Consider the following 72,089-nt stretch of genomic DNA (forward strand, 5'->3'; position numbering starts at 1 on the left):
TAATTCAATGAAGTAATTTTCCCCATGAGTCTGCATATAATGGCAATTCAGGTTGCCTGGGATGAGAAATGATTTCACACCCTCTCAGTTGCCCCAATAATATTTTCACTATGTGAGTTTTTTGGGTGATCTCTTGATTATTTGTGATGCATGCAAGATCTTTGGATATATTTCCATTTGCCTCTGGGCAATATGACCTCTATAACAAAACTTACAAATTAGGAATGTATAACAGATGGGTCCTCTGTATCTGAACTCAACAGCACAAATGTACCCATGTAGATGATACAGATCGTTCCTGGTATCATCAGACCCCTCCTTCACAACAGATATACAGACTCGTTCATTCTGAAGCAGCCCGTAATATGACAAAATAAACAGAATATTGTTTGAGAACACTTTATTTTGGTTTGGTGTTATAAATACAGTGTCTTTTAAAAACATTACCGAACATAACCCTTCCAAACTGCTGACTCAGGTAACTGTGTTACATAATCCGGTTTATACTTTTGAAACACATCCAATAAAATGTATAATTATTATAAGTTGTTATATGTTAGCGTGTTTCTCCGCTTGTAATTGTAGCTTTTTTTCCATCCTCTTTGCACTCTATAAAATGCATGCAAGCACGCTTTTATCTCCATTTGTACAAGAATAAAGTTCAAAAAGGATGACAAAAAAAAATAGCATGGATACCTAAAATGTTGTTCATGAGTCATGTAAGGAGATATAAGGAACTAAACTGTTATACAGTAACCATGGCGATGGTACGAGCCTGGTTTCTGCATTTGTGCTTATAAATTCTGAAAGTCCAACAATAAAACAATAAATAGAGGTTTGTTTATTAGTGATGGGAAGATCGAATCATTTTAGTGACCTTTGAATCTCGTTCAGAAAAATAAAATGTTTTTCTGAGTCATTTAGTTCATCTCCTTCCTTTGATAATAAATAAAATAAAATGTTACATTATCAAAAATCAGATCCCCCAACACGTCTACATACACAAACGTTGACTATAGTTCCAATAATTTATATATTTATATATAACTGCATAGTGTATATAGGAGTCAAGTGATAGAAGAACAAACTATTTCATGTTTGCTTTGTAAAAATCAAGAGTTGTAGTCTGATTTATCTTAAGTTTGTAATCTAGCGAACCAGTGTAGATTTATTCATTGCTAGAGTTCCAAAGCATTTTGTACATCTCTCTGAAGAAGGGCGTCTGCTAAATACTGTAAATGTAAATTTTGTTTCCGGTACATAACCTACAGAGATTTTGTGATGCTTTGCTTATGAGCATCCATTAGAAAATAAACGAATCACTCTTTGAGACTACTTGTTCATCTAAGTCACATTAAAGACTCGTTTAAAATAAAAAAATCATTCATGAAGGACCTATCACTACTGTTCGTATCTACACTTAATGTTCACCAATTTGAGTAATAAAAATTCAGCACTGTTCTGTACGTGGATGTACGTGTGTGCTCTAATTCAGTTGTGTAACACTTTGTCAGTACTTGCGTTAGGGAGGTGTGACCACGTGGCATTATTTTACTAAACATCACCATGACCATTGTGCTGGTCTTCTGAAACAATGTCATTTCTACACTGTAAAAAAAAAAAATCTTCTGGGTTTTAGTCAGGTGGACGAGTGAAATCATGTTGTGAAAATGCCGTGTCTCATTTTGAACTGAAATTAAAAAACGTGCCTCCATAATCCAAAACATGTTCAGTTTTTTGTGTACTGCACATATGCAACAAACTCCACCTCTTGATGATGCATTACTTTAACCAGAACTGAAACACAAGCTGTCTGCCATTTTTAGTATTAATTGACACGATTCAATAGCATGCTAAGTAAATTCCTGAAAAAACAGCGTTTGGATGATTTCAAATGGATTGTATGAGCTGCAAAGGAAGAATTTAGCAAGTATGTTTTCCACTGTGCTTTCATTCATGTTTAATTTCAGCTGGTCTTCTGTGTAACCCACAAGTTCTAAATAGTTAAAATGTACAAGATTTTCACCTTTAATTTTATATGATCCATCTTGGCTATCTCCAATTGCAGGTGATGTTTTCATTCCTTGGTGCATTACGGATAATTGCTGCACCAAATGATGATGTGTACATCACCAGAGAGGCAGGGCTTCCAGAATTAAAGTGCTGTCATGGAAGCAGAGTCTTTAGGATGACTAAAGTGTTGACACTGAAACCTCTGTCAGTTGGAGAGTTTTGGTTGTTTTAATCCCCTGTAATTAGTATTGATTTCTCTTTTATATATTCCCTTCCTCACTGTACACCACTACCACTAACCTGCTGTTCATCCCATTTCCAAACGTGTTGTGCGGACAGGCAGTTTGGGCGCACCCCCAGATTCCCTCTCGGAGTATTCCTCTATATAGACACACTATGGTGAGGGGCACATGTCAAACACTATGCTTTTGTATAAGTTATCTTACTTGTACAGTATATAGGTAAGGAAGTCACTTTTGTGACCACCCTTGCTATTCACCTCTGTATTTTATGCATTACATTGGCCCTTGCTGATGCCCCCTGGGGTTGGGGGTCCTTAGAACGTAACCCTCATGAGTTCTTGGGGACCACTGTATTGTAAAATAAACGAGGGTAAGTAAAGGGAAACAAACACCCCTTACCATAGACGTTAAAATGGGACCGCAACAACCACAAAAAATAGAGTACTAATGCCACTATGTTTCCTAAATGAAAATGACAACATGCACTTTATGGACAAAATTTAGTGGAACAGCTGTTTTTTTTTTTTAAGCTATAGGTGGTTCTTCCCCAAACTGTTACCACAAGCTTGGAGGCACACAGTTGTATCGTTGGATGCTGTAGAATAAAATTTTTCCTTTAATTGAACTTGAAAACCCAAACCTATTCCATTACAAACTGAGCTCCATGAAGATATGGTTTACATGGGTCAGATGGGTAGAGCTTGAGTCACCTGCAAGATCTTAACGCAAAGGATGACTGGAACACTAACTGCCCCCCAGGACTCCTCACCCTTCATCAGTATCTGACTTTACTAACACCCTTGTGACTGAATAAGTGCATATGGTTACTTATGTTTGACATTTTTAAATAGTTTGTTTGAGTCGGCATGTAAGTACCAGTGGAAAAGAAAACGTGTATGATTAGGCTAACACATTTCTATGATATATAAAACTTTAATGTTTCTTTTTTCCACTGACTAATAAGAGACATTTGTAGTTAATAAATGGCAGTGGAGACAGTTTACAACTGGAGCATGAAATCATGTAACCGGAAAATGAGTTACGTGTGTCCCAATATGTAGTAAGCCAGGGTATACAAGATATACTGTTTAACAACATCAGGGGCTGAATAAGACGCACCTCCAATGTTTGAGCTTCCACGATTTTACACTTTCCTCTGTGAGGATTGAATTTCATGAGGTGTAATGTGCAGGCAGGTACAAAGTTAAAAAGAAAAAATACAATAAAATAAAATACATTGAAATAACAATTTTACCTCCACGGACTGTCTTTGAACTGAAAATGTGTTATGAGTGCAGTGTGAGATCTACGGTCAGATCTCTGATTACAATCAGGATAGAATAAACAAAAAAAAGAACAGAGGGAAATAGACTAGAGATCTTTTTCTTAAAAAGCATGCTAAAGTGCCTAAAACAGCCTTTAGACTTGTGTCAAAGTGACCATAAAAACAAGCAACACACATCTTAAGTGTTCATTTGATCATCCTTATGCCTGGATTGTAATTTGTAGAACTGATGCAACCTCACACCCAAGTCCTTCCTGAGACACACAGACACAAGACTAATCTCACAACATTTTGTACAACAGGTGTGTGCATTTTCTCCAACTAAATGTTCAAAACAATCACAGCTGACACAACACAAATTTATTTCATTGAATGTTAATTGAGTATCGTTGTTTTTCTTTTAATCAATAAGGTATTCTATTTTCATATATATATATATATATATATATATATATATATATATATATATATATATATATATATATATATATAAATATATAAATATATATATATAAATATATAAATATAAATATAAATATATATATATATATATATATATATATATATATATATATATATATATATATAAACAAAAAACAAATTTTTCAACCTAGACTGAAGCTATCAGCAAAGGGAAATGTAAACTATGTTCCATCCGAATTCTTGAAAAAACAAAAACTTCCCCCGACTGTCGTCTCTTCCGATCTGACACTTAACATATTTGCATAGGCAAAATGAGATTAGCCCTTAAACAGTGTGTTTCCTGAATCTTAATCTAATTATGTAAAGTGAAAGAAGAAAAAAAAAATCATAAAACTAACAAATAATAGCTACTCTTTGTCAAACCTCAGTATACATGTGCACATGTAATTTACAGTGTTAGGTTTCAAGTAGATTGAAAGAAACTAAATGACAAAAAAAAAAAAGAAAAAAAAAAAAAAAAAAAACCCAACATGAGAGGTAGAGGAAACCTAATAAAATTATTTCGAGACATATCAGTCACTACAAAGCTCCTCTGATCACACATGATAGTGTGTGTGTGTGTGCATATAAATATATGCACACACACACACACACATACAAATTTATTTATTTGTTTTCAAAGGAGCCTCCCAGCTCCTTTCCAAGTTTCCAACAATGCCTTGTTATTTTATTTATTTTTTTTTTAATATCTGGCTGTTCCCTGAGACAGCCTTCAAGCAAAAACTCTCTTGCAGCAAGAGAAAAATCAAGCCAAAACATAATAAACTGTCTATTAATCCATGACATCACACTTCAGTTCTTATGTGAATGGCGAGCTGAAACATTTCAGTAAATCCAATATGACTCAGTTGTTGAAATGCTCTTACATCAAAATGAGTCTGTTCAGTTAAATAATTTTGTCTAATATGCCTTTATAACAATATAACCTTTAGAAATTTATTATTCTAGTGAATCCAGTGGAAAAAAAGACTGTCATAGATTAATTAATCACTGTTTTTTTTTTTTTGGCTTGAACATTCAAAAACACAAGCATCTGCAGCACACTGCTTTCTGCTTTTAGAACATTTTTTGTTACATATAAAAAAAAAGAAATTACCGGCCAATCATCTGAGTCCCCTGCTGACTCATCATACACACACTGCATGGCACATTGTTTAAATGTTCAAGTCCATGACTTCCCAGTGCTTTAATCGGTGCTTATTAAACTATAAAAGAACCATTAAAAAAAGGCTGCATGCGTTTAGTACCGAACCGGTAATATGTGACTTACGCCAACACTGATCAGGGTGATGGCACACGTAATTTTTAATGAAGGGCTTAGAATGGCACGCTGAATGTAAGCCTGTACGGCTTTTATTAAAATACTCACCACACACGTTCGCTGATTTCTAAGAGGCCAAAGCACTCGTACTAACCCGAGATGACTCAACGGCATTCCTGCTACGCATTTCTCGCGTATTTCTTTTTTTTTTATATATATATTTATATATGTATTTTGAAACACAAATGTATATATTCAGTAAATTGACCTTATTTGTTTTGAGCCAGCAAGTTTGAATAGCGAGTGGCAAACGAACGCACTCCAATTCAATTCAAGTTCCAAAACCTGGAAATGCATGCATTTATTTTTTAATAAGGAACTATTCTTTTTTTAAGCAAGACATGTAAAGGCTTGCAGGCTGACCTAGTTCTCTCTTCGCATTGGCTGATGCTGATGTGTGAATCCACTAATGCTTTAACAGTGATTTTAAAAATGGCATCAGTGCAATGCTGGTTGAGTGACAAAGGTCTTCAGTGAATTATTGTACATTGACAGATTGGCACTTTAAGAGCTGTTCCAAGCACCATTCCAAGCACCAAAAAAAAGAAAAAAGAAAAGGAAAAAACTAGTTTTAAAACAAACAGGTTCGCTCTTTGGCAAACCATTTTTACCATCGTCGAACTCAGTGAGTGTAGAACAAGGATAACGACTGACGTAAGTGACTTGTATTAAAAGCTAAAAGACGAGAGCGTGTTAATACCAAGCAGGCAATTATATACTGGTTAGTCATGCACTGGCCGTCACAACTGAAAACAAATTGGCATTGAGTTGACAGCAATAGAAAGTCTGAATCAAAGAAACTTTAGCTGAAAACACTCGTTTTCAGGGAGAAAATGAATTGAACCTCTTTAAAAAAACGCAATCGAGAACACTTGGTGCGATTTCATCCGTATTGGTTATTCGGATAGTGTATTCTGACATGTTTAGTGCATGAACACCTAAATGCATGCTAATAGGATGTGCACTGCTCCTCTTTAAAACACTATTACCAAAAAGTGGCTCAAATGCTTCATACAGATAAGTTCATGAAGCCTACATACGTGTGTGTGTGTGTGTATATATATATATATATATATATAAAAATCAGCTAACCATCAATACACATCGGTCCACAAAAAAAAACAAAAAAACGTTTATATTAAAACCAGAAGCATGTTACTAAACATCACCTCTGAGGAAATGTGTCATTGTGCAGTGCCTGAACAAAGACATGTCATTATTTCAAATACAGTGACGCCTTTAAAAACAAGGCAGTGTTTACAACCTTAAGACCTTAAAGAAAAAAGGCATTTCAATGTAAATGACAGTTCTAAATTCTCTCTCGTACCTCGGAGATGCTGCTGATTTATTTTCAAGCAAAACTCTAATCCAGCAGTGCTTACAACGAGTGACATACAGTACCTGTGCTTCTCTCAGGGACGAGTAGACTGGGAGGGCCTGGGAGGATGCACACAATTAACTGTGGTTGTTGGTCAGCGTCAGCAGCTTCGGTGCCCTTTAACTGATATAGAGGCATTTTGATTTTTGCAGAGGAAAGTCATGTTTATGGTTTGTTTAGCTGCCCAACCACAAAACTAGCCCTTATGTATCCCAGTGAAAACGTTGTTACGACGGACAAGAAATCGGGCAGACAGATGGACAGTGGTAATGCTTCCAAAAGAAAAAAAATTTTTAACTACATTTTTTTTTTCATCTTAGTTTACAAGAGCTTTAAAGGCTCTTTAGTCGCAAGAAAAACCCCACTGCAGTCCTGCCTGGAGCTAAACGTCAAGGCTAGAACCAATTTCCGAAATCTTGTATCATGCAAAGTCAGGCATTACCTCCTGCAACAAATCTTACTCAATCATAAAAATCATTATTCAGTTGTCCTCAGACACATGAGGCAAGTTGAAAGAAGGACAGATGGAGAGAGAGAGAGAGAGAGAGAGAGAGAGAGAGAGTCTCTCCCAGACAGAGAAAAGAAAAGAAGTAAAGAACAGGAAGTTGGGCTCGGATGGTTTTCCTTACACGATTCTTTTTGTCACAGTTGGCTGAGCAGCTCATATTGGCACTTAAACAGGAAGTGAACTTCGGGCTCACTACTGACGGTAAGAATTGCTTAACTACTCGCTCTACGTATAGGAAACCTCACACATTTCTGTAGTGGCACCGTAGGACTTTTTTTTTGTCTCAAGTTTTTCTTTTGGCTGGAACCTTAGGTGTCTAAGCAGGCTCTCTTTTGTTCCAGGAGGTCAATGTAAACAGACGAGTTGAGGAAACGGGGAAATGAGTCTCTGTGCATGAGCGTGTAGATCTGAAGCTGTGCCTCTTCATACATCGAGCTGCTGGGCTCGGCCAGGCTCTGGTTGATGCCCTCTCTCACCCGGGAATCCAAACTGACCTACAAAACACAACATATCGCTTATCGATATCACTTACATATTAAGGAACAAACAGTGCAGTTTTTCGGGTTTTAACTCTGATACATTACAACATGCAGGGAGGTGGTGCCTTAGTGGTTAATGCTTTGGACTTTGGATCAGAAGGTCACAAGTTAAAATCCCACCAGCAAGCTGCCACTGCTGGGCCCTTGAGCAAGGCCCTTAATGCTCCCCTGCTCAGTTGTAAGTCTTTATGGATATGGTTGTCTGCCTAATGCCATACATGTAAATGTGAAATGCAGTTGTAAAATTGTATATGCTGTCAAGTCTGAACCGCATTACAATAACGATATTCTGTATTAATGAACTTGGGTTTTATTCACTTTAATAATTTTCCATCAAGCCGATTCTTTTTTTTTCTGTATTTCTGCTTAGTAATCAAAGATTAGGGTGAGGTTGTATACTATTTATTTACTGAACTCTGGATTTGATTATATGGTTGTTGGCCATGGAGTGGCGTTACAGCAAAGCGTTATTCATCCTCTTCTGCATTGCATGAGCTCACAGATCCCCCTGAATGGCTTTAGTCACTGTGATAAATAGAGAGACACAGTAATACTCTCATAGGGCATAACCAAACTTTGCCATCTTGGACACCGGGCAAATGGATTGCTTTGCAATTGCTATGATTCAGACTTGGGATCTCTGGATAACAGAGTCGTTGACCGGACTGCAAAGATTGAGCAATGTTTTCCTTTTTTTTTTCTGTTTGTCATTACTATTATAATTATTTGGAATGTTACATTTTACACTTCACTGTAGGCATGTCATTTATTTAATGTCATTTTAATGTCATTGTTTATTTTAATGTCAATTGTCGCTTTCAGACACGTGTCAATCTTGTTCTTGTCTTCGCAACTCAGCAGAAATGTTTGAAAAAAGAAAAGCTACACGAATCCGATAAATGTGATCAAGGCAGGTGGGAACGCTGCTTGCTTTATATATTTACAGTTCTAGCTCTTCCGGCATCCCTGTTTGGACGCCAAATACAGACTACTGCCACCTGCTGGTAGCGCAGAACGTGCACGCACGGTTTGGTGAGTCGGATGCGCCTGCCTAATAATCGACCTAATTTGCCGATTCATCAAAAACATGCCGATCAATCGGTTGTCTTCTACTTAACACTCAACAACGTGTTCAGATTTTCAGTAGCTTTAAATATATGTGAGATAGAGGAAGGGGTTTTTAGTTAATATCCAGGGTTTTAGATAATATCGGTCATACTAGATTTAGGTTTTGATTGGATAGAGGAAAAAGTGAATGTATTCCACCGTAACAATGCCTAGTTCCTAAACAATAGTGTGTAAAGATTAGCAGGTCAGTCTATATAATAAGTACTAGTTACTATGACCTTTTCAAGGGTGGGATCTGTCAAAGTATCACATACTGAATAATGAGAAATACATAAATCATAAAAACTGCTGTAGGTGTTGATGTACTGTATATAACACCCTGCACTGTTCTCTGCTTGTGTGTTCACTGAGCTATTTTTAAATCGTCTAGAGTTCATCCAGGCTACATCTTTGGAATGGTTTCTGGCAACCCTGAAATTGTTGTGGTCTAGACATTAGCGGATCTGCTGAAATGGGAATTTGCACTACTATGTGTTTCAGTATAATTTATGCTTTAACCATGCTAAAAGGTAGTATTAGGATTAAGCAACAGAAGTAGCAATGAGGAATCACTGGTTAACATTTTAACAGTAAGAAAGCTGGAGTTGCTGCCAGAGCTGCATTTCAGGCACCTAACTGCTTCTCATCTGAATTACGAATGGAAAAATTATATAATGATCACACATATTCACCAATTATAGGCTCTGTTTACACCTACACCTTTTGCAGCAAGTTAAAATGAATATGTGAGGAAATAAAACGATTAAAGCCATTAAAGCTTTTGTCTCAATTATGAGGTTTGCACTGTACAGCCTTTATAGACACACCATTTAAGGAAAACACAGACCAAAGTATCAAAATCCTACCTCTTTTGGTGAGAGGATAGACACATAATCCTCATATATGATCCTTGCTTTCTCATCCACAAGTGTTGGGTTGGTTTCCTTCTTTAATTCCTCACAGGCTATCCAGAACATCAGGTTCTCCTCGCTGTACTCCGATCGGAGGAACTGGCGAAAAATGTCTCTGCCCTCTGAGGAGCGCATCATGAGCTCAAAGCTTCGTGCCCAGGCTACAATTTCATCCAGCGTGGGATGCCTTCAGCGTGGGAATAAAGCAGAAAAAGGTTATAAGGATTTAATAACCAGTTTTAAATATATTTTCATTGCTGTTAACTGTAACTATAAAAAAAAAAGCTTGAATGGTTTTGATGTTCTAGAGAAAAAAAACAAAAAACAATTTACTACCTGTGGCAAATAAATATTTAAATAAAATATTTATTATATTCAAAACTATGTATTTAATAATATTTATTTAATTCATTTATTTTGTTGGAAAAATAGATCCCCATGTCCCTGAACTTACATTTCCTCAGTCGCTTCAAAGCTGTCCATTTTAGTACATGTTTGACGCTCAGGATGTTCTCTACCTTCTTCGTTCCTAAACAGGTAGAATCCAAAGCATGAAAAAGTAAATAATAATATCCAAAAAGAAATACAACCTATCACAGGCCAGTTCGAAAACAACACACATTATGTGTATGAAAGTAATTCAAAGTGTTTAAAATTCGAAAAACATTATTTATTTATTTATTTTTTTACCTCTGACATTTCGGTATCACACGTGTGAGCTATTTTATGCACTAAATTGCACTTCCTGGCAGTGCCCGCTCTGTACCATGCTCGCATAAATATTCTACAGACGTCGCTGGAGACAAACCTTCATATTCATGTGTTTCTTGTAGTGCTGGATTTACATTTTATGCTGCTTGTGGCAAATAAATATTAGTCATTTTATATTTATTAGTGATCGTTTTCTTTAATACAGTATTCTGTTATAGGGAACTAATCCACAAGAGTTAGAATTATTATTATAATCCCATCACAGCACTTTCCAAAGTATGTTGTTTTGCCCACCAATGCAATTTTTAGCTTATAGATGACAAGTTTGGCTTTTTTACTTTAACTTTAACTACTACTTAAATCTAATGCTGTAGAGAAGAAGACAGAAACCCCCCCCCAAAAAAACTAGCAGTTGGTTAAGTAGGAAAAAGCTGAAAATTGGAGATGGACAGTCCTGGAAAACTCACTGTCTGTTACAACAATCTGAAACTGGAGACTCCTTCCATATACAAACACTAATACAGTTTTCTTTGTTAAATATTAATCCAGCCATATGTGGTATGTCCCCAAACTGTTACCCAAAAGTTAAAGCTACACAACTGAATCGTATAGTATTTTTTTCTTCACTGTGCACAAAGCCAGCTCCATTAAGATATGGTTTACATGGGTTGAAGTGGAAGATTTTGAGTGGCCTTTTTTAGAGCTCTGACCTCAACACCTTTGGGATAAACTGGAACGCTGACTGCACCCCAGACCTCTTTACACATCAGTACCTGACTTGACTTTACTGACACCCTTGTGGCTAAATGAGCACAAATCTCCACAGGTACCCTTCGAAATCTAGTGAAACATTTTCACAAAACAGTGGAGGTTATTATAACTGCAAATTCAAAAAAGCACATGAATCTTAGTGTCAGGTGTCTACAAACTTTTGTATATGTAGCGTATCATCTGCCGAACATGTCCATGCGTTGGCACCTGTGATTTGTCTGTGAAAGTGTCAGAGTGCTATTTTAGAAAATGCACCAAAACATTCATCATTAAGATCAAACCTTTAAAAATGTACTTTACAAGAACATTAAAATAATCTGTGCAATCTTTTACAAATGCTAATGTATAATCTTTTTGTGTTGATTATTAATAAATCTGCATGCACGATTTGATGACTGAGCAATTCTTTGATTTATTGGCTGGCATTTGAAACCCTGAGAAATGCTGGTCAGACATGTGGGTGCCACATTTCCCTAAAAGTTGAGGGTAATAAAGCTTACTACACTATTTTTACAGGTCCAACGATATACAGAAATCCTACAGTATCAAACAACGTTACTGTTACATTTTCACTTATAGAGGTGAACAGACTATTTAGCTTCGCTGGGGTGAATAAGACAGAAGACAACGAAGTTGTTCCTTTCAGAGCACAGGTAAGTCATTGGCTACACAAAAATCCATTCAACTAACTACTGTGGCTTGAGTTCAAGGACTGAATCAGTGCACTGAAGACACAGCAACGAGAACTCCGGATATGCTGCTAATGGCAGTAGGAGCAGCAGGGGTAGTGTTGAGGGTTTTTTTTCTTCTTTTTTTCAGACAATTTTCCCAAGTGTCTTTAAAAGAATTTAACTAAAAACCCCGAAAAATTGATCACTTTTTAAAAAAAAAGGTAAAAAAAAACCCAACTCCCTCCAGGCGACTTTCTCTCACTCAAATTACAGATCTGATAATTCCCAAAGCCATTCAAGACTTTCTATTTTTAGGTTTACAGACAAGAAAGGCTGCCTTTCCTTTCTCAAAGTCTCTATTGTGCAAGTATAATTGGGCTTGCTAGCCGAAGGGGTCCGCACATGCTGAGAGCACTCTAAATATATAAAGTGTTCCACACAGCTGTTTTGCATGTGATGTGGGGACAGAAATAGAGCCCTGCACAGCTGATAAATACAGAGCATAATAGAGAACGGTTGTGGAAACTCAACCTTAAAAACACAGGTTTGCCCCTACGTTCTTAATGTTTTCTTAATTTCTTGTGATATTTGTGTTTAAGTATAAGAAGGAAGAAAGAAGGAGAAAAGAAAAAAAAATGGCACGAAAATGTTTCCCTCATTGGAAAATAGAAAAGGAAACTAGAAAGAACACGATACTGTATAAAACAGGGAAAGAAAATATTAAAATTATATTCAAAAATAAAATAAAAAAACAAACACAAGTAGTGCCTGGCTAATGATGGAGATGTGTCCCAATGATCGTAGGTCAAAGCACGGCCTAGCCTTCCCAGGAGTCTTAAAGAATGGTGATCAATATGGGGTAGTATATTGTTAAATTATTAACAAATTACAGTAAATAATTTAGCAAAAATAAGCAATTTACAGTACCGTTCTTCAAAAACTATACACTCACCGGCCACTTTATTAGTCCAACTGCTCGCTAACGCAAATTTCTAATCAGCCAATCACATGGCAGCAACTCAAAGCATTTAGGCATGTAGACATGGTCAAGACGATCTGCTGCAGTTCAAACCGAGCGTCAGAATGGGAAAGAAAGGTGATTTAAGTGACTTTGAACGTGGCATGGTTGTTGGTGCCAGACGGGCTGGTCTGAGTATTTCAGAAACTGCTGCTCTACTGGGATTTTCACGCACAACCATCTCTAGGGTTTACAGAGAATGGTCCGAAAAACAGAAAATATCCAGTGAGCGGCAGTTCTGTGGGTGCAAATGCCTTGTTGATGCCAGAGGTCAGAGGAGACTGGCCAGACTGGTTCGAGCTGATAGAAAGGCAACAGTAACTCAAATAACCACTCGTTACAACCGAGGTATGCAGAAGAGCATCTCTGAAAGCACAACACGTCGAACCTTGAGGCGGATGGGCTACAGCAGCAGAAGACCACCCCGGGTGCCACTGCTGACAGCTAAGAACAGGAAACTGAGGCTACAATTCGCACAGGCTCACCAAAATTGGACAATAGAAGATTGGAAAAACGTTGCCTGGTCTGATAAATCTCGATTTCTGCTGCGACATTCGGATGGTAGGGTCAGAATTTGGCGTCAACAACATGAAAGCATGGATCCATCCTGCCATCCTGTATCAACGGTTCAGGCTGGTGGTGGTGGTGGTGTAATGGTGTGGGGGATATTTTCTTGGCACACTTTGGGCCCATTAGTACCAATTGAGCATCGTGTCAACGCCACAGCCTACCTGAGTATTGTTGCTGACCATGTCCATCTCTTTATGACCACAGTGTACCCATCTTCTGATGGCTACTTCCAGCAGGATAACGCGCCTTGTCATAAAGCGCGAATCATCTCAGACTGGTTTCTTGAACATGACTATGAGTTCACTGTACTCAAATGGCCTCCACAGTCACCAGATCTCAATCCAATAGAGCACCTTTGGGATGTGGTGGAATGGGAGATTCGCATCATGGATGTGCAGCCGACAAATCTGCAGCAACTGCGTGATGCTATCATGTCAATATGGACCAAAATCTCTGAGGAATGTTGCCAGTACCTTGTTGAATCTATGCCATGAAGGATTAAGGCAATTCTGAAGGCAAAAGGGGGTCCAACCCGGTACTAGTAAGGTGTACCTAATAAAGTGGCCAGTGAGTGTATAATGTATACACTATATGAACAGAAGTATTGGGACACTTGACTTTTCCAGCCATATTTGGTTCTTCCCCAAACTGTTACCACGCAGTTGGAGGCACACAATTGAACAATATGTCTGGATGCGGTAGCATTAAATGTTCTCTGCACTTGAACTAGGAGACCTGAGCATGTTCCAGCATGCCAATTCCCTCTGGGCTTAAAGCAAGCTCTGTTAGAATGGAAGATCTTAAGTGTCCTGTTATAGAGCTCTGACCTTAACCCTATTGAACACTTTTGGGATGAATTGACACCCCGGGCCTCCTCACCTCGCCTACATCAGTACCTGACTTTACTAACATCCTTGTAGCTAATTGCTCACAAATCTCCACAACAACACTCGGAATTCTAGTGGAACACCTTCCCAGAAGAGTGGAGGTTTTTATAACAGCAAATAGGCACAAAATCCGGAATGGGATGTTGGAAAAACACATAGGAATCTTATAATGAAATGTCCACAAACTTTTGCCCATATAGTGTATGTATGTGGCACTGGCGTGTGGACAGGCTGAGGGCTGAGCACTCACTGCTATGTTTGTCTACCGCACGAAACACGTTGTTATCGTCATCATAAAATCGGAATTCGAACCATCGTAACTCAGGGACCATCTGTGTATACTGTATGTACAAATGTACTGGGACACCTGTAGGGATGTAAAACAGATCTGAAATAAATGCTATGTGATAATCCTGATTGATACTAAGTGAATCCACTGCTTCTGTATCAAGAATCAATGATTAAAAAAAGTAAAAGAAAACAAGTAATCGATGCAACCGAGTTGGAAGATGTAATTCCCTGTACTAAAGTGATATTTAATCAAAATGATAATGATAATTCCTCAAACAGCTGTAAAAGCTCTAATATACAGTATATAGCACCTAATAGTTTTATCCAGCTTAATTTACATATGTTTTTTGTCCTATAACAGGACATGACCTACCAGAGGCATTTGCAGCAGCCACACCAGCACAGACAGCAGGTGTTCGGTCTTGGGTGCCCGGGGGCCTGAGGGGGTCCTTCAATGTGGGCCTGCTGCTGTTTCCTCATCTCAACTCCACTCACACTCTGCGGCTAAACAAACATTAGGACAGGGATCGGTTAAACTCATTTCAGACTCATGTATAGATATTTTTCAATAATGTGTGATTTAATATTATAAATGTATGACATTCAAGTTTTACTTAGACAGTACCTTAGATCACAATGTTTTTCCTTCTTATTATAATGTAGAACGGATCTAGTGATGTCATAGTCATGGACAAGTTAATGTGTGCTACAGGATATGGTTTATGCTTTCATTGTTTTTTTTTTATTCAAATGATGTCCATACAAATACATTGGGCCTTTGTGAATAAAGCTAACAAAGAGGTTTTAAAAGGTGAAAGAAGATCTAAAAAAACCAAGGGTCATCTTGTAAACGAACAAAATCAAGGGGTTTCGTCTGGTTTGCACAGGGTTCCTATTCAACGCAACGCACGTTTCAGCTTCAGGACGCTGCTTTAATCCGATTTCTTTTTCATTACAAAAGAAAGTAATGCATGATCCAATTGAAAGAAACATATCTTGGAAACTGCTGAAATCCTGTTGGCCACGATATTGGACGGAAAATGCAAATCTTAATATGTTTTAAATAAAGCGACAAGCATTATTTGCTCAATAGTTATGACCTTTCATATATTATTAAACAGGAAAGAAACTGTCTAAGCGCTATAGTCAGGACAGACAGATGCTGCACAAGCATGTCTTAACAGTAGTGCTTTACTAGCAACTAAAAACCCATTAGCCATTAAAGCACAAACTTGTGGCTAAAGTGCTTGTGGCTTCCCTCGTCATAGAACTTCACAGTTATACGCATATGGAAGCATCTACAATTCAAAGAGAATTTTCATGACCTTCCTGACATATTTTCTTTAATTATATGATTAATCTTATTTGACACACTCCTAATGATCAATTATTTATTCACTCTGTTTACTAGTGAGAACTAAAGCAGTCCAAAAATTAAGGGATTAATTAATGGGAAAGTGCTTCTATGCCAGTGATGAGATTTGAACCCGAGTTTTCGTTTCGTTCACCAGCCTTCAGAGCTCTCACTCCTGTACTTTTCTTTGAATGGTTAATAACCAGTTCTTGAAAGCTTTAAAAAAAAAAAAAAAAAAAAAAAACCCACTGTTTTCATTTTAAAATACCCTTCAAAAAGACAATTCTAGCAAGCTTCAAAGCAAATTCATATCAGACACACAGCATCAAGCGTAGTAAGAACAAAGCAGACACAGCATCATCAGCTTTTTCAGTATGGCATGAATGCGGTTAAAGGTTTTACCGTTATTTTTTCAACTCATTTATGTATAAAGAAATAGCAAAAAAAAAAATGAAAAAAAAAAAAATAATAATACAAATTGCCCCCCAAAGTTCAGAGAGGGCAAGAACAGCTGAGAATGTGCCTGCTGTACACAAAGACATTCAAAAACAAATACATGTTAATCGTGAATAGAGTGCAGCAGTCGCAGCATAGCCGTGGATAACCAACCAAGCCTCTTGCACCAAGAGATACGCAGCATAACATATAATGACACTAAGGTCTTACCCATAAATCCATAATGTTGTCTTCAAGCCTTTTAATACACTGCATTTCTCACAGTGATCCGAAAGCGGCGGGTGGAAAGGTCAGTTTGAGAAGCGTTTTTGTGCAGCATATCGTGACATTTTGTTCACGTCAATAAGGTAGAGATGCAAAGCATGGCCGGCACCAGTTAGGCAGTGGAAAACATGCATATTGATGCAAAACATGGTGAGGAACTCCTTTGTTTATGCCTGTTGTAACCATGAAGTGCTTTGAGGAATATGCAAAAGAGTATGCACCGAGTGGGTAAGAGAAAACAACAATAAACTAGGAGTGGTTATGAGAACATCTGTGGGGCGTTGCTAACCTGCACTTTCAGAGTGTCATTTTTTCGCTCCCCTCGTCCACGTGGTGTAAATGTTCAACCCTTATTTATGAAGATTCACTAATGAACAAAGAGCCTCTGTGCACTTTTCAACAGTTTGGGTGTGGCTAATTGAATTAGCACCATGTGTGTTTGATTAGCATACATCTCCATGATTTGGGAACAATCCCAAAACCAAGTGGGTCATTTATTTATTTATTTTGGAAAAGTAGAGTGCATGCATTGCGCAACTCTATGACTGTGGATATCTCTTAGTTCCAAAGTGAGACATCCAGACATCGACGTGCAATGCAGGGCAACTGGAGTCATTCCCGGCATCCAGTAACAGGAACTGTATTTTATGGTCTATTTATAATGTGAAGAACCTAATTTGTTTGCACAGTGCCAAAGACCTAAACAAGCTATAAAGTAAACAAGGGCATCAAACAGTCCTGTTGTGTCAGGTTCATGGTCTTGTAAATCAGTGGGCTCCTGGTAGAACATCGTCGAGCCATTAATTTCTAATTAACAAATTAGGCATGGACACAAACCTCTGTCGATCAAACGTCTATACAGGCAAACATAGGAGGGCAAAGGCTTTATGAAAAAACAGACCTGTATTCCATTGGCATCAGTCTAGTCATAGATTTACGATTCAATTGCGGCAAGTGCTTTACAATAATCCAGTCTCATACACTCATTTGCAAATAGGGACTTTTGAGAAGCCTATTCACAGAGAACATGCAAAACTCTACACAGACTATGGCCAGAGATCAGGATCAGACCTGGAGCAATGTGGCACAGGCACTACCTGATACGCCACCTTGATGTCAATTCAGTCAAATTACAACACAAAATACCAGATTTACTACACCTGAATAATGTGTCTCAGTAAGCTCTTGTACCTCCAGCCACCAAGCTTAAAATGAGCCTTAACACACATTCTACAAATGTAGTATGTACCGGTAAGTGTTTGCAATGGATGATCCCCATTCGGCCAAAGAGCTGGTGTTTAGCTGGGTGAGATCTGCCTTTCAACGCCCTGAAACCATTCAAGGATCCTTGTGGATAGATGCATAGGACATAGGTTCGCAAGATAGTATGCTGTCTAATAGTATATATTAAAGCTTCCATTAAAATCTGTCCAGAGATAGTATAATCATTAGTGGTAATAGTGGTAGTTGCAGCAGTAGCAGCATTACACCTGTACATGCCTGAAAGAAGTTTGAAGCACATTATAGAACCATTCATTCTTGGGTTAAAACATGCAGCATGCTGACTCGGCATAGTCTAAATAAATACTTCTAGCTTCTTTTGAATGTCCCCTCACAAACCCTCTAGTGCCACCAACAGGCCAAGTACGGACAAACACATCTCCATATACTGTAACTACATTGCAATCAACAATCTAACTACCAACATGTAAAATCACTGTGATTTGATCAAAGTAAACCCTCGTGAACACACAACCATAACTTTAAGTACTAATGGCAATGATCAGTAACAGGAAAGACAAACTGGAAATTTTATTTTTTAATTTGTGATCAAAAGGAATTTTATTATTTAATCCCTATAATGTCTTAACAATGGCAGCGATACGATACCAAACAGAACACAAGGCCATGAACCTAGCAATGTGGACTTCTTTGTTCACTGAAGGGTTGCTATTGGAAACACACTGAGGTCATATCTTGGCTAAACGTTTGTGTACTGACACAATATTTGGTGTATTTGTTTGTCACATGTTAGGACTGCACACGAAATGTTCATGTTCTTTGCTGATTGCTGCTTCAGCTATATTTGAGCTAGTTTCCTGGAAGTTTGATAAACATCTTTGTAAAGACATAGTCATACAGCTTTGTGTGTGTGTGTGTGTGTGTGTGTTTTTGTACCTTTATTCTGTTTTGCCTAATAGTCCCCATGGAAGTGTTCTGTGTTCTGGTGTACTTTACTGTACACACTTTCTAGAGCAGCAAGTGATGGCGAGCACAAAGCACGGCGATGGATGACTGCACAGTGTTAGCGCCCCCGAGACTGATGTTACAACACAGACCCCATGTGAAGTACAACCCATCCATCTCACATTCATTTATTAAAAATAAACTGCATCGTGTTTTTGTTCTTTTTTTGGTTTCATTGTGAAAGAAAGGTGTTCTTGTCATGTCATGTAAAAAAAATTTGAAATAAGAAATAAAAAGAGGGATTACATATACACTATAGAGAGAAAAGTATTGGGACATCTGACCATTCCTGCCAAATGTGGCTCTTTCCCAAACTGTTACCACACAAGTTGGAAACAAACATTTTTATAGGATGTCTTTGGATTTCATTTTCCCTTCACTTGAACTAGGAGACCCAAACCTGTTCCAGCATGAAAATATCCCTGTCCTCAAAATGAGCTCCACACCTGCTATAGAGTTCTGACCTCGACTCTACTGAACACCTTTGGGATGAATTGGAACACTGACTGCACCCCAGACCTCCTCACAATATATCAGTACTAACACTTTTTTGGCTCCAATCTCCACAGAGGAGTAGAGGTTATTATAGCAGAAAACGAGGAATAAATGTGAAATAGGATGTTATATAATAAGATTTAATACATATACAAAATAAACAAACAGATGTCCACAAAGTGTATCTTTCCTCACACAAAAGTGACGTAACCTTTGAATCCAAATCACCCACTTAAGTCACAGAGGCCCCAAAAAAGGGTTGATGTCTCTGTATGCTGGCCTTTTCCTAACTAAATTATTCATTCATCAATCTTCAGTAACTGCTTTATCCTGGTCAGGTTTGCTTTGGATACAGAGCCTGTTACAGGAACACTGGCGACACAGCAGAAATACACTCGATCACAAAGAAAAAAAATCCCAAAGACATACACTGGAGATCAAAATTAGAGTACAACTTAAAAACAATTGAACAATACTGAAATAATGTCATCTTCACTGCTCAACAGTTGAAGGAGTTTTTGTCCTGTCTATACCATGCTACCAGAACAAAAAAACCTAAGGCACACCTATATGCAGTACACCTTCACAGCAGCCAATGCAACTAATGGCACATGTTTAAAAAAAGGGAAGAAACTCATATGCATATGAGAATACCCACAGGAAACTTATGCAATCCTCTTCTACAGACTTTCAAACCCAGTTATGATTCACAATTATTTTAGTGAATTGCAATATTAGTTGCGAAAGCGTGATCCTACACTTTCTTAGAATTTTGAGCTGATGCTGATAGTCTTCGTCCTTGTTAGTCCAATTCCATCTTTACCAATATGCTGTGATCCCAAAGACACTTGCATACTTTACGTGTATATAAAGGACAATATTTATGTACTGAATGCAGACATAATAATGTAGTTGACTTTCCACACAGTAAGTGCTAGTGCTTTACACAATCGATTAAATCCCAGCAGAATTACACACTGTATACCACATGACTGTTAATGAAAGCAGACAGTAATAGAATGCATTACATGTACATTATGTCACATTTCTTCAAAATATGTGGATGGGGTTAACAGGAAACCTGAATCATTTATAAATGCATACTGAGCTGCCAAATGTTGAGCTGAAGTATCGTTACCGTAAGAGCAGCAGTGTTAAAACTACGCGATGTATTATACGAATGCAATGCAAAGCGCTGAGAACAAACCACAATTAAAACACAAACCAGTCACCTAAATACTGCTAAAAACAGAATTGATTTCAATCGCAACATATTATAAATAACCGCACCTACCCTTGTTAAAACTGTGGGGGGCTTTTGCGATGAGAGGAAATTAAATAATTAATGACAGATCTGTTTGTCACCATTAACTGAGTAAAAAAAAAAAAGGAAGCAAAAAAAACCAAAAACACAAAAAAAAAGGCAAAAACTTACACTAACCTGATTGCACAATTGTACAGCCTTTTATAGCGGTCATGTGACTACGCTCAGAGAAAACCAATCAGATAAAAAAAAAAATTTAAGAGACATTCCGTTTTCCATTTTCCATATCCTCACAAAATTTCAGCTACATATTCATTATAAATTTTCACTAGAATGAGTTCCCTACCTGTTTATACTCTTATTAAACTATAAAAATGTGTCTTTTCAAAACTTCTATCACATGTATCGGAGTTTATTGTATTTATGCGTTTTGCACCATTTATCCGGATCACTGCATTATTACACAATTGCTTGTTCATCCACCAATTTTGTTGAGCTGAGAGGCTTCAGGAAACGCATTAAAGCCTTTTTTTTTCTTTTTAAGGGAGCAAACACTGTAGTTCACCAGATGGATTACCTGATCGGTGTCCTGACATTATCATCTAGTCAGCTCTTTTTAGTTGTATTGTTAACCAGCATCGAATCAATCAAAAAGCTTACAGAGCGTGATTGATCATCTCATTTTCAAATTGAATATTAAAGGTAAAAACTTTAGTTTGATATCCACTGCATAGGATTTGAGGATCTGTAAAGCTGAATCCGTTAACGTTTAACGTCGTTTTTTTACTGAGCTCACGTTAAATTTACACTGACAAATTTAACGACTGAAAGAAAACACAAGAACGAGCAGCAGCATGAAATAGAATATTACATCGCAAACAAAACTTTTAAAGATAGTCAATAAATAATAGTGTGTGTATATACAGTACAGACCAAAAGTTTGGACACACCTTCTCATTCAAAGAGTTTTCTTTATTTTCATGACTATGAAAATTGTAGAGTCACACTGAAGGCATCAAGGGCTATTTGACCAAGAAGGAGAGTGATGGGGTGCTGCGCCAGATGACCTGGCCTCCACAGTCACCGGACCTGAACCCAATCGAGATGGTTTAGGGGTGAGCTGGACCGCAGAGTGAAGGCAAAAGGGCCAACAAGTGCCAAGCATCTCTCGGGGAACTCCTTCAAGACTGTTGGAAGACCATTTCAGGTGACTACCTCTTGAAGCTCATCAAGAGAATGCCAAGAGTGTGCAAAGCAGTAATCGAAGCAAAAGGTGGCTCTTTAAAGAACCTAGAATATGACATTTTTCAGTTGTTTCACACTTTTTTGTTATGTATATAATTCCATATATAATTCCACGTGTTAATTCATAGTTTTGATGCCTTCAGTGTGAATCTACAATTTTCATAGTCATGAAAATAAAGAAAACTCTTTGAATGAGAAGGTGTGTCCAAACCTTTGGTCTGTACTGTGTATATATAATAAAGAATCTTTGTGTTTGTTTGATGAAACCTTACAAAGTTATACTTTTTTTTTTTTTAAATACAGAAAATAAAGCATCAGGTTAACAAGTTTCGTTTTCTGTTACATAAACCAGAAACCAGATTTGTGTAAAGAAAATCAACAGCTTATAAACTGGATTAAGCAAATCATCACAAGTTTGAGAATTACAGCCTTTCTAATTTCCTATGTTACTTAAAATAAAATAAGAGGTCACTACTGTAAACAAAATAACAAAATAACTCCTGTTTATTTGACACATGATGTGATTAATCAAGCCACAGTGCTGCATTATTGGTTGAAAATACCCAACCAAAGCAACGGCGACGAACGCCGGAAAAATTATCCCACAAATGACACAGATACAATCAGACATTGAAAACATCTTTCTCTATTATATTAGCTGCTAATTTCACCGGACTAAATTGCGTTTCAGCTTTCTCAGCCTTCAGGGCAGGATGAATGTGGTGTCACGTGGATTATGTATAATAATGATTAAACACCAGCCGATTAATTGATACTCTGTATTAGTGGAAGCAAATTATCACTTAAATTATCACATAAAAACAACAAAACTCTTATTTTGAGGTGTAGCACAATAATATTTAAGGGTTTGAACTTAGAGAAAAAAAAAAAAACAAGAATCCATTAATCCTACAAATTAATCAACCGATAATCAATGATCTTCAATGTGGCTCAGTTGCCTTTTTTTTGGTTTGTTTTTTTACTTTTTTGACATGAAATGAACCAAGTATGAACATTTAACATCCAATTACTATACTGAAGGAAGTTATTTTAAAATAAAAGCAAATGATACTTAACTTGTGCTCATTTAAATGGATCTTTCTCCATCTCTACATCTACATGATACTTAATCTGAGACATTTCTCATCATTCATGTCAAACAGCTAAGATTTAGAATGCTGTGCATATTTTACTACTACATTACAAGATATATATCCAACCCTCTTACTTCAATAACAAAGCTGGAACATTAATCGTTTAATGAATTTCGTTCATCCAACAGAAGGCACTTTCATTTATCATGCTTGCACATCTCATCAATTCAATTGTCCAATGTCCAATGGATATTGTCTCAAAGCAGAGAATCATCCATGTGCTGCTATGAAAAGTTTGTGCAACTTGCAAAAAAACCCGAACTGGTTTATGATTTTCCTTATATGAGTAAACACTATATTTTAGGGCATTCAAATCAGTCAATCCGTGTCTCTTTTCCCACTGTCCGCATTAAAATTCGTTGAAACAGTTGTTGAAACGATGAAACAGCTTTGCACACAGTGCAGTGCGGCACAGTTACGACGCTGCTCTCAGTGGCCTTAATGACATTCTACACACAGAGGAATGCGCACTCTTGCACTACTACCATACATATCTATAATCGCCATCTTGAATTATTTTGACTACTTGCTGCAGCCTGTAACTTTATATATTGTGGTTTTGTAATGTAATATTTAGCACTGCTTGTTAGGGGATGATTATAGACAAAACATGCCATGATCATAATATGTGGAACTTCATTTGTTCACCAAACAAAACACAATACGTTCAGTGAGATCAGCACTGCACTGAGTAATGTTACAAAATATTATACAATACAATAATATATATTGGGGGTGTAACGGCACACAAAATTCACAGTTCGGTACGTACCTCAGTTATTGAGTCACGGTTCGGTTAGATTTTGGTACAGATGGGGGGAATAAACGCAAAACATTAAATTGCTTGTCGTTTTTTTTTTTTTTTTTTTTTATTAAGGCAGTTTGTTATTAATAAAATTTGTGATCATTAACATTTGAACGGTTTATATTTTTCAAACAATTGCTTGATTTAAATTACTGCTTGGTTTAAATAATATATAAAGTAATATTTTATAATATTTTATACAAATTAAATAGAATGAATCACATTAAAGCAATACACCATTTTATTATATTGATCAAAACTGAGTAATTAATTTAAATTAATAAAATAAATTTTTATAAATAGTTTACATTTGCCAGACCCCATTCAGGTAATACATACGAGTCTTCAATCCTTCCATACAGGTAGTCGTCGGCTTACGACCACGATTGGGACCGACAGACTGGTCGTAAGTAGAGTAGGCTATATGTACAGTATTGTGAAATGATGCCGGAAGCTGGTACGCACTGTCGTACGCCGCGGCTAGCGATTGTGGTCGTAAAGTCGAATGGTCCTAAGTTGCATAGGTCGTAAGTCGACTAGTACCTGTACTTCATTCACTCCCTCGATATGTGGAATTGTCAGGATTTTCTCCTTTTAAGAAAACTTCTTGAAGCTGGATATAAAACGCTAAAGAATCAATAGCGCTAGCGTTAGCTGCTAGCCACTCCCTCGTTAGTGGCTAACGCTAGCTCTATGGATTCTTTATCATTTTTAAGCATGCGTAAAACAAATCTTATTTCCGGTACAAAGTGAGTAACTACAGTGACACTGCGCTAACTCTTCTTTAGTTTTTATTTATCCCCTGGCATTGTTGTGCATGTTTTCAAGTTTAAATTCAAACTGAATCTGATGGAATTTGTTCCGCACGTAAAAAGAATTGCATTCGTTACACACGTGTATCAAATAGAAAGCCCTGATTCTGAAAATTTCGGTACGAATACTTGTACCGTTACACCCTATTGTATAGTACAACCAGAGATTTTTATCCAACAACTCAGTCTAAAATACATTTTATGACTAGGTTATTATTTGTGCCACATCTTTTACTTGCAAATGTTTGAAAGTCTACAATTGACAAATATAGTGAATATAGAATGCTGTTTTTATATTCATTGTGAATTATAATAGACGACACTGTGTAGCAAACACCGTACTAAAACTGCAACATCTCCTCAAAGCATTATTATTTAAACTTCATTATTCATTCTTTGGACTAAGTTAATTATTTAAAAAACTCGTTTGTTGTCCTGAACAACCTCTAAATGACGTAAAAACATTACAATACGCTGTCGGCCCAATGATGTTATGTTCAACCTGATTTTCAAGCTGTATCCCCCATTTTTAGTCAAATATACGTTTCCTTGCTGTCCAATCAGAAAACACCTCCAGGGGTTTAAAATAAACTTGAGCTCAAACTAGCAACTGGTCAACATGATCAACGCTTTTCTGTTTTCTAACCCATGTGGTGAAGGATGTGAAGTTTTGGTCAGTGAGTAGCTTATTTGAGTCAGTTAGAATGCAATTAGATGGAATTTCTTTTTTTTTTTTTTTGACTCAGTGGCACTAATAAAAACCTACACTTATTTCCTTTCTATCAACATCCATATATTATAACCAATCTTGTTTCTTCAAGGTGCCACCCTGTTTTAGGTTTACCTCGAAATTGAGTACAAAAACATTTAATTTGTTGACGCCCTCCTAATAGTCAACTCCAAACCTCAGGAGTCTGAAAATGTTTTGGCTTGTGCTCATACACGGCATTTATGTATCTATTGGTTAGCAAGAAAGAAATGGATTTGGTGCTTATTTTTAAATACGTCAACCCTGAGATGAAAACAAAACAAAACATGAAGATATAATACAATCAATTAAAAATAGACAGTTTGTGTGCATCATTTGGCCAACAACTGATCTTTTATGTTCATGCTGTGTAGGATTATAATCAAAATACAAATTTATTGTGAATTAAAAAAGCGAAATGAATTACAAAAATATTGCATCCCTAGACACAGTATCTACAATGTAATATTGTGTCCTGTGCTCAGGTTCTACAACCTCAGTTCATTTTAAATAAAATAAATAAATATATAAATTAATAAATTATATATTATATTATTAATTATTATTATTATATCCTTATATAAGCCGCACCCACTGAATTTGACAAAGATTTTTATTTTGAACATAAATAAGCCGTACCTGTCTATAAGTCTTCTCTGAAACTAATGAACTTTACACAGGCTTTAACAAAAGACACTAAATGCAATATGTTGCGGTTCTATAAGGAGCATAGCGGTATTTTGGGAATAGCCTGGCACTGCATTCTGCCAGTATTACTGCATGTGTGCAAGACCGAGGATTATGTCCTTTTTATTTTTTGATGCTCATTTCTAAGTTTCTTTGACTAACCCATAACACTGTTGCCAAGAAAAATCGCCTCTACCCTTCTCCACACACACACACACACACACACACACACACACACACACACACACACACACACACACACACACACACACACACACACACACACACCCCACCGGCGTTTTCCTTAGCTCAAGTCGTCTCATCTCCGAGTAAAAATAAAACCTTATTATATCTTTACATACTCTTTCTGTTATGTTTTTATACAAGATTTGTTATTTAGAAATTTATTTTCCAATTTAATAACATGAAACATAAAAACGGGGTGTCATTTTGAGGGTTGGAACGGATTAACGCCATTTTAAGTATTTTCCTTATGGAAAACTGATTTGGTGTGCGAGCAAATTGAGATACGAGCTCGTCCACGGAACGAATTAAACTCGTAGGTCAAGGTACCACTGTATTTCTCTGGGGAGTTTATCTTTTGTCATCGTCGTGCGCCACCGGTGGAAGTTTTTCTCCTGATGCCGTGCAGCTCAGAACACAGGTGAAGTGCGTTTTTTCGTTTCCTTTATATATATATATATATATATATATATATAAACATACACACACACACATATATATATATATACACATACATACACACACACATATATATATATATACACATACACACACACACACACACACACACACATATATATATATATATATATATATATATATATATATATATATATATATATATATATATATATATATACATATACACAGTATAAAGGGTGATTTAAAGTGGAACCTGGACACTTTTTTTTTATACAGGACTTCATTCCATTACCTCACAAAGGAGAAGTGTCATAATGTGCAAAACCTACCATGCAAATTAGCAGCTTTCCCTCCACAGATCAGGCAGAAATCTCATGGTGATTAAATTGAACGCTGAGTTAGGAACGATGGCGGGATAGAAACGTGCTGATGACCTCTCGTTTCTTCTCTTATCATCACTGGTGGAGGCTGCTTGAAGAGAAGGTGTGTGGTAGGTAGAGGTAGGTTTGCTACACCTGGTATTCCTTTTCTTCGTTCAAGGGTGAGGTACAACCAGGATAAAACATCTAAAAATAATAAAAACTGTTACTTTCGTGGGCCAAAAAATGAAACATTCATGGTAATTAATACGTTACGCCAGAGAAGCAGATCCATCAGCGGTACATAACCAGCTAGCGGTTCCCAAATGTACTGCAACAGCACTTTCTGATGTGTTTTATTCCCGTTACTACGCACGGTTCCCAACTATCGCAATTTTCGAAAGAATTAATAAATAAGTCAACTATTTATAGTTCAATTGACCACTTATATAACTACAGATATAAACAACGGTTGCCTCATCAGCCTCTTTTTTCTGCCTCTTAAAGGAAAAAAACAAAACAACTGACTTACAGAGAAACCAGAATGCTGAGCGCTACCAAAAAGTTCTCTCAACAAAACCACTGACACTGGAGACTCCTTCCCCAACACAGTAAACCTCCTTATACCATCAATTATTATATCCTTTTTCAATCCGACTGCATATTTAGATGATTTGGGTGTCCATCCTTCAAGCGTTACGTAAAAGAGTGCTTACTCAATAGAAATGAGACTGAGATGGCTGGGATCACGCTGGTTCTCTCACCTGCAAACTACAGGAAAAGTAAAAAAGAAAAGTGTACAAGAAGTGCAATCATCCGTTTACATTTACAGCAACTGGCAAACAACTTTATACAGATCGGCTTATGATTATCTCCAAAACTGAGCGGTTAAGGGCCTTGCTCAAGGGCCCAACAGTGGCATCTTAGTGGTCGTGGGATTTGAACTCACGACCTTCTGATCCGACATCTTCACCACTGAGCCTCTTTTATGCAAAGAAATCTAATCCAGCTGAGGCCCTGGGCAGTTCACAGCATTACTAAAGTAAAACCAGTGTTTGGTCCTCAAGTGCTTCTGTAGGTAAGAAGGACTATTTATTTGGTGTGCATCATCTGTCAGGTCTTAAACAAACCGCTGATGGAAAGCAGATGGACCATCAAAAGGGAAAGGGGGACACTCAGGAAGAGGGTGGTTGGCTACTGTATTGGAAGCGTGGGAAAGCGATCTTTCTTTTCAGTGTGTAGGGAGAAAGTCAGCGAGAAACGATGGCCAGGAATCAGTCCAACCCTGCAGGACTGCTGTATGTATATATGTGTGTGTGTGTGTGTGTGTGTGTGTGTGTGTGTGTGTGTGTGTGTGTGTGTGTGTATGTGTGTATGTATGTAATGTTAATAAGCTCCGTACTGCCCTAAGCATTGCTCTTCTCACTTTGCTGTGATTAGATCCGATTTGTGCAGCAGTCAGTGCGGGTGGTGAAGGGGGAGAGAAAACACGTCTTTTTTTCAGCTCATCAATAAATAAGCGTCACGATCTGACACGGCACGAGCGCGTTTCCTCCAGCACGGCTACTGAGCTAACGCTAACCGAGTCCCTGCTCCTACCCGACGCGCAGGGCGACAGCTAGCGAGCGGCACCATGCTAGCGGGACGCGTCGAAGCCGGCGAAAGAACAATTGCTCGCCTTACCGTCCTTTTCCGCCGACGTTCCTCCTTCACCGCGGGCTGACTGTATTACACTTGGTTTTCACCGGGTTTTATCTCCATCAGCGCTCTTCACCCTGTGCTGCCGCCGCCTCGCTGCTGCTTTTTTTTTTTTTCTCCTGCCATCCGCCCAACTTCAGCACCGAGCCAGTGTGAATCGCACTGCGCATGCGCCGCGTGGCTCCAGCTGTCAACCAAAGCTGCAGGCTGTACGTCCCAAAGCGCACACTTCCCTACTAAACAGTACGGTAACCATAGTAACCCAAATGATCGTACTACCTACACTGTTTAGTACGCTAGTATGCGGTATGGGCTTCCAGTCACGACCACGGCCATGCAAAGTTCTTCTAGCAGATCTCAATTACTATGGGCGCTGAAATGACTGCAAAAGACTTTACACTCGCAATAAACACACCTTTGTGCAAGTTCTCAAAACGAGATCTTTAACTATTATTATTATTATTATTATTATTATTATTATTATTTTTTATTATTGAATTAATAAAATGATCTGCAATGCAAATGACAATGCATTGGATTTATAGTAATATCTATAGCAATTATACATTTTAAGAATAAGAAATGTGTTTGCTTATGCCTTGTTGCGAATAAATACACAAATACAAAACAGTGCATTATTGTGTTATGGTGTAACAATAGCAATATATATATATATATATATATATATATATATATATATATATATATATATATATATATATATATATATATATATATATATATATTTGTCCTTGCATTGACATCTATAAGATGATAAATTCTGCTTTATTATAAAATATGTATATGTGATTTATGTGAATTATGTGATTATAACATGTTGGTTTCTTGCAATACACCGCCGATGTCCACTAGAAGGCGCTGATACATCAGTTGTTACACTCCACGCTCAAGACTAATTTTTTTTACGCCATCAAACACCTTCCTAGCACAAATTAAACTGAGGACTGAAAAGAAAAAACCTACTGAAGTGCTGAAACTGTTATGATTCATCTTTCATTATTTATTCATTTATCATGGAATATGATCTTAGCTTAACAATTTCACTGAAATTGTGTTCATAGGTTTCTTCTCCTTTATCTCGATCAGGGCAGAGATGGCAAAAGTACACACATCCTTCACTCCAGTAGAAGTACAGATAATTATGTTTTAAAAGACTCTGGTAAAGGTTGAAGTACTGACTACACTTTTTCACTCAAGATAAAGTAAAGAGGTTTGGGCTCAGAGTAAAAAGTACCATTACTACTACCTGTTTTAGTGTCATGCTGGTAACTGGACCTCAAATCATATTAATATATTGATTATTATAATGAATATATATGATGATTTCGTTATCTAATTAATGCATCCAGGCTGAACAACCATAATGATACATCAGTGGTAGGTTGAAAAAGCCGCACAATGACAAGAAATGTGTTGATGGGCTGAAAATGGGGCACAATGAGAAGAAAAAATATTGATCACTTTACCATATAGGATAAAACTAAAGTAACGAATCACTGTTGAATGCGGTGAAATTCTTTAATTCCACTGTCCATGATATTAAAATAGAGAAAAGATCATAATAATAGGATTATATTATATTTATATTATTCTATTCAGATGCAGAAGTTATTTACTAATACACACACACACACACACACACACACACACACACACACACACACACACACAGTCTAAAAATTTCTCATTTTTAATTCAACTGCTTTAAAAAAGATGAAATTTCTGTGATGAAATAACTATAAAATTAATAGCCTGTAGACATTATATGGCATAGACATCCATCATGCAACACTGCATTACAGACTATAAATCAGCTCTTCACTCACTCTGTTGAAAGATTTAAATGATACCAATATTGCCCATATCGGGTGTTTGTACAGCATATACCTGTTCCTGGAAGAGGGAGGTCTGTTCATTTCTAATTTTCGACTGCGAGCGCATATTATTGACGCCTGATTAAAACCATAATCAGTAACTAGAAGCACTCCATTATCTTGGTAATATATTACTGATTACAATCCATTATCATGTTCAATTAGTTTCCTTTCCTTTTGTGGGCTAAATTGAAGTTTCCTTTTTTTGAAAGTGTAAAATAGGTCAAAAGTATGAAATTAAGTTTTATCATTTGAAGTTGTACTAGGGCGTACCTGGGTGTATATGTATTAGCTCATTGATATTTCACACATATTTTGGTCATTAAATAAAATGCTTCTTAGGCTATAAAATATGAAAACCATGAATGAATGTATTCTGTCTATATCTATGCATGTGTCTGTACAGTGAGGGAAAATACATAGTCCGTTTTTTTTTTTTTTTTTGTAAAAACACTTTCAGTAAATATATCCACTATAAAAGTTCACACGTTTTTTGACTTTATACTTCAACATATTATCAGAAAAAGATGAAAGATGAAAAACATTCTCACAAATGACCAAGTTTAGCACTTCGTTGTTTATCTTTAAGACATCTAAGATTTAATTAGCTTTTTACAGCTTTTTGGTTTAATTTTGACCCATTCCCCATGGCAATCATCCTTCAATTCTCCAAGGTTTCCCAAGAAATGTTACATTTCATAATTCTCCATAAATAGTTAGGAGATTGTCTAGGCCAGTGGTGTCCATATTTGTTCATATAAAAGGCCAAAAATCAAACCTGACTGAGTGTCATGAACCAAAATTAAATATTGCATCATCCCAAACATTATATTAAAATTAAAGTTGCCATGGTTCCTCTCATTTATGATTTCATTATATTAAAAACATTATTCTTTTTAACTGATGCAGTTTTATGTTCAAAGTTCTAGTTTGGTCAAACTAAGAGTACAATGAAAAACAGTTCAATTTACAGTGCAGCAGAGTTCAATGTCTAATACAGCTATTCAGTGACCTGTAAAAAAAAGACATAGACCTTACTTTTTAAAAGTTGTTTTTTCAAATTGCATGTGTTTTTTCTTTTTCCTCTTCTCATATATACTACTTTTCTTTCGGCTTCTCCCATTAGGAGTCGCCACAGCGGATCATCCGTATTCATGATCCGCATGTTTGATTTGGCACATGTTTTTACACTGGATGTCCTTCCTAACGCAACCCTCCCTATTTATCCAGGCTTGGGACTGGAACTAAGAGTGCACTGGCTTGTGCAACCCTAATGGCTGGGTTCGGTTCCCTGACCGGGGATCGAACTCAGGCCACAGCGGTGAGAGCACTGCATCCTAACCACTAGACCACCAGGGAACCCTCTTCTCCTATATGATTGATATAAAAATGATTGATAGGATTGATTGGTAAGAGATCTACTACCAAGATTGTGGAATGTGAAAATGTGGAAATGTTTTCTGCTTTCTTTTCTTGATAAAGGGTATTGAATGTCAAGGAATATTTAGTCTGCAGACATAAAGGTAATTTGGTTTTAAACAATTCTGTTTCGAACAGTTACAATGCAATTTATCAATGTGAAGCTTGGTTGATGGTAGTCATTTGACCATGGACTGGGGCAGTCTGTTTATAACAAAAGGAACTTATTGAGAGAGAAACTCTTGTCTCTACACGTACATTCTAACAGAGATTTTTTGACAGGTTTTATTCGGGTCTGTTTAATTTGGTTTTTGCTTGCATGATGTAAAAAAAAAGCCATAATCAGCAGTTTTCCTGATTAAGACCCGACAGCTGCCTTTCTCCGTACTTATCTATAACAGTAAGTAAAGGAAATTGCTAAATGTCTGCTTAATCCTTTGGATAATGATTTAGAAATGCTTAGTGTAGATGAACAGTAGTGAATCTGTAAACTTTTTTGGCAAGTGTGATTCAGGGTTTAGACTAACAGGTTCTACAGTTGAGGCGATTTGTTGAAACTGGTTTGCATGAGTTCCCAGCATTTCTCCTTTAGCAGGGACAGAGGTTCTCAAACTCTGCACTGTTATTCCAATCAATCCACTGGGTCTGTAACACTGAGTCACATTTAGATGTTAAATGTGGATCCATGTCTATATAAGTCTTGAAACACAAATGCTAGAAAAAAAAACCTTTGACATTGGTTATTTTACCTTCACAGCTATATCCATTCATGTACATATAAATCATTGGAGTAAAATTCGATGGTGTGTATTCAGACATATAATAAAAAAAATTTCAGCCCACTCTTGAGATCTTTCCAACCTTGAGATAGAAAAGGCCTTCGTCATTAATGATGTTTACATGTGAGTTTTTTCCTTAATGGATCTTTTGTTTGCTTATGATAGAATCCAGGGTAGATCCATGATCTATGCCTGGAAATGGCCTTTTGTTGTATGTTCAACTGACATGTGGTACAAAATATACTTTATCTTTACAGAGTCGCAGTACTGGGGTAGTCATAATACATATAATTACTTTCTTGCCTTGCTCATTTTTCCCTCAACCTTTCAATCCGCTATATTCTGGAACCTTTTCCATCTTTCCACTGACTCTCTTCAACAGCCTGCCTTCTGAATAATAGCCCTTACTCTCCTCCATTTGGCAATTACCAATGCTTCCATGGTTCACAAAATTATCTCAATATGCAGTTTTCTGCATTTCCTACATCTTATAATTTATCCAAAATTGTATCTAGTGTCCCCTCCAAAACCTACCGCCTGCTCTTTTAAGCGCCAAAAATGTTTTTAACATACATGCATATTAACACAGTTCTTCCCTGATGATTTAAATCAGAACAAAAACCAACCATGAGGTCATAGCAACTGTGTGCAGAGCTTAGAGACAGGATTGTATTGCAGCACAGATTTGAGGAAGGCTAAGCAAAGAATTCTGCTGCATTCAGGCATCGTAAGAACACAGTATCCTCCATAAATCTTAGATAAAAGACATTTGGAACAACCAGGACTTCTTTTTAAAGCTGCCCACCTGCTCACACGGAGCAATAGAAACGAGGGGACTTGTTGAAATGTCCTCTTCCCCATATTTAATTTATTTTGGCTGATGAGATTAAATTTTCCTTTAATATGTAAGTGACATAGATGTATATTTAATGTATGTTTATTTAATGTATGTATGTATATTTAAGTTACTAACTGTTCTTGCATCATACTTCAAATGCATAAAAGAGGTTCAATGTCACTATTTAAATATAAGCACATTTGTGATATTGACTATCTCAGAATTACTCTTATTAACTCTCTGCTCTTCCCTTCAGCCACTGCTCGCAACCTTGGGGTAACTATGGACAATCAGCTGTCCTTCTCCTTACATGTTGCTAATGTGGCTCATTCCTGTCAATTCCTTCTATACAACATCTAAAGGATTCGACCATTTCTGTCCACACAGGCTGCTCAGGTGCTTGTTCAGTATCTTGTCATTTCGAGACTTGACTACTGCAGCTCTCTGCTGACAGGTCTTCCTCTTAACGCTATTCATCCACTGCAAATGATCCAAAACACAGCTGCACGACTTGTGTTCAACCTGCCCGAATTCTTCCACACCACCCCACTGCTGCACTCCTTTCACTGGCTTCCGGTAGCTGCACGCATCAGATTCAAAATACTGATGCTTGCCTCCAAAGCGAAACATGGACCAGCACCATCTTACCTCAGAGACCTCATCACACCTCACACTGCACCATACTGTCTGAGATCCTCCAGCACTGCTCGACTGGTACCACCTTCTCTCAAGGAAAGAGGTAAGTATACTTCAAGGCTCTTCTCTGTTCTGGCACCGAGGTGGAATGAATTTCTCCTAGATGTCCGAACAGCGGAGTCCTGACTATCTTCAAACGACAGGTGAAGACCTACCTCTTCCTGAAACACTTAAACTAATACTTTCCAAGTTTACTTTGCTTACAAAATAAATAAATAAATAAACCGAGTTGTAGACTGATTTATCTTAAGGTAGTAATCTAGTTTTTACATTTACATTTTACAATTACAGATTGCTACTAAAAAGACCAGAAATTAGGACACAATAGAAGTATGGTGAAAACAGTATTTTAACTAATGAAAGAGGAAGGATCAGGGGTCGTAGGGACAGCCATCTCAAGATGTAATCGAGAGCTGATTGGCATGCTATAGATTGGGCGTGACATGCCCTAAAGTACTTAATTCTCTGCGGGGGGCTAAGCTTCCAAAGATCAATAATCTCGGGTATGTCCATTACTTGCCAGTTTGATGAGCGGCAAGCCCAATGCTTTGGTGCATCCGCAAGATCCATGTTTTAGCCAGATTATTGTGTCAATGGGGTGACCCAACATGCAGGACGCAACAGACATATTGTAAAAACAGTATATTAATAAATGAATGATAAATAATGCTCCTAAAGCTGAGAGCCAGCAGACAGGGCAATGCAGAAAGAGCCAAAATCAGAATCCAAATAAACAGTACTAAATTCCAAATCCCAGCAAACACAACAATAAACGGCAGAGCAAAAAACAAAAAACAAAAGACAGTCCAAAGTCCAAACCAGTATCCAGGGCAGGCAGAACAGGGATCAAGAACAGGGGTTGGGAACAGGAACCAGAGCAGGCAGGGTGGCAAGAATAATCTCGGAAACCGGAAGTAAGTGCAGCGAGCCCGGAAGATCCTAAACACAGTTTAGTTTTTTCTGTTGCTACCTGATACTGCAATCATTCAGATAGATTTGTTTCTTATTATTTTGCACTCGGTACTTCATCATGACAAAGTGAAATCAGAATTCTAGAAAAATCTGTACATTTTCTAAAATAAAAAACTGAAATATAACTTATACATAAGTATTCAGATCCTTTGCAACAACACTTGAAAGTGAGTTTGGGTGCATTCCAATTATCTTGATAGTTGCTGAGACGTTTCTACACCTTGACTGAAGTCTGTGTAGAAAGAGAAGATTTACCTGTGGTAAATTACATTGATGGGACATTATTTGGAAAGGCACACACCTTTCTATAGTCCTCACAGCTGACAATGCATGTTACAAAATCAAACCATAAGGTCAAATGTACTGCCTAAACAACATAACAAAACAGAAAAGATGCGAAGAGGTCTGAATGCTTTCTGAAAGCACTGTATATGTAGAGAGAGAAAGTGCACATGGGCGTGTGTGAGAGAGAGAGAGAGAGAGAGAGAGAGAGAGAGAGAGAGAGAGAGAAGAGAGAGAGAGAGAGAAAGAGAGAGAGAGAGAGAGAGAGAGAGAGAGAGAGAGAGAGAGAGAGAGAGAGAGAGAGAAGTTGTGTAAATAAATACCAAGCAAAAATAAAAAAAATCTGTAGTGTACATAAATACAATGTGAACACACAGTATATAGATTAATCCCTAACATAATTCTATTAGCAGAGGTCTGGGGAGGTGGTAGCTTAGTGGTTAAGGCTTTAGACTTCAGATCCAAAAGTCATGAGTTCAAATCCCAGCTACAAATCCCTGCCACTATTGGGCCCCTGAGCAAGGCCCTTAACCCCATAGCTGCTCAGTTGTATGAATGTGATAAATGTAAGATGCTCTGGATAAGAGTGTCTGACAAAATGCCAAAATGTATTAAGGGAAGAGGGATTAGAGAGATGCCTCTATAATTAGAATTTATTTGGACTGATTACCACATCTTTTGATGGTCTATGTCACAGACTTAGTAACTGTTTTTGAAAAGGTAGAGCTTAGCTGTTGTAATGTATTCTCCACTACTGTAAGGCTATCATTAAAATGGCAATCACTAATTATTACCTTGCTTTAATAAAACAGGAATCAAATGGAACTCAGATGAAGGTAAAGAGCAACAACAGCCTTCAGCACACACAAGGGGATGAGTGTGTGCTCAGCCTGGAATTTTAATTTAACGCAGCTGAGCTGTGTTTGTGCTAAAACTTTAATCCACTCCTGATACTATAATCAGAGGTGGCAAAAGCACACATCCTTCACTTAAATAGCAGTACAGATACTCATGTTTTAATAGACTCTGGTAAAAGTTGAAGTAGAGACTTTTTTTTTATTTTTTACTGTAATTAAAGTAAAGAAGTTTGGTCTCTGAAATGTATTTACCGTAATTTCCGGACTATGAAGCGCACCCAAATATAAGCCGCACCCACTGAATTTGACAAAGATTTTTATTTTGAACATAAATACGCCGCACCTGTCTATAAGCCGCAGGTTTCTACATTGAAACTAATGAACTTTACACAGGCTTTAACGAAAGACAGTGTCTGTTACATGGCTTGTATCTAAACAGTAGCCTACCAAGAAAGTCATTGTTCACTGTCTTCCTCCTTCCTTTCACAACTATTTCTCTCGAGTGTTTATCTTTTGGCATCATCGTGCGTTTAAAAATCACAATTAGTGAAGTTTTTCTCCCGTTGCCGTGCAGCTCAGAACACAGGTGAATTTTTTTCATGCCCGGTTGTTTTCAGCGTGACGAATGATTCGCATTTCCTGTAGACAGTCGGAGTGAGCGGCGGGTCAAACGTCAGAGGAACCTCATCCATATTTATGATGTGGTGCGGCTTGATTCAGTGGAAGCGCATCTGATTTATTTTAAGAGTTTCATTGGTTCACCTGAACCCGTTCGGCAATTTCATTGATCTAATGTTTTTTGGCTTGAAGCTTGTGAAACCGGGAAAAACCCAGGAAAAATCTATAAATTAGCCACTTCGCTGTTTAAGCCACGGGGTTCAAAGCTTGGGAAAAAAGTAGCGGCTTATAGTCCGGAAAATACTGTAAATAAAAAGTAGTCATTACTACTACCTGTTTTAGTGTCATACTGGGAACTGGACCTCATCATATTAATCGTCATATTAGTAATAGGGCTCCTATGCACACTAGAGACAGACAGTTGAAAATATGATTTTTAAAATATATATGCATTCATTTATTAGTGCAGTCTGCATTAAGCAATGCTTAGAAATGCAACTTCTGTATGAATTTAATGGCAAATTTTCTGCTTAGCCTTTTTATGCGCTAATATTTGCATGTCGCGAGAAAGCCTTTGCTCATATTTTGACACATAACCTTTTCAGGGAATATTCCTACATTCCTGGTTTTGGCTTCAGTGTCTTATCTTGTTTTGTGTGATTAGATGGTGAAGTGGTAGAAGGTCAATGAACTTGATATTAGCCTTGATATTGTCGCATGTCTCACCTCGGTACTTTTTGGAGCTTGTTCTGTTTCACTCAGTGCCCTTTAGGAGCATTGGTTAATGATTTTTTTTCCCCCAGTTGACTCATTTTAGCATTTGTGAATAGTTGCCTTTTCACAATACTGCAGAATTTAATGTGGGTTTAGAGTGTTGCTAGTTGCACAATTTTTCCTTGTGTGAAATAAGAAAAAGTTATAATAAACAAGCCAAAGTCTAAGATCATGAACTTGTTAATTATTTTGTTTGTCTTTTGTTTGGTACAAGGTTTATTCACAATAAGTTCCATTTTAATAAGGTCAGTAGACGATAATATGATGATAATAATAATAATAATAATAAATAAAAAAAACACCTGTTCTCCATTAGCAAGCTGTAATTAATCAGTGGTTTGACCTTATACTGGGAAATGTGCATATCAAATCTCTCTCATATTTTCTCACAGTTTACTAATGATTTTTTGAAAGCAGAAATAAAATGGAAGATTGATATATGCTAGTACATGTTTAGTTGTGTAAAGTTGAGGGTGCTTGTTACAGCCACATGCTTATATCTAAGGTGACAGTAACTTCAAACCTCCTGAGGCTATGCATCTTTCTCTGACATTGACAATCCAGTGATTCCTACAATTTTACCTTGAAACAGTCACTGTTGATTTGATATAAAATAGTTACATTTAATAAGTCACTGTCAATCCAGAACTTACTGTAAACTCCATGTGGTGTTTCATGTGGTTATCTTGATGAGGTTATCCTCATTTTAAAACGTATTTTTTATGCAGGTGTATTAGTGATACTGTATACATACTGTAGTTCTTCTTGGTTGTATAGTGTTTTATTATTTTAAGTTTTTGTTGTTAATTATTTTATGTGGCTAAACTGTATGTAAGGTGTCCTTGAGTATCATGTAAGGTGGCCATAAATAAAATGTATAATAATAATAATAATAATGATAATAATAATAATAATAATAGTAATTACTATTATTATTATTATTATTATCATTATTATTATTATTATTATTATTATTATCTTTAAAGCTTTCACCTGTTGCAGGATGCAAAACCTGATGGAATGTGTTATATGCTAATCACTGTAAACAAAACTTTACAGGTACTCATTAATGGTGGAGGCACAGTGTCATCACCCCCATCAACACCCATAGCTGCATAAAAACTTGTATTAAAAAACATCCACAAATGTTACAGATAGATACTTAGATTAGCTAATAATTTAAAAACATTCATCGATTTTATATTCATCCCTTTTAATGTCTTTCACTGGACTGTGCTAAAAACTATTCATTATCAATGTCAGCTATTAAAACCTATAGCTACTTCATTTTGAAAGCATTCAAATTTTATATATTTGTTTGCAGCGAAATCATCTGCAAACAGGTCTCATTTCCTAAACTAATAGCATGGTTTGGAATCCAGATCTAGATGCAGATCCATGGACATCCTCTACTCTGTACCTAGAGTCCAGGAAGACACTGATCTACTTTTCATCATCTCAAGAAGTAAGTAAATTATATTACAACTGATAAAACCTACTTCAAAAAGCAAAAAGCTTGAATTTTTTTTTCACAATATCCTTGCTACCAACATCTTTTTTACACTACTTACCTGCTGCCTTCTCCTTCACCATTCTCTCTTACTGCAAATGACTTTTCCAAGTACCCTGAATCTTCCCTACTCTAAATCTTACACTTTCAGGGTTCTTTTTATCTCTCTTTTATACATTCTCCCCTCTGTCCCCTCTGTCTAAAAGACATCCTGCATCTCTTTAACAGTGCCCCAGATTAAATTACCAGACCTTCTCTGCTTTATCCTTATCATCATTAATAACCCCAAAACATCTGTTAATGTGCCAACTTCAACACAAGCAAGAGCTATTGCCATCCTTGATACCTCAGACATTAGCGATTACAGACCAGTATCACTTCTCTCTTTTCTTTTTAAAAAGGTCAAACTTAGTATCTACAAATAGCTTTTGCAGAGGGACCTCCAACATCCTAACCAGTACTGTGTACATAGGGGTTTTCATACAAGTGTTATTCACATAGGCCATTCAGGTGCTTGTTCAATCCTTTCTTTTTTGAATTACTGCAGTTTATTTCTGGCAGGTCTGACTCTGCACACCATTTGATCTATGTGGATGATCTAGAAAGCGACTGCACAATTTTATTCAATTAATGTTCTTCCTCACCACTCCAGCTGCCCTCTTTAGATTTCAAACACTGATGCTTGGCTACAAACACAAAAACAGATCACTTACCTTTAGTCAGTCACCACACCCCACACTGCACTGTACTCCCTCTCATCCTTATGCGTTACATGGTCCTTGGACTACATCTAGACTGTCTCTTTTCAGGATACAAAGAAGACAAACATTAAGACGATTATCTTCTTTGCTCTGGCACGTAGGTGAAAGAATGAACTTCCTCCAGATGTCTGGACAGCTAAGCCATTTTAAAGCTATGACTAAAGACCTACTTCTTCATAAAAAGCTTAATTTAGTGTGGGCATCTGTATGTTACATCCATGTATGAGTCTTTCCCAAAAGTGCTGCAACCATACGATTTTCAATAATGTCTGTGTATGGTATGTATATATATTTTTTATCATCATTATTAGACATTTACAGCATTTGTTGATCGCCCTTATCAAGAGTGACTTACATTTATCTCATTCATACTTAGTGTGGCTGGAATTTGAACTTCTGACCTTTGGATGCAAAATCCAATGTCTTAACCACTAAGCTACCATCTCCTATATTCAGCTGCAATGGCACTAAGTTGACTAAGTCGATCCTGTTCCAAAATTGCAGCGCCCCTGTTCATAAAGCAAGCTCTATGGAGAGGTGGTTTACATAGATTGGTGTGGAAGAAGTTTAGTGGCCTCATCAAGCACTGACTTCAATTGCTGAACACCATTGAGGCAGATTTAAAATGCCAACTGCATGTCTTTTTAGCCAAAAACAATACCTGTCTTGTGACTCAATAGGCAAATCCACACAGTCATGTTGTAAAGGTTAGCGGAAGGCCATCTCAGAAGAGTGAAGACTGTTTTACCAGCAGGAGGTTGTAGGGGGACTAATGAAAATTTTTTTGAAAGGTGTATAAGTTGTTGTCTATGGAGCAATTATCAAACAATCTGGATTCTATGACTGTGCATATTTGTAACTTACTTGATCTGAATTTGCATTTTGAAACTTACTAAAGCAGAAAACTCAATTTTCCACTAACTAATATACATATACCAAGTATAATAGATTCTGCATTCTCTTAAGTGTTACCAAGATACAATTTGCACTTATTCTTACCAATACAGTACATGCCCATATTTATGGTTTATTTTTCTCCTCTAATGAAAAGCCTTCACATTTTCTTGACATAATAAATCTGGACAAATTGAGTGGTCACATTTTACATGGCAAACGTTTCATAATAAGCTACACACACATGAACACACATCATCAATGACTCATTCCTTAGCTATTCTATTAGTTTCCATGGAGACTCTGTTTTTCCCATGCAAGAGCACAGCACAATTATGAGGTTCTAATTACTTTCCTCAATGACTATCAGTCGGAAAGATATATCTAAAATTGATATATCACATGTAATTTATCTAATTTGATTGCTTCTCCAAATGCCAATTTACATTGTAGCTACCAACCGTTCTATCCAATTATTAGAACTGACTGTACTAGCTTTGCCTTGGAGGATTTGCACCGACAAACATCATTGCACTTCTTTTTTATGAACATGTGCTTTATTATTTGTCGAGGGTTTTTATATTAACTTATTATTCTCTTTTCACAATATTCAATCTAATTCCAAAGTATGAGTCTGGAAAGAAACATTTTACTAATTTCTGTTGTATTGGATAATCTTTCTTCCACAAACTCAATAAACAATTCAAGTCTAGTCAAGCCAAGAAGTTTTTATTGTCATTTCTACCACACATAGATGATGCAGTACACAGTAAAATGAGACAACGTTCCTCCAGAACTCTGGTGCTACATAAACAACATAGAGCTACATCACACAACATGAAGCTACATAACAGAACAGAGTTAAGGTCTTAAGAAAGTGTCCACGCCACATCAAGTGCATTGTGTGCAACCTAGTGTAAACAGTGCAGACAAAAAACAATACTGACAGACAAAACAAGACAGTGTGGGACAGATACACAAAACACAAGATAGCACTAGTGAACCTATTGTATACTATGATTATACAGTGTGCAAAAGAGAACTATAACAAGAGAGTATTTGTAAACATAAGCAAAATGTAGTGCAAAAACTGCAGTAGCAGCAGTGGAAAGGTGCAAAAAACAGCATGTAACTGTATAATATGATTAAATATAAAAATAATATGGTTGGTGGAGTGGATTGAGATGAGTAATGAGTGTGTATTGAGTTCAGGTTGTACAGTTTAGTAACACAGTTCAGTGCGCATGCGTGTGTGTGTGTGTGTGTGTGTGTGTGTGTGTGTGTGTGTGTGTGTGTGTGTGTGTGTGTGTGTTATGTACAGTTCAGTTACGTGTGTTGAGGAACCTGATGGCTTGAGAGAAAAAAAAATGTGATACAGTCTGGATGTGACGGCCCTAATGCTTCGGAACCTCTTTTCTGATTGCAGGAGGTTGAAGAGTGTGTGTGAGTGGTGTGTGGGGTTGTCCACAATTCTGTTGGCTTTGGGTATGAGCATGTGTTGTAAATGTCCGTTATAGAGGGGAGAGAGACTTCAATGGTCTTCTCAGCTGTACTCACTATCCTCTGTTGGTCTTGCAATCCGAGACGTGCAGATCACAAACCAGGCAGTGATCCAGCTGCTCAGGATTCTCTCGATGGTCCCTCTGTAGAACATGGTCAGGATGGGAGGAGGATGATGGGCTTTCCTCAGCATTCTCAGGAAGTAGACATGCTGGTGGGCTTTCTTGGTGATCAAGATGGTTTAGAGTGACCAGGTGTAGATCTCCACCAGATGAATTTCAAGAAATATGGTGCTCTTGATAAACTCCACGGAGGATCCATCGATGATCAGTGAAGAAAAGCCTGGCTGTTAGCTGTTGCACCTCCTCTCTGTATGCTGACTTGTCGTTCTTGCTGATGAGACCCACCACGGTCGTGTCATTGGCAAACTTGATGATGTTATTCGAGTTGTGCATTGCTACACAGTCATGAGTCAGCAGAGTGAACAGTAGTGGGCTGAGCACACAGCCCTGAGGGGCCCCAGTGCTCAGTGTGGTGGTGCTGGAGATGCTGTTTCTGATCCAGAGGGATTAAGGTCTCCCAGTCATGAAGTCCAGGATTTAGTTGCAGATTGAGGTGTTTAGGCCCAGTAGGCTCAGCTTCTCAATCAGGTGCTGGGGGATGATTGTGTTGAATGCTAAACTGAAGTCTATGAACAGCATTCGTACGTAAGTGAGGACCAGATTGAAAGTCATGGAGATGGCATAATCCGTAGCAAGGTTTAGACGATATGCAAACTGCAAGGGGTCCAGTGAGGGTGGAAGCTGGGTTTTGATGTGCCTCATGACGAGCCTCTCGAAGCACTCGATCATGATGGGTGTGAGTGCGACAGGACGATAGTCATTAAGGCAGGAGACTGTAGACTTCTTTGACACTGGGATAATGGTTGTTGTCTTGAGGCATGTAGGAACAATGGTGCTGCTCAGGGAGATGTTGAAGATGTCGGTGAAGATAGCTGTTCTGCACATTCCCTAAGCACTCTGCCAGGAACGTTGTCTGGTCCAGCAGACTTCCGTGGGTTATCTCTGTATAGAGTTTTCCTCACTTCAGGGAATAGTAGCTGAATGGTTAAGGTGCTGATCGGAAGTTCAGGGGTTCAAGCCCCGGTATCGCCAAGCTGCCACTTTAGGCTCTTGAGCAAGGCCGTTAAGTAAGTGCAAAATATGCAAAGAACGAATTTCACCATGCTGTAATATATACAGTATGTGACAAATAAAGGCTATTCTATTCTATTCTATTCTATTCTATTCTATTCTATTCTATTCTATTAGACAGAGCACCTGGTGACTGGGAGGAGGGGTGGTCTTCCTTACCTCCACGTTGTTCTACACCTCCAACCAGACATAGAAGTCGTTCAGTGCATCTGGGAGGAAGGCATCACGGTCACAAGTGGGTGAAGTTGTCTTGTAGATCGTGATCACCTGAATGCCCTGCCACATGCTCCCGGGTGTCTCCGTTGTCCTGGAAGTGACTGTGGATTAGCTTGCCATGTGCATGCTTCACCTCTCTGATGGCACGAGACAGTTTGGCCCTTGCTGTTCTTAAGAACATCTTGTCCCCTGCTTTGAAAGTGGAGTCTCTAGATTTTTGCAGCGCAAGAATTTTATCTGTCATCTACGGCTTCTGGTTGGAGCATGTAGTGATGGTCTTGGAGATGGTTACATCATCAATGCACTTGCTAATGTAGCTGGTCATTGATGATGTGTACTCCTCCAAGTTGATGGAACCGCCGTTGGTTGCAGTCTCCCTTAACATGTCACTCAAAAACAGTCCAAAACAGCAGAGGTGGTTTCACCCGTTTCAGAACCAGTTTAGAGCGTCTAACGATCGGTCGGTTAGCATAACAGAGATGTGGTCTGGGTAGCTGAGGTGGGGGGTTGTGGGGCACCGCATGATACATGCTGGGGATGTTTGTGTAAACAAGATCCAGCATGTTTGCCCCTTTTGTTGCAAAGTCCACAGGCTGATGGAGTTTGGAGAAGATTTAAAATCCATATGTAAAAATGCTACTGGGTTAAGCTTTAAAATGTTCCCATTCACTTCAACTCATGTCCCTAAGAAATTAGCATCAATAATAAAAATAAACTTTGGGTCAAGAGGCTTGGAAGCAGTAGTTCCCTTTCAGGAACTCATGTTGCTTCAACAACGCTTTGGGACCTTTTGAGTGCTCATTCTGCCCAAGGTCTCTGGGGAAGGCCCCATCACACATGGCATATCAATTGCCCAGAGATGCTAGCTGTGCTTCAAGTATTAAAGCAATTCCTTTCAGACCTCAAGGGCCACCATTTGTTGGTCCATATGGACAACACGTTGGTGGTTCCTACATCAACTACCAGGTGGGTCTACAATCTCGCCTCCTGTACAAGCTGGCATGCCAGATCCTCCTGTGGGCTCAGGGGAAGCTGCTCTCCTTGAGGGCAGCATATATCCCAGGCCACTTAAACTTAAAGTGGTGAGGCAAATTTGGGGAAGATTTTACAGAGCCCAGGTGGACCTATTTGGTTTCACACTATCCCTTTTGGTTCTCCATGACACACCCAGTCCCTCTAGGGCTGGACACCTTGGTACAGGAATGGTTGGATTGCGCCTGTATGCCTTTCCCCCCATTGCACTGCTCCCGGAAGTTCTGGAGAGAGTTCACCAGTACGGAGTCCATCTCCTCCTGGTGGTCCCTCTTTTGCTGTGCAGACCATGGTTCGCAGACCTGGTGGTTCTTCTCGAACAACCTCTTTGGTGGGAGTGGGTTCATCCCCACCCGAAGTTACCAGCTTTTAGCTGCTGGTCTCTCTACCGAGGCTACCTCCACAAGAAGGTCGTATGCCGCTAGATGGTGCCTTGTTTTCTGTTTGGTGCAAGCTTTACCAGTTGGACCCAGTTAACTGCCCGGTTGGTTGAGTACCGGGGTTCCTATAGAAGCAGTTCACCTCGGGGGTCTCATTTGACCCTGAAGGGTTATGTGTCTGTTATTGTGTCCTACTGTCTGTGTGAAAATTGTTTTGGAGGCTCTGTCTAAGCCTCTTTTTGACCGCTTGGCTGAGGTGGCCCTTCGGTTTTTGTCAGTCAAGACTGCTCTACTACTGGCTATAATCCTCCCTGAAGAGGGTAGGGGACCTACAGGCCCGTTCAATGTCCCTGTCCCTCCTGGAGTTCACCCCAGGCATGGCCAGTGCATTTCTCTACACCAGACCAGGGTATGTTTCTAAGGTGCCCTCAGTTCCCCCACAACCTGCCATTCTATCCTCCTCCTTTTCAAGCTCCTGACCAAAAGAGGCTAACCCGACTATGTCCAGTGTGAGCACAGAATACATACATCCACAGGACAGAACTGTGGAGGAAGTCAGAGCAGCTGTTCGTCCGCTATGGTCCCTAAAAAAAAAAGGGCTCCCTGCGAACAAGCAGACCCTTAGCAGGAGGATTGTGAATGCCATCTTATCCTCCTATGATTATTAATTTGGAAATATTACCTTAAAAAGTCTTTAAAAAGTCTTGAATTTTGATGTCTGGGTCTTAAAAAGTGTGCTGTATGTAACTTCTCCATATTGTAATTTTCCTCAAAAGTTTCATTTGTCAACCACGATTATTTTGATTAAATGACGTAGTAAAAAAGTGGCGGAACCAATAATTGAGAACGCAGCGCAGCCCCGGGTCACCGTACAAAATACTGCGAACACGCGATGCCTTCAGTAAAGGAAGATCACGCGCTACGACACCACAGCCATAGACTACAACACAACAAGCAAAGGAGAAGTGCGAGAAATCAATGAAAATCTCAGCATTCCACAGGAAAGGTTGACTGACGCATGCAGTTATATTTTTAAAGTTTGTTTTTACGTTAGCTAGCTACCAATTTCATTCTGAGGTTATGGGGAAATGTAAATTTAATCAAGCGTGGCTGGATAAAAACTCTTTTCCTCATTGGTTAAAACCAGTGGACAACAACGTTTTTGAGGCGTTTTGCACCATATGCAAAAAAAAAGAATTCAGCTATGTACAATGGGAATGAAGGCATTAGAGTCTCATGCCAAGTCGTCCAAGCACATAAACGCTCTCAATGGACAAAAACAAACTCCTTTCATCGCCTGCGTGTTTCAACCAACTAATGTTAGCCAGCTTGCTGCTAGCGCTGCAGACCCTCCAGCTATGGCCGCAACTAGAGTGGAGCTGCGCACAGCTTTTGGGTCCACACCAACAATGAAAGCCGAGATGTTGTGGACTCTTAACACAATCGCTAAACACCAGTCCTACAATGGAAACGAGGGTATCTCAGAGCTTTTCAAGTGCATGTTCCCTGACACCGACATCGCTAAAACGTTTACTTGCGGTCTCGACAAAACAGCTTACATAGCCAAGTTTGGTTTAGCTATCCACATCAAAAAAGAACTGGTGTCCAAAGTCAACAAATCGCCGTTTGTTCTTATGTTTGGTGAGAGTCTCAATGAAACTACGAAAAACAAAGCTGAGTGTGCACGTCTGCTTCTGGAATGAAGGACAGGTTCAGTCCAGATATCTGGGCTCTCAGTTTATGGGACATTCCACTGCACAAGACCTGCTGTCGCATCTCAAAGTAAGGATAATAATTTTTTTACTATAAAAGCTCATTAATTTATATTGATAGACTCAACTTCTGTGCATATACTCTTCTGTAACTGCAATATTACATGACCAATTAGTTATTTCCCTTAACAATATGTGCTCATCCAGTCCTCTTATTTGAGTAATCAAATGCAACCCTTTTTTTCTCAGGAATGTATGGACAGACTGAACTTGAGGGACTTGGTGTCCATTTCAATGGATGGGCCCAGTGTGAATTGGGTCTGGCTGAGGAGGCTAAAATTAGGGCAGGAAGCAAGATGGCTTACCTGATCTCCAGGTCCAACCTCTTGCGGAGAGGCCATAAGGAGAAGTTGACGGAACTGGCTGTCCTTGATAAAGACATTGCTGCCCTGAGTGAAGAGCTAAGGAGTTGACTGTGTTTCTTAATTTAATTTAATTTATTGTTGAGTTCTGATTTTCGATGTTTATTGTTCAGGGGTCTCTCAGTTCCCCATATTCCCAGCATGGAATAAGTAGCTAGCTCATGTTAAAAAAACAACTCAACATTGTTCGGCAAACTTTCTTGTGGCCTACTGAAATGTTTTTATTTTTCACACTGCTTGGCTTATCTTTTACCCATTCCACATTTAAAAAATAAATGAACACAAGTTCAAGGATTTTATTTTTATTTGCTGATAGAGACGTGAAATAGGTATTAATTTTTTATATTAATGGCCTTAAAAAGGTCTTAAAAAGACTTGAATTTAACTTGAAGAAACCTGTAGGAACCCTGACTGTGTCTCCAAGCCATACTTCCTACATATGTAACCTAGAGACGTTTGTTTGTATTTCAGCAGAACTTAGCTGGAGGTAGCAAAACCTATTAAATTCACAAAGTCTATAAATCTCCAAAGGTCCTTGAAGTTTCTAGGAACTGGCTAACAATTTATACTGTACTTTGGCTTAATCAATCCACTTTATTTTATATCACCAGAGGGATGTGGAATTCACCCCGAAGAGCTGGTTCTCCAGAGGTTTACACAGCACATCATTTTTGAGGGTGGAAACATAAGCACAGTGTCATTGATGTATGCAAACAATAGATGACTTTTTTAAGCATGTCTATGCAAATGTTTATGAATGTGTGGAAAATTGAAGGAGCACTGGGTAGATAATATGGAATTATGAAGTGTTTGAAGCAGCCAGTGGTAGTGCTTTATACAGTTTTCCATATGTAAATCCAGTAGTAAGTGTTTATGAGATCATGTTTGGTAAAAATACTGCCATTATTTAGTACTGTAAAAGTGCTTAATACTGTACAACCATTTGTTGTAGCATAACATTCAATCTAATTGAATAACTATTACAGGACATAAAGAATCTTTTCATGCTTGAGAATTATGCTTGTCAGTAAAGAAGAAAAGTTTTACAGAGATTTAACACTAATTTTGAATGATGTTTTAAACAAGCTAAATGTAAATGCTCAACCAATTCCAAAGAAACTCATTGACACTTGTACACATGGGTGTAGTGAGGACCATATTTTGTAACAGTGTCCAGTGTCTACTGCAATTCTAAATCTAAATGCAATTACCCCCACTATACAGCTAAAGCAAGTGTAGACCCAGGATCTCATACCATTTAGTAATGCTTATCCCAGTGATGTGGGTTCATCTATAAAATTTAGCAAATAGTTTCTTGCCACCTCAAGCTCACTGTTAGGGGTACAGTAATTACAACACCAGCAAAACAGAACTGCTGGTCATCCCAGGTGATTCATATCCAGGTCAAGATCTCCAAAGAATTCTTCATGACTCTCTGCTCTACCCTTCAGGCACTGCTCGTAACCTTGGGGTAACTATGGACAATCAACTGTCCTTCTTCTCACATGTCGCAAATGTGGCTCGTTCCTGTTGATTTCTTCTCTACAACATCTGAAGGATTCGACCATTTCTGTCCACACGGGCTGCCCAGATGCTTGTTTAGTCTCTTGTAATTTCAAGACTGAACTACTGCAGCTCTCTGCTGGCAGGTCTTTCTCTGACCGCTATTCATCTACTGCAAATGATCCAAAACGCAGCTGCACGACTTGTGTTTAATCTGCCCAAGTTCTCCCACACCACCCCACTGCTGCGCTTCCGTATCAGATTCAAAACACTGATGCTTGCCTACAAGGCCAAAAATGGACCAGCACCTTACCTCAGAGACCTCATCACATCTCGCACTGCACCACGCTGTCTGAGATCCTCCAGCACTGCTTGACTGGTTCCACCTTCTCTCAGAAATAGAGGTAAGTATACTTTAAGGCTCTTCTCTGTTCTGACACCGAGGTGGTGGAATGAACTTCCTCTAGATGTCCATACAGCGGAGTCCCTGGCTATCTTTAAGCGATGGTTAAAGCCCTACCTTTTCCTTAAACACTTAAATTAGCACTTTCCAAGTTTGCTTTGTAGAATTCAAGAGTTATATTTATATTAAGTTTGTAATCTATTATACCAGTGTAGTTTTATTTATTGCTAGAGTCTCAAAGCACTTTTGAAAGCACAATGAGTCAAACCTCACTGAGAAGAGTTATAAAGACAATGATATATTTCAAGGTGATGTTTGCTTGGCATAACTTTTCACTGGTGATAATTTGAAAAGCTATTGTGTTCTCTAATAGTTTGGAAACCCTTTTTTTTTTTTACTTACTTGAAAGCAAGTCAGACAGTGAGTCACTTTCTGGTCATTGTTAGCTCAGTGTTGAAAAGAATACAGATGAGAGTGAGATGCATGGTTTGAGAGGAACCAATGCACCATTATTTTTTCCCTATTGCTGCATCTCTTGTTAAACAAAATGAGATATTTAGTGCTTATCTGTAAACATATTGAAAAAATTTAAAATGATGACAATTTCTCTTTGTATAGTGTCAAAATTATGCATTTGTCCCATTCAGTCAAAGCAGCAATATTACCTTTTTGTGATTTCTTTGGTGTATAGCTTTGCAAGTAGGAATTTGTGTATATTGCTTTTATATACAGTATATAAATATTATAATATATAATGTATTTTAGTTAATAAAAAATTTCAAGATGTTCATCATATTAATTTTATTACTTTTTTCTAAGAAAATAAAACCCACACGATCTGTTTGAGACTCTGCATTTTAATCATCAATACTAGAGTAGTGCTTCACCATTCCATTTTCTAACTATTAATCCATAATTGCAGTCCTTGATTTTGCACTTCTACATGTACTTTGTTGTTTAATATCAGTCAATAACATGAGCCATTGCAGCTTGTCGCTAATCAAAACGAGGTGAAGGTTACTCACATGGCCATTTTCAGACCAGTGAATGCTTTCCAGAAAGTACTTTCAAGCGCTAACATTGGCAAAATTTGCAGTGTAAGGCATACCTTTTCACAATGCTAACACCATTTCTCTTGAGAAGGACAAATAGAAAGACACTTAGACAGCTTGGACACTATCAGTTCCCAGAGGAAACGGACACAGTTTCCCTTCTAAACAAGACTACAGTTAGCAAAGTTAAGTCAAATAAGAATAAAAAATAACTTGTTCTAATGAAAAGAGGAGAAGCAGAGGGCCCTGGGGGAGTTGCTGTCTGCCTGCAGCCAAAATCATGATCCATCTCACTTGTTTTTCACAGCCAACTCATTAATTTACCTTCAGTTGGAGCTGTGGGAATCTTAAATGAGCAGTAATGAGAGAGCCAAAGTCACTGTGATAAATTTGCACCAACAGTGTTAATCGACACAGTGCAATTACATTCTAAAATACAGAGAGTGTTAAGCATGTCAAATTGCATCAGTAAGCTAATATAAGCTATTTTTCTGAAACTTTATCTTACTAGCAGTCTTTTGTGCATGTATATATATATATATATATATATATATATATATATATATATATATATATATATATATATATATATATATATATATATATATATATATTTTTTTTTTTTTTATGAATTTAAAAAATCGGTTAAGTTACTAAACTCAGGTACTGAGGTAGGGTGTAGAGGCCTGGGGTTGAAGTCAGAGCTCTATAGCAGTCCACTAAATATCTTCCACTCCAACCTATGTTAACTTACAGTTATAAGGAACAAACATATAGAGGTAGTCGTCAACTTACGACCACGATTGGTTCCGACAGACCGGTCGTAACACGATTTGGTTGTAAGTAGAGTAGGCTATATGTACAGTACTGTGAAAGGATGTTATAAAAATCTTAATAATTTTGTTTCATTATTGTTATACTGTATATATATATATATATATATATATATATATATATATATATATATATATATATATATATATATATATATATGTATATATCAATCATAATTTTCTTTGTTCATTTTATGCCATTTGTATCATATCTACACCATTTTGTTTCTTACTGTCGTATGCCGCGGCTAGCGCTAGTGATTGTGGTTGTAAAGTGGAATGGTCGTAAATTGCATAGGTCAGAAGTCAGCGACTACCTGTACAATCTTTTATTATCGCTTTTCTGTGTGAAGCTGCTTCGAGACAATGGAAAAATCTTACTACTTGTCCTTATAGTGTATATAAAAAAGGCTTTTCAAGCAGTTAAGGACATCCTAACAACATCTTAACATGGATATGGTTTCCAAATGCGGTGAAAGTGGTATGTATTATTGCTAATAGAATAATGTGGAATGACAGAAACACATACACACATATGTATTAATCAAATGTTAAAAAAATAAAATAATATAACAATCATGTTGCTTAAAAGCTTTTGATACTAATGTGCAAACAGCATTAATAATGTACATTACAAGTTTTTATTTTGTTGTTCTTTTTTGTAACATGGTTTAGAGTGGAACTATACAGTTCAGTAAGTGAGATCAGGTTTTGGACATAATGTACATTTTAACATCTGAGTTTGGAGTTCAGTCTACTGATAGCTAATGGAAAGAAACTGCTTTTGAATCTGCTAGTGTGCCAGCAAAGACTCATGTGACATTTGCCTGATGGAAGAGGTGTAAATAGATCATGATTAGAGTAAGAGGTGTCGTTGATTATGCTTCACACAGCATGTTTTGAATAATAGTAATGTGATTGAATGTTGTTGGCTTGTCTTTTACATGGATTAAGTTGAAAAAATTTACCCCTCTAACATATATCTTCTTACTACATATAGTTGAATTTATACATTTAATCAGCATAAGTTTATACACTGAAAGAGTCTGCTCTTTCTCTGTAATCATCTATAATCAGCTTAAAATTTAAACAGTCACAGAATCTCACTTTATTGTTGGGACGCAATTATTCATGCAGTTATCTAAATAGCCAATCATGTGCCAGTGGTGCAGTGCATTAAATCATGCAGGTAAAGACCAGCAGTTTCGGAGACTGTTCAGAATTCACAATGCATTAAACCTTGAAAAAAGACACTCATTATACAACAGCAGAAGACAACATCAGGTTTCACTTGCCTGATAAATCTTGTTTTTTGCTGAGACACACAGATGGCAGGGGGAAAATTTGCTCTCAACAGCATAAATCCATTTACCCAACTTTCCTTGTGGCAACAGCCCAGGGTGGTGGGCGTGGTGTAATGATGTAGGGAATGTTTTCTCAGCACCCCTTTGGGCCTGTTAATACCAATCAATCATAATCTAAAAGCCACAAAATTTTTAAGTATTGTTGCTGACTGTGGGGGAAGTTAAGCTCAGACAGTGACCAGACCCACAAAGTTGAATCAGTATCTCTCTACTGCTTCTCTTCTTAGGCAGCTTATATTTTAAGATTTTGCATAGACAGGAAAAAAAGACAGACAAACTAAGGGGTTATGGAAGGTTCAAAATGCTGCTAGACAGACATATTTAGACATTTTCATGAAACATGTCTTGTACTGCAGCTTTTTTCTAGCTATTTTCTTCACACTTGTCTCCTCCTGTTCTTCTATAGCTATGCTGATCCAAATCTCTGGTCAGAGTGAACATTGCACTTGCTATGTAAACATTCATTGTCTATCAGCATGGAAAAATGACCATTTTTATTTTACCTACAGTGCATACAGTATATCCTCTGGAAAAGGAGGTGCATTAAGCATATTAAGAAGCATTAACATGATTATGTATTAAGGCTTTAAGAAATATTCAACAACATTCAAAATTTGTTCATACCAAAATCCACTAATGCTGATTCCAGCATGATAATGCACTATGTCACAAAACAAAAGTTTAACGTAGACTAAGGTAAACTAGTTTCATGAACTACAGTATGTGTTCTGCATTGGACATCCCAATGAGTGTCCGTCCTTTGGGATGTGGTAGAACGTCTCTAGATTACTTATGTAACCCGAATCACTACCTCCAGGAGCTCCTCATACAGTACAGGCTGGGAGGGGTCCATGGGCTCGCTAGTCTCTGTACTCTCCCCCTTTTTTGGAGGAAGAGAGGTGGAGCACAGTGCTTCCTCAACTAGGGGAAGAAACTGCTGCATGCTTCCAAACCCAGAGAGTGAGCGCTGGACTTGGCAGGTGAGGCAGGAGAAATGGACAAGCCCGTCTCCAAGCCCTCTGCCAGATCCACCTGTGAGCCCCACGACATGTGATGCCGCCTTGCCTTAGCAACAGCGGGGCCAGAGCCGCTGCTCTTCGAGGAGAGCGCGTTTCAGTAGTGAGAGCCTGCATAGACATACGGCTGCAGTGCGAACAGTTGACTCCCTCGTGAGCTGACTGAGCTTGCTCCTCTCCCAAGCGAGCTACAAACAAGCTGAGTGTATCCCCCCTTAATAAAAAGGGGGCAAGGAAGGACACACAGACAGAAGCTAGCTTTTCTTACAATTTTTTTTTCCTTCTTTCTTATATTTTTTTTCTCTCACACAGACGCACACATAGAGCGCTTCCTGAACAAACAGAAGCTAGTGTCGGCTCCACCGCCATGTGTGTTTTATAGCTTCACCCCACCGGTGATATTGCACATTCCCAAAGTGTTGTTGACGCAGCTCAAGTTTCTGAAAGGGATCAGAAAACTCACAGCATAAAAGTCCTACTGAAAACTCTGCAGCAAGTAAGAAATTCAATGCTTCCAATGTGACCAGAATCACAAAGAAATGTTTTCAACATCTAGTAAAAATCATTCAATTAAGTATTGCAGCTGTTTTGAGAGTAAATGGATTTAATGGCCCTTCACAGTTTTACTGTAGGGCCGGGGTGTCAAACTCAATTGCACAGGGGGCCAAAACTCAAAGGACACTTTAGGTTGCGGGCCGAACAGGGTAAGCATTAATTGAACACACTAAAAATAAATGTTTTTTTAACATTAATATGAATAAAAAAGACAGGAATATTATTCCAGAATAAATCAACTTAAACTTTAAATAACTTAAAATATTTTGCTCTCCATAAAAATATATCCAGTCAAAATTATACAAGTTAGAAATATGAACATGCTGCAAAAAACCCTGAAAAAATCTATAAAAATTGGCGAACTTTTATCTTCGCCATTGTGAGGGGCTTCACAATAACTTTACAATAGGGTTAAATACATCAACATAAGCTCTTGATTGACGCTGGAATGTTCCCAGGTAGTCTAGCGTTCGGTAAAGCTGAAGCGCTGCATTATGGGATCTGTAGTATAAAATCGCAAGCGATTTTTTTATGTGCATTTCACGTTAATTATATTTCCCTTATGATCACTGTAAAAAAAAAAAAAAAAAAATTCTTCCAACTAGGTCTAAAAATTAAGTGGTTTATGTGCTATATTTAACAGTTTGTTTAGAAAATACCATTTGACACCATATTTTCATGTATTTCAGCAGTAGAATTAAGGACATAGACACATAGGCTCATACAACCCTTTCAGAACAAAGAAAAATGTGTTTCAAGCCTTTTTTTGTTAGCTAATAAGCCTGTATCCATTTTCTTCTTACAAAAAGCGTGTAGCACTTGTGCCTAATGACATTACAACAGCAATTCCAATTACTTCAAATTCACCAGGAGAAATAAAAATGCAACATAATATGGAAGAGGCCATCTGTAAAAGGCTAAATTGATGAGAATGCCTTCATAAAAACATTAACAATGCTCACTATAATTTGAACAAATTGGTTAAATTAACAGAGTGGCATTATTTCTTTAATGAATTTTAATGTAGTTCACACTTCACTTACATACTTACCCACGCACAAAAGGAAAAAATGTGAGTTTGTATTTTTTTAAAGCACATTTAATTCATTTTTAAGTCATATACCTATTATGAACTAATAACAATAAATAATATTTATTAAGGGGGGCGTGGTGGCTCCAGCGGTTAAGGCGCTGGGTTGTCGATCGGAAGGTCTGGGGTTCAAGTCCCGGTATCGCCAAGCTGCCACTCTTGGGCCCTTGAGCAAGGCCCTTAACCCTCTATGCTCCGGGGGTCCCTTACGAGGGAAATATCAAGGTACGTGACGTCGGAGTGACGTGGGGCCGCCTTCCCGTGGGCTCACCACCTGCAGGAGGGACCGTAAGGGAGGGTGCTGTGAGGATTGGGCAGCAGTCAAAGGCGGGGGCCTGCTTAGACTGCTGCCCCCGCGACCCGAATTACGGATAAGCGGGAGTGAATAAATGAATGAATATTTATTAATACATGAATGTAAAAAAATATTGAAATCACTATTGTTTTTCCTATTAGCCCATAAATGTGGACAATTAAATGGAGTGAAAATATGTTCTGTCCGTCTGTTCAGTGAAGTACTGCATTGTGTGTTCAATACAAAATATTGGTAGGGAAAGACAAAGTCAATCCCGGATTAATGGTTTTGAAGGAAAATTATTAGTTCCCAACCATACATGTAGTATAGGTTTTTAATTCCCCAGTGTTCAAAGCCATGTCATCAATTAACCTACAACTCTAGCTTTGGCAGCCTAAGTAAGTGAACAGAAAAAAAAGAGGACTAATTAAAATCCAGACCGATCCCCCCACCCTTCTATATATATATATATATATATATATATATATATATATATATATATATATATATATATATATATATATATATATATATATACAGTGAGGAAAATAAGTATTTGAACACCCTGCTATTTTGCAAGTTCTCCCACTTAGAAATCATGGAGGGGTCTGAAATTGTCATCGTAGGTGCATGTCCACTGTGAGAGACATAATCTAAAAAAAAAATCCAAAAATCACAATGTATGATTTTTAAACTATTTATTTGTATGATACAGCTGCAAATAAGTATTTGAACACCTGTCTATCAGCTAGAATTCTGACCCTCAAAGACCTGTTAAAATGTCCACCTCCACTACATTTATTATCCTAAATTAGATGCACCTGTTTGGGGTCGTTAGCTGCATAAAGACACCTGTCCACCCAATACAATCAGTAAGAATCCAACTACTAACATGGCCAAGACCAAAGAGCTGTCCAAAGACAAAATTGTACACCTCCACAAGGCTGGAAAGGGCTACGGGGAAATTGCCAAGCAGCTTGGTGAAAAAAGGTCCACTGTTGGAGCAATCACTAGAAAATGGAAGAAGCTAAACATGACTGTCAATCTCCCTCGGACTGGGGCTCCATTCAAGATCTCACCTTGTGGGGTCTTAATGATTCTAAGGAAGGTGAGAAATCAGCCCAGAACTACACGGGACGTCATGGTTTGAAATCATGCATGGCACGGAACGTTCCCCTGCTTAAACCAGCACATGTCCAGGCACGTCTTAAGTTTGCCAATGACCATTTGGATGATCCAGAGGAGTCATGGGAGAAAGTCATGTGGTCAGATGAGACCAAAATAGAACTTTTGGGTCATAATTCCACTAAACGTGTTTGGAGGAAGAAGAATGATGAGTACCATCCCAAGAACACCATCCCTACTGTGAAGCATGGGGGTGGTAGCATCATGCTTTGGGGGTGTTTTTCTGCACATGGGACAGGGCGACTGGAGAGGATGACCGGGGCCACGTATTGCGAGATTTTGGGGAACAACCTCCTCCCCTTAGTTAGAGCACTAAAGATTGGTCGAGGGTGGGTTTTCTAACATGACAATGACCCGAAGCACACAGCCAGGATAACCAAGGAGTGGCTCTGTAAGAAGCATATCAAGGTTCTGGCATGGCCTAGCCAGTCTCCAGACCTAAACCCAATAGAGAATCTTTGGAGGGAGCTCAAACTCCGTGTTTTTCAGCGACAGGCCAGAAACCTGACTGATCTAGAGAAGATCTGTGTGGAGGAGTGGGGCAAAATCCCTCCTGCATTGTGTGCAAACCTGGTAAAAAAACTACAGGAAACGTTTGACCTCTGTAATTGCAAACAAAGGCTACTGTACCAAATATTAACATTGACTTTCTCAGGTGTTCAAATACTTATTTGCAGCTGTATCATACAAATAAATAGTTTAAAAATCATATATTGTGATTTCTGGATTTTTTTTTTTTTTTAGATTATGTCTCTCACAGTGGACATGCACTTACGATGACAATTTCAGACCCCTCCATGATTTCTAAGTGGGAGAACATGCAAAATAGCAGGGTGTTCAAATACTTATTTTCCTCACTGTATATTGCATCACACTGAAGCTGGCGACAGTGAAATCATATGTAATCTGCTTCGTCAGTTCTTTGTTGTATCTTTCCAACCATAACCTCTAAACTCTCTCCCTCTTCACACACACATACCCACACAGAAACACAAAACCCCACACAAACAGATATATACAATACATTTGCTGTAATAATAACCTCCACTCTTCTTGGAAAATGTTCCACTAGATTGGAACATTGATTGGAGTCGGTTGGAGTGTGCTTGTGGAGATTTGTGCTCATTCAGCCACAAGTGTCTTAGTAAAGTCAATTGCTGATGTAGGGTGAGGAAGCCTGGGGTGCAGTCATTGTTCCAAATCAGTCCAAAGGTGTCTGATAGGGTTAAAGCCAGAGCTGGTCTGCAGGGCAACTAACGATTTTTCACCTCATGTAAACCATATCCTTATGAAGCTTACTTTGTGCACAGGTGCATTGTCATGCATGGTAGGTTTGGGTCTCCTAGTTCACACGAAGGAAAAATTTTATGCTACCACATCCAAAATCAATAATGAGCTTCCAACTTTGTGGTAACAGCTTGGGGAGGAACCCTACATGACTGGAAAGATTTTATCAAAATTATATTTAAAAAAATGTCAGTCTGAAGAAGATATTAAGCACCTTTTTTTTCCAAACTATCCAATTCTGAATATTACCCATTTTGAATTAAATAATGAAAACTATAGTACACTACCACGTGTGTAATACTGGTGTGTTATTTTGTACAGGGATGACTGTGTATACATGTTATTTCTGGTATGTGGTTTGGGTTTCAAGAGGCCCAGTGTTGATGAAAGGCAGATTTGTAAGTTGTGCAGGAGGACTAGGGGAATGCCGGAGGAGTACCTTTGCTTCGGGTTGTTTTGACAAGAAAGAAAACCTGAAGTATGTTAAATAAATAAGAACAGGGCTTATGTCTCTTTTGAAATGAAAAGCCATTAAATGTACATTTCTTAGTATATGTTTGCAATCCCAAGCCTGACTTTTGAAGCTTTGAGTAGAACCTTTAATGCTAAAGATTTTTTTCAATTGTACAATAATAAAACGACTTTAAACAGTCTACTTCGTCCATTATTAAAAAGGGACAACCACTGAAAATGATTTAGATGATGTAGCTATTCTCACTGCTATTGTATTTGTGTACCAATTGTGTCAGGTGCAGCAATGTCACTACTACACTGTACTACATCACCAAAAATCCAGCCAGCATTCATTGCCATGACCTGATATTTGACCTGATAGGGATGTGCAAGTAAAGGATGAGCTAAAGATTCAAAGTCTGTGGCCAATAAGTGTATCTTACCTAGCTCCCCCTTGTGGGAAAATCAATCCACGCTGTAATGATGGGCGGTTTGAAGAGTGTCCATTAATTACCTTTGCTTAAGCGTTCACAAACCCTTTACTTTACACAGACTAATCATATATTGGACCTGAATTATTTAGCCTGGAGAGTTTTTACCCAAAGTTGAAGTGGTCATTTTTAGCATTAGACCAAAAGTGTATGTCCTGCAGTTGAGTGTTCTAATAGGAAGATAGAGACACATTTGTAGGTTGATAAGTGCCCAGATATGTGAAGAAATAATGCCAGTCCAAATGTACAAATGCCAGATTACTGATACATGATCACATGATTCATTAAACACTCACAGAATGCTGTGCATGACACAGAGCACTACATTAAATGTCCAAATGAGTACTTTCAACTCTCATTTCAGGAGTTATGTGTAATCCCTTTTGCCATTTATTCAAGAACTGGAATCAGGAAAAACGTCTGGTGTCAAATACTTGAAAATATTTCTTAAAATCAAAGGAAATTCAATCATTTATAACAATTATATGGTTCTTACATGAGTGACCTGTTTCCAGTGGAGGTGAATTTCAAAACATAACCATACTTTTGTCTTGTTACAAAAAAACCCCACCCACACTGGATTACAATGTGTGTGTGACACACAAATAACAGGTTGCCTTTGGTGGCTGATTTGGCTCTTGCCCACATGAATTTAATGGCAGCTCAAACATTCAATTTGAAAACAGCTTCCTTAGCACTTCATAGAACAGGAAACTCAGCACCACTAAGACTCTGGCCCATGCTGACTTCCGATGCTATTCAAGTGACATTAGTAAGGGCCTCTACATTTCGACACTGCTGTGTCACCAGATAAAATTGATGGTTTGTTTGATAACCACTAATCAGCTGGATAGCCTAATTACCATTTTCGAGCCTGAAGCCAAATATTTGGGCTGCACATAGAAACCAAAAACCCTGAAAGACCTTGATAATTATTTAGACTAAAGCAAAAAGGTCTTTAGAAAATGTTATATTTCTTTGCTGTTATGCAGTCATGCAGAGAAATTACTGAATCTAATGTTTCAGAATTTTTATAGTGATGATTGGTATTTTATAATAAAAAGGGGCAATTCTTTTTGTAAAATTACTAAAAATTATTATTCATACAGTAATATATTGTCAATATATAGTGCTTGACACCAGTCAGATGTTCAAAGGTTTTTTCATCATATTCTCATATACCATTGTGAGCATAGTCCCCCCAACCAAGAGCCCGCTCTTATCCATCACATAGTAAATAGGGTGGATAGGAGTTAGTATAGCATGTTTCCTCCAAGACATTAAAAGACAATAAACCATTTTCAATCTGCTGCTCATGCTATACCTTAGGGCAGCTGAGCACACGTTAGAGAAAATGTTAACTGTCTTTTTCTGCATATGAAAGCTCAAAGACATAGTTAGTTCTCTAATTAACAGGTGAGAAAAAAACACCATCACTCACACCTAGAGGAGGAGTCAGATCAGTCTTTTGTAATCCCAACCGCAGATGGTTGTGGCATCATAAGAATTCAAACCCGTTATCTCCATACATTTTTTTTAGCACTTGGGATCCTGAAACCTGTCATTCAAATTTGTCTGAATTAATTTTTTTTCCCCTTACAACTTAACACAGTTCATAATTTGATAAGGTCAATAGAGAACATACTGCAACCAGGAATCAATTTTAATTGTCCTCACGGAAATGGACACAATTATTCAAAAGGCGAATTAGCCATATGGAGCAATTCATGTCGTGTGCTGTTAGATTTAATAATCCTGAAGCATGTTTAAGAATTCGAGTGAGAAAGGTTTGCAATAGTTTTATGTAAATGTTCCCTGTTATCAGAGGTCTGCAGAGATTCAGCTATTATTCACCTGCTGAAGAGGGTAAGAAGGGAATGATAATAACATTTTACACGCTGTACTTATTTTGTGTGTATATATATATATATATATATATATATATATATATATATATATATATATATATATATATATATATATATAGTATATATTTATTGATATTATGCTATTCTTCATAGCGGCTCAAAACAAACCATGAATGCACTCCACTGTAAATGCATTGTATACTTTTATGTCCTTGTTGTTACTGATGTTGTAATTTTGTCATTCCCTTCTGATCTCCTTCATTGTGGCTTAGTTCAATGCATCCAACATGTGCATCTTCTTCTAAACAGCTGCAGAATAATACCTGCATGATTAAAGAATGAGAAAAACAGGAAACATTTACATATAACTATTGCTGCCATTTCTCATTCAAAATTCTTAGATATGCACGATGCTTTACAATAATTATGTTAATTCTTGTGAGAATAATTAGAAGTGATTTCTTTTACCAAGGACTTAAATTACACACAATGTACTGTAATTGATTTTATTATTTTTTTTACCAATATAACAAAGGAAAAACAAATACAAGAATTTAATATTCAAAGCTTTGATTGTGTACTTTTTACTCATACTGCAGCTTAATCTATCAATTCAGGGTCCTATGTATGTTTCTCTTTTGCTTTACTAACCCATCTGTTCGGGGAGGTAGACTGCATAAAGGTCACAGTGTATATTATATAAATTATATGCCCTAATTTATTTAAATCTATTTTGAGATTCCAGTTTAGGAGATTATGCAGTGCCTTGGCTATGTTCTCCATGCAGATTGTCTGCAGATGTACTGCTTATGTAAAAACAAAAACAAATTATGCCCTTATGCTGACAGGTTTAATGGCCTGATGAGATTTATCACAATTCTTTCAACGGGGATCTTGATAGAGAGACGAATGTGCAACATTGCATTTAGTGTTGATAGGGTTGACAGTCCAGTGATATATTATATCCTGTATGGCTTACTGTATAGTAATTGTGTTTTCAGTATAATTATATAACTGTTATTACATATTATCCAAACTTAAATTAAGGAGGATAATTGTGCATGCAAATAATATTTATTAACAATGTATTTTATACAATATCTATCAAGATTTACAATAGCTTAATTATATTATTTTTAATTAATGGACAGAATGTAACCAAGCAGAATCTACAAAAACACAACTTTATTTACCCAACTTTTGACATTTTTATTCCTTTCTAGAGAAACTGACTGCTGTAAATTCCCCACAGAACATTAAAAAACACACCATTAACAATCGGCCCCTTAAATACATCCCATACACAAAACTTTGAATTAACAATGAATTATTTATTAACTAGATCAAGATTGAAGAATGTTAGTAATGCATTTGACAGCTAACAATAATTTAATTATAAAAGAGAGTCTCTTAGAATTACATTTCCATACAGAGTAGAGCATATTAAAATGTGCATATGTTAGAGGGGCTAGTCCCAGAAGAAAATAACAGGAGCACTTCATTTGCATACAGTTATCAAGGAAATAAAGAGCTATGTAGAAACTGAGATGTTCATTATCGGATCTCTCCTTCAACACATATGTGCACATTTAATCACATCGTGATTCAGCATAAGTAACACCTTGGGTTAGACTCACTTATATAATACCCATTTATATACAGGATACTGCCGTCCAGAATAGCAAACTTCATAAATGATCAAAACGTCAAAAAGAGAACCTATATATGCAACACCAATTGTAAAGTGGGGATGCTGTGTGAAATGTAAATATAAACAAAATTCAATGGTGAAATCCAAACCCATATTCTATTCACAATAGAACATTTAAACCACATCAAATGATTGAAGTGAGAACATTTTCAACTTTAAAGACAAATAGAGTCATTTTGAATTTAATGGCTGCAATATTTAATGGCAAAAAAAGGCTTCAAAAGTAAATATTTTTCAGATTCTCTCAGAAGATAAGCAGAAGTTAGCAATTTGTGAAAACCCGTGTCTACAGATTCTAGAACAATTTCAGAATGATGTAAAGTAATAAAGATTTAAATTACCTTATCTATAATACAAAATATAATCAAAATGTTTCCAGAAACTGGAGAAATCTCTGTGTGCAAGGGACAAGAGTGAAAATAAATATTGGATGCCCATGCTCTTTGGGCCCTCAAGCAGCACCGCTTTGAAAACAGGTATGCTTCTTTAATGGAATTCACAGCATTGGCCCAGAAACACCTCCATAAATCAATGTCTGTGAACAGAATTCACTGTGCCATGCCCAGTGCAGGCTAAAGCTCTATCTTGCAAAGAAGAAGCAACAGGTTCCAGGAATGCTAAAGTCTTCTCTGGGCCAAAGCTCATTTTTTAATCGACTGAGGCAAAGTGGAAAACTTTGAATATTGTGGAAACCATATTCATCATATTCAAAACCATCATAGAATAGTGCTAAACTGTCCAGGTGCCAAACTGGCTGCCTGCAGTCCAGACCTTTCATCATTTGAAAACATTAGGTGTATCATAAAACGGAAAATGCAACGAAGTAGACCCAGGACTGTTGAACAGCTAGAATTCTGTTTCAGACACAAATGGGACAACATTCCTCTCCGAGAACTCCAGCAAGCGAACTCCTTTATTCACAGACATACACATGTCCCAAAATATTGAGGGACATGGCCATGTTCCATATATATATAGCAACATATAAACTTTCTTTCGGCTTCTCCCGTTAGGGGTCGCCACAGCGGATCCTCCGCACGTTTGATTAGGCACATGTTTTTATGCTGGATGCCCTTCCTAACGCAACCCTCCCCAATTTATCCGGGCTTGGGACCGGCACTGAGAGTGGCTGGGGTTGGTTCCCTGACCGGGGATCGAACCCGGGTCGCAGCGGTGAGAGCGCTGCATCTTAACCACTAGACCACCAGGGGATATATATAGCAACATATATTTTCCGTAAAATGGTACATCTTTTTAGTTTAAACATTTGGTATGTTTGCTATGTTCTATTGTGAATAAAATATGGATTCATGAATTTTGCACATCATTGTGTTCTGTTTTTATTGAAAATTTAAACAGCATCTCAAAATTTTAAATGTCTGAAACAGTATATTGTAAACAGTAATTTTAGCTAATTTCCATGCAAATTGTTATCGAAGGCATTGTATAACTGTCAGCCAGCACAGTGGAGTGGGTCCAAGGGCACCAGTCCGAATCACCACCGACACAATCCACCTGGCTGACAGCCTCATGTCACATTTACATGCTCAAGGAAAATAAACTTCATCTTCCCCACTTCCAATGGTGGCATCTGCCGATCTGGTAGCGAATTGCCCAGCAAATGCCAACAAGCAGCCCTCCAGTGGAAAAAAAAATATTGCCAGCATGTGATCAGTATGTCACCTCAACAAAATTCTCCCACTTTCTCACCAACCAGTCTATTTTCTTTACTCATTCCATGGGTGTCATAAATTATCCTTTCATAGAACTGGAACTTTGCCTTGGCAGAGTGGTTGGTATGTTGTTTTTGAGGTTTCACTATAATCTATTGGTTTCTTAAAAATCCAGCAGGGTGCTATAAGGTTTTAATATGATCTCAGTTGGTTGCTATAATAACCTAACTGGTTGCTGGGGTTTAGCAATGATGTTTTAATTGTCTTCAGGATTACTGATCAAGTTTCATGTCTGTAAATGTGTTTTGGCTAATGCGACCTAAACTTTCTTTCGGCTTCTCCCATTAGGGGTTGCCACAGCGGATCATCCATATTCTTAATCCGCATGTTCGATTTGGCATGTTTTTACGCTGGATGCCCTTCCTAACACAACGCTCCGCATTTATGCGGGCTTGGGACCGGCACTAAGAGTCCACTGGCTTGTGCAACCCTAATGGCTGGGTTTGGTTCCCTGACCGGGAATCGAACCTGATAATGCGACCTAATGACTAAAAATGTATTCCCTCAAACTCTGCTCTATAGACAGATGACTAACCTTGGAATTTCCTACAAGTTAACCATCATTCTGATTTTTGCAAAAAACATGAGAACGTGTTAACCAGATTTCCCAGATTTGGGAATTGCAGTGGCAAGATATAGATTACTTATAATATTTTATACACACTAACTAGAGTCACATATTTCTATCTTAAAGACATGCTCTTGTTCAAAGAAAAATGTGTTATCGTTTATCCAGTTCCTGTGATTCCAACAATAGACAATATTAACAGCAACAAGGCACATCTTTCCACTGCTACAGCCATAGTATGTCAGTATTCCAATGGTATCATTATTCTTTAAGCACATTAATCCTCAAATACCTAAATATCACATCTAGGATCTTAACACATACCACTGACAGTATGTCCAGTGTGACATGAGAATCTGGTAGGCTCTTTTAATATTGTTATCATAATCATTACTTATTTATATTAAGAGGAAGGATTTAATACTATATTACAGTCAATATTGAAAATACTTATGATATTCGATTAACTTTATTGCACCCTGTCTTTATGTTTAACAAATAATCTTCATCAGATGAAATTTTTGTGATAAACACTCCGCTGAATTTAACAAGATCTAATTCACACAGTATTGCCTTTGAGCTCTGCTCTCTCTTGGTTGCAGTAACTGCAATCCCCTGGAATTGTGGTTGTGATTTATTGTTCTGTCTACAGCTGCTGATTAGAAGAACTCCAGACTAAAACCTCACCATCTCAACTATGAATACAAAGTAAACTGTGCTTGCCTCCGTGTCTAACCCTAAGCATTATTTACATGACAGAATTACAGCATTACTTATGATGGCTCAAATGCTGTATAGATAAATCAAAGCGTTTAAAATTTTACATGTAGAATGACTGTACGGTGTTGGTCTCTCACTACCATTTGCTATCAGTAGGTTTTTGTGTAGTGTGTAGTGAGTGTCACAGGCCAGACCGGTTGGAGCCAACAGAAAATAAAAGCTCTTGTGTGTGAAACAAATCACAGATGCCTTCTTTTAATCTGTTTCCAGCAGCTAGGAGAGGTATGAAAATTATTCCTAACAAATGAAACATGCCAAGGTCTATTGCACATACTGTGGGTTACCACCAGATTTCATAATGATATATTTAGACTCAAAAGGCAAGACAGAGAATTACTAATAATTGTTCATTTTCTTAGTGAATTCATAAAGCACAGAATCCTTATATTTTACTAGACGTTTCTGGGTAACTATTGTGTTTCTAATGAGTGGTACTTAAAACCTAGCCCTATTTGGCTGATTTAGAAGAGTGATGGAGTAATACATGGTTGATGATGTGTTTACATCAAGTGTGCTTAGAATTCCAACAGACTGTTGATGTAGCAATTAAATAAAGTGCCTTTATTAATCACATTTCTTGGCACAGTATATGCACTCTATATCTAATATCCTATATCCTATATCTATACTTATATATAATATCTATAGTATGTTTCTCAAAAGCAGTAATTACTTCTTAACTTGAATTTTTAAACTTATATATTTATACTACATACAATATTAAGTATACAAAACGTTACATGTTATAATGTGTACAGATGGAGCCGATGTACAAATATTGCTGTAAGTGATAAAGAATAAACCCACTATATTTTATAATAAACTAGTTTTTTTTTTTTTTTTTTACTTATCTACATAATCCCAAAGGTAGATCTTTAACCTTGAGTGTGATAAACAAGAACCAACATACAAACAAAAAGTAAACAAAAAAACCTGCAATGTCAAAGTGCACACTTCTTTTAGTGAAATTCTCTGAAGGGAATAAACACTACACTGCATTAAACCTGCCAGCCATGAGAATCTCAAGGCTTTTCACAAGGCCACAGAAGACACCTCTCAAAGACTCTCATCAATAACTAAACTATTTTCACACAAAGCACGTATTTCAACGTTTTATATATTCCACTGAGAGTAAGTAATGGCAGAATAGGGTGAGGAATCTATGCTAGCACAGGCGCATCATTAATACATTTTTCTATTTCGTAGTCATTCACAATTTTCAGAAAGTACTTTCACCATATCCTTGTTAAAAGATTGACAAATCTTTCAAAGATGTAATGAGAAAATTAAAAAAAACAACAGCAAACAAATAACCATAAGATTGCATGGAATAACCTGCATAAATTATTTTACTATCGTGCACTTTTATGAGAAAATATGGCAACTAATCTGCCTTGGTTTTTATGTTGGCTTTGATTCTTAACTTTTGTCTCCGTCAGAACAGCCTTTATATTGTTGTCTAAAAAGGCATTTTAATGATAGATCAGAAGTGGTGAGGAAAAGAAAACAAAAACATTTGCCCTGTTGTCATAAGATTCAATTCCAACATTGCCAATGTCACAACTAGCAGGGAGCCAAGAGAGCTAATTGGCTGTTCTCTCTGTGTAGGAGAAATGACATACTGTCTTCTCTCCCCTGTCAATCGCACTAGCCAACCGTGAGTGACTGTGAGCTTATGCATGTATAAAAGTTTGGATGGCACTTTCCTCCAAGTGTCTTATGCTGCTTTCTGATACAGCATGAGCAGCAGTTGGCTGGAGGTAGCATGTGTTAGCCTTCACTGTCCCCAGTTATTAGCTGTTGTATAACAAGAAAGACAAAATAATAAAGAGGAGAAGTTTTTGTATAGAGAAAGTTAATGTTGCCATCTCACAATGTCAAAGTCCTAGAGTCAATCCTGTTCTTGAATTACAGTTTGTATGGAGTTTTGCTGTCCTTTTTGTGTTTATGTGAGTTCATTGGTTTCCTCCTATCTTTCTCAAACACACAGGTAGGCGCAGCTATGTAAGAGCTGCGTTTGTGTAAAGCTGCTTTGAGACAATGTCTGTTGTGAAAAGCGCTATACAAATAAACTTGACTTGACTTGAAACTTGACTATGTTAAAAAGTCTTATAAGTGTTCATTTTGCCCTGTGATATGCTAAGGACCCATCAAAACTGGATCCACCATGATCCCGAACAGGATAAAGAGATTAGTGAAAATGAATAAATGAATCAGTGAGTTGATGAATGAATGAATGAATGAATAAATGAATGAATGAAAGAATAACTTGATGAATAAATGAATGAATGAATGAATGAATGAAGGAATAAATGAATGAATGAATGAATGAATGAATGAATAAATGAATGAATGAATGAATGAATGAATGAATGAAGTTTGGAAATCTCCCACATTGTCTTTTCTATAGACAAAAAAGACACAATTTATTAAAACTTCATAGTGCCTGTAGAATGGGAAAAGGCGATTACTTATCAACCTGTAATTAATATGTGCTCCCTTCTGTGTTTTTTTTTTTTTTTTTTTTTTATGTATTCAAACATTTCTGCTTTTACATTATTATCTGAAAAGTAAAGTAAGCCTGATCATAGACTGAAGCCCAAGTTGATGTTTGCTCTAAATACAAATCCATGTCTGGGAAAAAGACCAAAGCTTTTAAAGTTTCCAGACAAACACATGCTTATTTAAAAGAATGGTTATGTCTAACAAAATCTAAGCAAACCCCATCTGTGCATATATAATCATGTCATGCAATTTTTTCCCCTAATGGATAGTGGCAGAAGAAAAAAAAACATCCTGTCTTTTTTTTTCTCCAACACTTTAATGAGAAGTGAAAGGTTTAAAGGGAACATCTCTGAAAATGTGACCGCAGAGTAAAAATCTAAAGCACCTTTCTTCATAACACATGTAAAATATTCATGACAGTATGGGTGCTCAGGCAGCTTTGTCCTCCCCATACACCTCCAGTACAACACTTCAAATTATTGTATTGTGCCTAAATATCGCACTACCTGTATTTAAAGATAATATTGCATTTGTCACCAATGAAGTGGAAACATTTGTGGTCTAATAGTCATTATTAAAAATTAATTTAGCACACAGCAAATTGCTAGTAAAATAAATAAATAAATAAAATAATCTTCTGCCACCCAACTTCATTTCACTTAACCACAAGTTAAAAGACTTATGCCATAATGTTTGTGTTTTGTAATGAATGTTTTAGGGTGTGGTTTTAAAAAGAACTGTCATAATTGCCCTCTGAGGTAAATACCGTTGAATTAAATTAAATGAACCTAACTGTATTGATTGATTAAAGCTTTTGCTACTGATTCACTGTCACAGAAATGTGGGCAAAACCCAAAAGAAAATTAAGAATCAACTAATTACTAAAATACTAGAAACACTTGTATCTGTTATGTCTAGATTGTCACAGTAATTGAAGACATGATGTTTTTTAAGGTCAGCATCAAGTGATCTGACTCCAAATTTGGTATAAATTCACTAGCAAATGAAATAAATGCGGTTTACTTAAATATGTTTGGCTGCTTCATATTTGTAGCTTTCTCAGTACTAATACTAAATCCAACACTCATGTTTAATTTCTAGCTGTCTCTGTGTCTGCTCTTCCTACATCTAAGCTGCAACAGTTTTGGTCCATTGGTTAAAACATATAAACACACATCATATTCTGCCTCACTTACACTTTGCATAAAAGCATCTGCTTTTACATCTCGACAAATGTGTTTGAAAAACAGCATTTTTTGTTTGTATGGATCCATCATTAAAAAGGCACAAGAACCTACAATGGCCTTAGATATTACCCAGCATTTCTTTGAAATGTTCTATTTTTTCATTACAGATAACAAAAAAAAGTTATTTTACACATCACAAACAATTGAAGACCTTAAGAAGTTGTACCCTTCTCAGATCGAATAAAAATCTGCATTAAATACTGTATAGATTAGGAACATAAGAGCTAGTTGTAAATATGGCTAAAAGTAAGCATTTACTGACAATTAACCTTTTTACCAGTATTAAAAACACAGATTAAAAATTCTTTCAATAAATATATTCTGAGACTAATTTACTAGGTCAAGCACTATTGCTATTTAATGTGCTATTAATCAAAATAACTGTGGTGAAGAAAATATATATTAAGTAAAGCATATACATAAAAAAAAAAAAAAAAAAATACAAATCCAAGTTATTTATCAAGAGTGGGTTCGATTAAGTAATTATTTAAAGAAAGAGCATTAAAAATGGCCCTAAATCAATAAGTGAATTTTTGTTAATTTTAAACTAAAAGCGGCCTAGCTGTAAATATGCAGTACGGTCTCACAAAGGCTGAGTTATAGCTGGATTCTGGCAGCTAGATTATGTTCATTGCCATTATTTCATTGTGCTATGTGGGCCATGATAATTAATTTGTAAGTGTAGGTTGTAATTGTGCTATCAGCACTGTCCTTGCTGGGTTCAGATAAATTTGTGATACATAACTCTCTAGCATCATTGGTGGTATATATATATATATATATATATATATATATATATATATATATATATATATATATATATATATATATATATATATATATACACAGGACATCGTTTCACATATATGGTTCTTGGGATTTTTTTTTCTTTTTTTTTTTAAAATCACCAACCCACGAAAAGCTACGCTGAAGAGAGTGAAAAGAAGATTGGCCTCCATGGCAACAACCCTCCAGATATTATGTGGTATATATTGGAACTGCTCTCTGGAATTCGGTCACCTTGTTCAAAAAGACCTTATTGGAAAAAAACATCCTTCCATTATACTGAGAAGCTGAATGCAACTAGAAATAGAAGAAGATTTAGGTTTTACATTCAACCATGCAATCCATTAGTATAGTGTGTTCTTTTGACAATCTGTTCCATTCATTACAAGAAGAAGGTGCATTTGGATTAAATTTCATATACAAATTCTATATACAAATCCTGGTTGAAATACATAACAGGTCCTACTGTAACAAATGTTTTGTGATTTGTAAAATTCAATGCAGTTTTATGAAATATATCATTCTGATACACAGCTGCATCATGGAAAAACAACAATGCATTTATTCAAAACACTAGAAAATGATTGAGGTAAAATGTGTTAAACATTCTTTGCTTGTTAAACATTAACTTTTAAAAACATATAAAGCTCTTTGACAAACAGCAAAACAATCAGTTTGTTACATTGTGGAGTAATTAACGGAGAACTGATATGAAAACTTCTGACTAGATTCGTTAAGTAAGATGGTTCTCAAGGCATTAAGTTAGGATCCTGAAACAATATGTTATCACTGCAGTTTAATTTATCAATAATTACTGACATTTATATTTATATTCATAACATTTGACAAGTGGCATCAGCCTCTATCAATAAGTACATCCTCATACTGGTTCACTAGGTCACAGACTGAGTATTGCCAGTAATGGTGAGTAGAAAAGTATAAAAAGACACACAAGACATGGATTTCTTCATTTCCAAGTTTCTGTAAATACTTAACATTGCTTTAGTCCATGTTTGTAGACAGCCAGTGACTATTAAATAATAAGAACCTTGTACAACACTGATACTTCCAGAAACACAATGTGGTTCAAAATTGGACAATATGGTTCTGTCAGCATAATAATATTATATTAGTAATTTATTCATTATACATAAAAGCTAAGTAGATTATATTATTGTAAATATTTATAATCCAAGAATAACTAGTATACTGTTGTTTCAAAGTTTAGCATTAATTAAGGACCTATAATGTAAAGTGTTGCCAACATAACATTAGAACCAGCTTCATTTAAAGCTGTTTAAATGTAAATGTAAAATTCCCAGTAAAGACATAATTATGACGGGTTTGGGCTCATTTGGCATTTGAGCAAAAACATTGATGGGATTGTAATGTGCAAGCTTTGCCGAAGCAGGCCCTGCAGGAAAAGCTTGTCACCATGGAAACTGGCTGACTCTTGTATTGTGGCAAGACCGCAGAGAATCGTTAGTGTTTTCACTCAATGCCCCTATAGCCCAGTGTTACAATTCTTCTACAGACAGTAGACATGTGAAAATGGTTTACTTGTATAATCTCAGTGTAATACTAATTGCTCATTTCTGCAATTTCGTATTAGACTAGTTAGAATGAGAACATGCACTCTGAAAACAACACAAAC

General features: G+C 37.3%; 1 protein-coding gene across 3 annotated transcripts; it reads right to left on the bottom strand.

Moving 5' to 3' along the window:
- Positions 1 to 6,463: 6,463 nt before the first annotated feature.
- Positions 6,464 to 29,347, bottom strand: rgs17 (regulator of G protein signaling 17). 3 transcript variants are annotated; one of them, XM_083538563.1, is made up of 6 exons: positions 28,946 to 29,347; positions 27,233 to 27,469; positions 15,080 to 15,210; positions 10,242 to 10,316; positions 9,743 to 9,974; positions 6,464 to 7,724 (listed from the first exon to the last, which is right to left on the bottom strand). In XM_083538563.1, the coding sequence occupies exons 2-6, from the start codon at positions 27,233 to 27,235 to the stop codon at positions 7,539 to 7,541; spliced, it is 627 nt and encodes a 208-aa protein (XP_083394689.1). In that variant the 5' UTR covers positions 27,236 to 27,469; positions 28,946 to 29,347; the 3' UTR covers positions 6,464 to 7,538. The 3 variants fall into 3 exon arrangements, with proteins under 3 accessions (XP_083394689.1, XP_083394690.1, XP_083394688.1); XM_083538564.1 differs by lacking the exon at positions 27,233 to 27,469; XM_083538562.1 differs by lacking the exons at positions 27,233 to 27,469; positions 28,946 to 29,347 and adding an exon at positions 16,727 to 16,878.
- Positions 29,348 to 72,089: the final 42,742 nt, after the last annotated feature.

Source organism: Silurus aristotelis (assembly GCF_946808225.1).
Source record: "Silurus aristotelis genome assembly, chromosome: 4".
Taxonomy (NCBI): Eukaryota; Metazoa; Chordata; class Actinopteri; order Siluriformes; family Siluridae; genus Silurus; species Silurus aristotelis.

Bases quoted from the DNA above. Each gene is read 5' to 3' on its own strand.
- rgs17 (XM_083538562.1), bottom strand. From the start codon at position 16,771: ATGCAGTGTATTAAAAGGCTTGAAGACAACATTATGGATTTATGG. The intron at 15,211-16,726 runs GTAAGACCTTAG...ATGTTTGTTTAG, and splicing joins ACAACATTATGGATTTATGG to CCGCAGAGTGTGAGTGGAGT. The intron at 10,317-15,079 runs GTAGGTCATGTC...CTACCTGTTTAG, and splicing joins GGCTGCTGCAAATGCCTCTG to GAACGAAGAAGGTAGAGAAC.